The sequence below is a fragment of the Arachis hypogaea genome, chromosome 2, assembly GCF_003086295.3.
Source record: "Arachis hypogaea cultivar Tifrunner chromosome 2, arahy.Tifrunner.gnm2.J5K5, whole genome shotgun sequence".
Taxonomy (NCBI): Eukaryota; Viridiplantae; Streptophyta; class Magnoliopsida; order Fabales; family Fabaceae; genus Arachis; species Arachis hypogaea.
Window position 1 is genome coordinate 11,304,782 of NC_092037.1, and position 72,089 is coordinate 11,376,870.

At 33.7% G+C, this 72,089-nt stretch overlaps 4 protein-coding genes and 1 pseudogene across 7 annotated transcripts; 2 read left to right on the forward strand and 3 right to left on the reverse strand.

Moving 5' to 3' along the window:
- The first annotated feature begins 2,786 nt into the window (after nucleotides 1-2,786).
- On the forward strand, nucleotides 2,787-10,156 carry LOC112737442 (uncharacterized). Its single transcript, XM_025787350.3, has 8 exons — nucleotides 2,787-3,030; nucleotides 4,701-4,815; nucleotides 5,303-7,303; nucleotides 7,402-7,456; nucleotides 8,171-8,319; nucleotides 8,789-8,875; nucleotides 9,020-9,148; nucleotides 9,686-10,156. The coding sequence occupies exons 2-8, from the start codon at nucleotides 4,747-4,749 to the stop codon at nucleotides 9,776-9,778; spliced, it is 2,583 nt and encodes an 860-aa protein (XP_025643135.1). The 5' UTR covers nucleotides 2,787-3,030; nucleotides 4,701-4,746; the 3' UTR covers nucleotides 9,779-10,156.
- An 11,144-nt stretch (nucleotides 10,157-21,300) lies between these two features.
- On the reverse strand, nucleotides 21,301-37,939 carry LOC112737455 (beta-carotene isomerase D27, chloroplastic). Of its 2 annotated transcripts, none has more exons than XM_072211055.1 (7): nucleotides 37,542-37,939; nucleotides 36,795-36,934; nucleotides 35,919-36,011; nucleotides 34,802-34,863; nucleotides 33,667-33,749; nucleotides 22,831-22,923; nucleotides 21,301-21,530 (listed from the first exon to the last, which is right to left on the reverse strand). In XM_072211055.1, exons 1-7 carry the CDS (start codon nucleotides 37,753-37,755, stop codon nucleotides 21,490-21,492), a joined length of 726 nt encoding a protein of 241 aa, XP_072067156.1. In that variant the 5' UTR covers nucleotides 37,756-37,939; the 3' UTR covers nucleotides 21,301-21,489. The 2 variants fall into 2 exon arrangements, with proteins under 2 accessions (XP_072067156.1, XP_025643155.1); XM_025787370.3 differs by having other exon boundaries at nucleotides 33,643-33,749; nucleotides 37,542-37,913.
- On the forward strand, nucleotides 27,400-30,028 carry LOC140180869 (uncharacterized; annotated as a pseudogene).
- A 984-nt stretch (nucleotides 37,940-38,923) lies between the features above and the next one.
- LOC112737464 (histone H2A variant 1) lies at nucleotides 38,924-40,952 on the reverse strand. Of its 2 annotated transcripts, none has more exons than XM_025787382.3 (3): nucleotides 40,694-40,952; nucleotides 40,471-40,605; nucleotides 38,924-39,466 (listed from the first exon to the last, which is right to left on the reverse strand). In XM_025787382.3, the coding sequence occupies exons 2-3, from the start codon at nucleotides 40,588-40,590 to the stop codon at nucleotides 39,170-39,172; spliced, it is 417 nt and encodes a 138-aa protein (XP_025643167.1). In that variant the 5' UTR covers nucleotides 40,591-40,605; nucleotides 40,694-40,952; the 3' UTR covers nucleotides 38,924-39,169. The 2 variants fall into 2 exon arrangements, with proteins under 2 accessions (XP_025643167.1, XP_025643174.1); XM_025787389.3 differs by having other exon boundaries at nucleotides 40,471-40,599; nucleotides 40,694-40,825.
- A 2,434-nt stretch (nucleotides 40,953-43,386) lies between these two features.
- LOC112737480 (histone H2A variant 1) lies at nucleotides 43,387-47,315 on the reverse strand. 2 transcript variants are annotated; one of them, XM_072215133.1, is made up of 4 exons: nucleotides 46,767-47,178; nucleotides 45,516-46,647; nucleotides 45,284-45,427; nucleotides 43,387-43,971 (listed from the first exon to the last, which is right to left on the reverse strand). In XM_072215133.1, exons 3-4 carry the CDS (start codon nucleotides 45,401-45,403, stop codon nucleotides 43,675-43,677), a joined length of 417 nt encoding a protein of 138 aa, XP_072071234.1. In that variant the 5' UTR covers nucleotides 45,404-45,427; nucleotides 45,516-46,647; nucleotides 46,767-47,178; the 3' UTR covers nucleotides 43,387-43,674. The 2 variants fall into 2 exon arrangements, with proteins under 2 accessions (XP_072071234.1, XP_025643192.1); XM_025787407.3 differs by lacking the exon at nucleotides 45,516-46,647 and having other exon boundaries at nucleotides 46,767-47,315.
- Between the last annotated feature and the right edge of the window lie 24,774 nt (nucleotides 47,316-72,089).

Consider the following 72,089-nt stretch of genomic DNA (forward strand, 5'->3'; position numbering starts at 1 on the left):
CAACCCCAACCCGAAGTGGCAATTCTTGTAGGGTTTAAAGGCGGTCTCGCGCCAAACCCGATCAGGATCTACCACTGAGGTCTCGAAGCTGGTTTCGTCGTTCTTACTAGGCGGCTGAGATTGATGGGTCGCGGCCTCCAACCTCTATGTGTAATCCTCTTGTGTTACACACGTCGTGATTAGGATAACAGTTAATTGACTTTAAACAAAAAAATTTAAAACTTAGAATTGATTTAAACTTACATAATGGGCCGCAAACTGCTTGTCATCAAATCTCTCCTTGTTGCCCTTCAAAGTATGAGTATACTTGAAGGTCTCTGCTAGTGTCGCCTCACGGTCCAACGACTTAGACTACAAATTAATATATCAACCAATAAAATAAATGAACAAATTAACCAACTGATTCAGGTAACTACTAAAAAAATCAAACAATAACAAAATTCTTACCAGTATGTTCTTCGTCTTCATCAAGGTCGCCGACCCACCCGTATACTTCGACGACTTGGGCGAAGCCCTGTTAGTGACATTCGTCAGACGGTAATGCTTGAAACCCTCATCATTGTTAAAATAGGCCTCCGGTTCCTTCTTGATGGATGGACGGATCCACGACATTAGGTGGTCGCGCCTCTTACGAACGTCACTCATCATTTGCTGAAGTCGTTTAGCGGCCCAGTGGTCATAGATCTTCCTGATAATGAGATTATGCTATGCATCCCATATTAATTTCAACTGCATAAAGTGATTTAACAACATTAGTTAGTCGAAATAAAATACAGTTAATTAATTCAACATTATTGGGTTCTTACCGCCCACTTCTAAAACCATCGATCTCTAGTCTCAGCTGGGATCTACGTGTAGGTCGGCCACGGGTGGTCGTACATCGACTTAATGACCTCAGAGATCTCTTGTGTGCAAGCATTACTATCAGAGAAAAAACTGAACATTAACAAACACATGGAAATGCATAAACTTAAGATTAACAAACTTAAGATTAAAAAATTGTATGTACTCACGCCTGCATGCCATCAGGCCAAATTCTCACCCGGGTGACGGGCGGTGGGGGAGGGGCCTCTTGCTGGGGTACTAGAGGAATCACCCACCTCGGGTTTTGTCGTTGGATCTGCAGGGGGCGTAGCAGAAAGAGACACTTAGTTAGGGTTTAGGATCATAATGAACTGTTGGTTTGCTAGACCCGCCTGTGACATCATAGGGGTCGACAGGGCAGCCGAGGTAAAAGGCGAGGACTGAACAGTCGCAGGAGATTCAGTGGAAACTCTCTCTCTATCACGACCATGAGACCCACTCGGTCTACCTCTGCTACCTGTTGTCATGTCTGGAAAATAAATGTATTATTAACACTAATCAGTACATGTTAACTATATGGAAACTTCCTAAAAAAATTGGACATAACTTCTCCTAAAATTGGACATATGATTATCTTTACGGTTCCCACAAATTCAACCAATCTCAACCCACAACATCAGCCAAAATACAATTAAATTCACCACATTTCCAACATAGCATATTAACTTGTTTTCGTACTAGAATTCATACTATATATAATGTTGTAGATATAATATTACAATGTCAAATACAACAATTTATTTAATTCAATTAAAGTTAATAACTAATGACATGATGCCACCAAATATGCACCCATTAAGTAATGTTCACCATTACAGGAATCTAGACTTAATTTTGTCTATGAATATTAAGCACTGAGTACATATATATTATGCCTATTATTATTAAAGTTATTTAATAAACTTTGATACATAAACATTGAATTTAGTTTGGACGGTGAATCTGATTTTTTTGTTTAATTTTTTTTTGGATTATGAATTTTTTATTACCGAATATTTGATTAAAAAACTTTGTTAAAAATTTCAACGTTCTGAAAATCGGTTTGAATCGGCCTGTCGAACCGTAAACTAATGAAAAAAGCGATTTCGACAAAAAGGATAACTACTTGTTTCAAAAATCGTTATTGGACTGCTAAATTGGCCAGAAACTACCCGGTTGAATCAAACTTGGACCCGGTTAATTTTCAAATTTTAGACAAACGTTACAAAACAACACCGTTTCGTTCATTAATTAAGAAAAAAAGGAAAATGGTATCGAATGCAAGCAGCAGAATCTTAATCTCGAATCTTAATCCCCTTCCTTAGTTCCTTGAGCACTATCAGGTAGCAGAATCTCAATCTCAATCTTGAACGTAGGCTTGCAGTAGAGAAGGAGTCTCCATCTCATTGAAGAACGTCCAACCACCACCGCCATCATGATCTCCACTGCCACTATCCGCATTGCGCTATCGTCGTCGCAACGCGTCTGCTTGCCACGTTTTCTCGTTTGTTTTGAACTTCCGCCGCCTCTGTATCGTCGTGCTTCCGCCGATGTGATTCCTCTCCGTCGCTTGTTCGAGCTTTAGACCTCCAGCCTATTGTTATCACCACGCTTTGGCCTCTGTTTTGGCCGAGCTTCTAACCCTCATCTGAGCTCCCTCTCCGTCGCGTGTTCGAGGCTTCGAGCTCCAGCATCATCTGTTCGAGTTTCCAAATGTGTGAACTTTGAAGCAATGTTCTAAAAATCGGATGGACTGGCTGGTTCGACCGGGTTAATTGAGAACCGATTCTTTAGACGGTCCGGTTAATATCTAAAATCGTCTTGCAAAAAATTGGTAGAAAACCAACCAAATCGATGGTTAACCGGTGAACCAACTGAACCGGTTCGGTTTTTTAGGTTCCCGGTTTTGTGTTTTAAAAAAGTAAAAAACAAATAAGAAAGACACCCAAAACCCCACCCATCCCTCTCTCTCTCTCTCAAACCCAACCCTAAACCTTCTTGGAACGCAGCCACCATCCCTCTTCAAAGTCATCGCCGAACTCTTCTCCTCCGGTAGAGGGTGCTGTCGCCGCCGGCGGGGACAGACCGTCTTCGAGCGCTCTCTCTCTCTCTCTCTCGCTCAACGTCCCTCTTCGAGCTCTCTCTCGCCGTCGCTGCTTCTTCGCTCCTCGCCTTGGGTCGTCGACGGTAAGTTCCTCGTCCTCGCCTCTGGTCTCTGTTCGTCCTTGTCCTCGTCCCTAACCCTCTGGCCTCGTCCTCGCCTTTGGCCTCTGGCCTTTGTTTGTCCCCAACTCCAACCTCTCTGAGTCCCTGTTCGTTTAATTTGGTTCAATTTCAATCGCATTAATAACTTGTTTTTTTGAAAAAAAAAAGTTAATTAGTATCTGTAAGAGTATTATCATTGTTTTGATCATTGTTATAAATGTTTGGAAAAACTGGAAAAGCATTGTTTTGATCAACAATATAGTTAAGAACTTAAGATCATGGTTAAGCATTATTTGGGAAAACTGGAAAAGCCAAAAAGCATTGTTTTGATTTGTATACATAGGATTACTGTTTGCGTGTTAATTACAACATAGCAGCTGATGAGAAAAGAGAAATGTGTTTAAGTTTGTCATTTTGGAAAATAGCTACACTCTTGGTTCTACTGTAGCAGGTTATAACTTTTCATTCTTCAATAAAACTATGTACAATAATAACTTTTCATTCTTCACCAATTTGATATGATGTTTTAAGTATACAATTTATCTAGTTCCCTCTAAAAATTGGTATAAACATGATAAATTGTATTGAAGCGGAATGCAAATAATGATCAACAATCACAATTCAGTGTTGGCCAACAATCACAATTTTTATGTTGAATTGTGAAATTTTGAATTTTATAGAAAATTTATATTGTATTTTTAATAATTTTATTTTATATTTAATTAAACTGGTTCGACCACGGTTAGATCTTTGAACCATTGAACCAGTCACTCGACCAGTTCACTGACAGGTTCGGTTCTCGCAACTTTGGTGTGAAGTGATTTCTTTTCCTTGTTCTTGTTCTTTCTTGTATTTGGGTTGCTGCCAGTTCTTTGTTGCTGTTGTTTCTTGGTTTTGTGGTGCTGATCTCATATCTGAGTTCATGTTATTATTATTGTTAACTTGGTAATTTGTAAAATTGTTGTTAAGGTGCTGTTCTTTGACTCTATCTTTGTTAGGTTTTTGTAACTTTGCCCAATTGTTAATTTGAATAATTATTTTGATCTTAGTTTATGTTTTTGATCTTGTTAATTTGATAATTTGTTAAATTGTTATTGAGGTGCTATTCTTTGACCCTGTGATTGTTAGGTTGTTGTATTTTTGCTAATTATTAATTTGAATAATTATTCTGATCTGAGTTTATGTTTTTGATTTTGTTAATTTGATAATTGTTGTTGTGGTGCTGTTTTTGATTTTGTAATTGTTAATTTGTATAATTGTTGTGATTTGCTTTTCATTATTCTTGTCATTGGACTACTGTTTTTGCGGATTTTTATAATTGATGACAAACTTTGATGTTGGTATTTTATATTTAGTTTTTTTTTTTTGTTATTTGACTTTTGAATTTATATTTGGATAAGATTATAACATTGTGATTGATATAGTATTTTTAATTTGAATGACATTTTAAGGTTTATATTAGACTATAATTATGTTTTAGTGTGTTTATTTATATTTTATTATAAAACGGTTATTTTGGTTGAACCACGAACAATCGGTTGAACCAATAAACCAGTGAACCAGTAGCTAGAACGGTTCAATGACCGGTTCGGTTTTCAGAACCTTGGAAATTTTTTGTGATTCTGAATCCTTTGTCACTGATGGCATGTTAGGATATAAAAGACGACGATAGACGGTGTCAGTGGTGCCGCCGCTGCCATGGGTGCTCTTGCCACTCTCTCATCTTGGACTTCTGAGGACAACCTTCTCCTCAAGAACGCCGTTGAGGTTCTCTCTCTCTCTCTCCAATTCACTCTTAGCTTTTGATTTCAACCTCTATTCCTAATCTTTTGTTGCCTTTGCATCTGCGTATTTGTTTAATCTACTGTCTATCTAATGTGCTTTAGCGCCTTTTCTGATGAATAGTAGTTGTACTGCTAGGTAAAGTTGGTGCCTACGGTAAAATCCACGAACGTGTGTCTTAGAGGGTTCTTAGGTTGGGATCAATGAGTTATATTCATTGCATATTCATACTATTTATCATATTAAATGTGTATTATTTGAGGTCTTGGGGATAGTAGACACTCATATCATGGGGAAAATGTTTTAGTCCTTACATATTGAAGAGTGGATCTGTTTGTGGATGATTCTGAATGTCGTGGTTTATGTATGTCAAGGGGCAATTGCTCTGAATTGGATAGATGTTTGTTCTTGCCGTCTGGTTTGAGTTTTGAAGGGGGACTCCATGTTTAGTCTTTGACTTGTATATTTGCAGGCTGGTGCTTCTTTAGAGTCACTAGCAAAAGGTGTGGTGCAGTTTTCTCGAAGATATAGTTTCAAAGAAATACGCGATAGATGGTATTCTATCCTCTATGATCCTATTATTTCTGCGGAAGCATCTGCAAGCATGACAGACTTCGAGATTTCTACTTCACCTCTCCCATCAAAGTTCATCAAGTTTGGAAATTCAAGAGAACGCAAAATTGATTCTGCAAAGAGAAAAGCTGAAAGTGTACGGACTTCCTATTATGCTATGCGGAAAAGAATCCGCAGTGACATGTTTAATTCCATGGACTTAGGTTTCCTTGTTGATCCTGAAAATGACAATTATGGTGCAAATGGAAATGAGAGTTTACCTGAAAACTGTGTGGCCGAAGGTGAAATGTCCAATCATTTTGGTTTCCATGGTTCACATACTGATCCTGCTCAGTATTCTTTTCCTGAAAATATGATGAATGGTGGTGCTACATCGAATGGAGTTACTGCCCATGCATATTACACTGGAGCTAAGGATCCAGTTCAAGACGATATCCCTGCTGAGCAACAAGATGTACTTAGAGAAGAACCTCAATTTCTTCGAGATGATGTTTCCAATGGAGCTGCAGAACCTCAATTTCTTCGAGATGATGTTTCCAATGGAGTTGCAGAGGAGATGGGTGTTCCAGAAGAACTAGCCATTGATAGCTTCATTGGTGACGATAATTTAGAGACCCCATTTGATCAGATCAACAGTGATCCTGGAAACCTGTGTTCTGAGTTTGATGGAAATGATGTATTTGATTCATCTGAAATAGAATGTGGTACATCATTTAATAGCTTACATTTGTCTCCACTCCCGGAAATGCCAGTGTGGAAAACACATGCGAGCATTCAAGAGCCTGAAATGCCATGTGATGATTTTAAGGATTCTATTCCTTGTGGGGAGGCTTACCTGACAGAACTGTCCAATTCTCTCTTGAACTTCACTAATGAGGAAGAACTCTATCTGATGGATGTTGATGGAAAAGATGGGATTGATAAGTCTTATTATGAGGGTCTGAGTTCACTTCTACTGAGTTCTCCTAATGATGTTAGCCAAGATCAGATGCCTGAAAAGGCTGAGGCAGAGTCTTCAGTGGCATCACAACCAAAAGTTTCAAATCTGTCAGTTTCATGTCAAGCAAAAGTAGATGATAACAATAGATCACAGTCTAGCAATGCTCAAACAGTTCAGAAATCAGATAACCAAGTATCATCTTCTGTCTCTGTTAAAGATCCTCGTTTTCCTGAACTAACTAATGGAGTTGTATTCTGTGCACTAAACACTGAAGAACCAGAAGTTCCATGCAATGTTGATGTTTTCCTACTACCCTTGGATGTGCCTCCTTCAACATCTCCCTATTCATCTGAATGGATGTATACAGAATCCAATAAGCCAATGTCATCATGTGTTCAGGATTATGGATTTAGTAACCATAAAGCTCTTGAAACAAGTAGAATGACAAAGGTAGAACAGAAAAAACCTGCAGAGTTTCGTGGATCTTCTCAGGTGATGGGATCTCCTCCCCTTCCAGGACCTGTTGATAACTCTAAGGTAAAGTGTGAATTTCCGAATGCTCATGCATCACATACAGCATCCAGGAGTGCTATGTCTGTTTCTGGTGGGTTAGGTGGAAATAAAGCTAGCACAACCAATGCTATCATGCATGCAAATCCAAAGGACACACCTATCAATGTAGGCTTGACACATTGTCTAAATAGTCGTGCGACAAACTCTTTTAGTGAGAAACCAACCCTTGGGTCTAATGGCTTCAGAAATCATCCTTATTCTGATGGCTCAGGCATGAAACAGGGAAAAAACTTAGCCTTGCCAAAAGATCGTCATTTGCAACATGCTGAAGCGGGGTCTTCAGATGTTCCCAAGTCTCAGCTGGTGGCAATTCCTCCAACTTTAGATGAAGAGCAATATATGGAGAGTGATGATGACGTTCCTTGTTATTCTGATATAGAGGCAATGGTAAGGCGTGTAGTGCAGACCTTTCAATCAACAGTAACCTTAACCTTGTTTCATAATTGTAGCTATTTTCTGAGTTATTCCTTCATTTCCTTCTACAGATACTTGATATGGATCTGGATCCAGATGATCAGGATTTGTTTTATAACGAGGAAGGTATTACAAAGAAATTACTTTTGTCATTGCTTCTTGCATGATGCTATTTGACATCTTTTATATTTTGTTTATTTGGAGTACAGATAATTAACTAATGTCCCAACTAAATAACATTTTATGTTTTGTGGTGCTTGCCTTATTCTGCCTCGTGCCGCAGAAGCATGGCTCAGTTATTTGGGATAGTCTCATAAACACTCATTTTGCATCCTTATGGTTGCCTATTTTTTATTTAACTAATGTCTAGTACAGTGATAAATGTGATGGACCCTTGGACAGGTGATACTTTTTAGTAGTATTTTTTCCTTTTGAAGAAGCTGTAAAATTTGATGCTTCCCCCTAATGAGTTCCAGTTCACTAGTGACATTTTAGAAACATGCTAGTAGTTATGCGGCATATGGGTGAGCTCTTGTGCATTATGGACCAGACTTCATGTGATGATGTTTGATGCATGACCACGAGTTCTGCGCTTCTGCTACTAGTTTACATAATTTATGGAACTTGTGCAATATGTGTGCCTTTGTATGAATATGTTTTCGTTGATCAGCAGATATTCAGTAAATATTCTGTTTTTAAACTCTCCAAGTAGTAGTTTGTTTACATTATTTATCCTATACATCTAAGATAAATAGTTGGATATTATTCGGTTTTTGTTGATTTCATTGTCTATTTTCTTTTATGATAGCTTAACAATATTATATTCTGATTGCAATATAGTATCAACATATCAACATGAGGAAACTAAGCGGACTATCATAAGGTTGGAACAGGGTGCTCATTCCTCTATGCAGAGAGCCATTGCTTTACATGAAGCAATTGCCATTTTATATGGTCGCTATTCAAAGCATTATATTAAGAAAGCTGAGGTATTTTATTGCCTAAACTCTTCACTTGACTTGCCGTCTGAGTGTGTTTTTTAGTTTTGGGTATATCCATGTGTTGAATTTATTTCCAGTATAAGAACTGAGACACACAACATATATGTCTATGAACAGATATTTACTTGCTTTATTCTGATTTTGTTTCTGGTTTGATACAGTGATTTGATTGTAAATTATGGAGTGAACTGTGGTGAAGGTATAATAATTAAAGAATAGTTGGACAGATCTGTTCTGTGCTCTTCAGTGAAATCCATTTCTATGTTTGTGTGCGTTTTAATCTTTGAGCCTTTAAATGTCTAAGCTGTGATGGTTTTTTTTGGAAGTAACACCCACCAAATGATGCGAGGAAAGTAACTAAATTGCTATTCTCTAGGATTTATCTTTCCATAGAACAACAATCAAATTAAAGTGCCAACAGATAATGCTTTTAGTGATATCTCAATTTCTCCTGCAGGTTTTACTTGGACGGGCAACAGAAGGTGTTCCTGTAGATATTGACTTGGGCAAAGGAGGTTATGCAAATAAAATATCTCGACGCCAGGTTAGTCATATTTACCAAATTTGACTTGGTTCATGATGCAACAATGATTTCGGTGCTTTCATATATTTTGTTACTCCCCCCCAAACAAAACAAAGTTTGACCCATCGACATATAAATGATGTTTCTTCCTTTGCTAACTTTCAGGCAGTTATAAAGCTGCACAATGATGGATCTTTCTACATTAAAAACTTTGGCAAGACTTCAATATTGGTGAATAACAAAGAAGTGCAGACTGGTCAGTCTCAAAGATTACACTCCAATTGTTTGATTGAGGTATGATTATATAGCCCGTATTTCAGAACCTCATATCCTCTTTGAAAAAGTTTTCCTGCATGCATGTACACATGCTCTTAGTATTTGTGCATATGGATAAAAGTTTTTAACTAGTTCTCAACCATGTGTTGTCGACAATCAAAATGAGTCTCAGAATTTGATTGCGGAGTTCATAGGTGCTGGATGGTCTGCAAATTCCCCTTTTTTTTTGTTTCTAGTTGTTGGTGGAATTAAGTGTCAGAGAATCTTTGTGCTACCAATATCCCTTAGTAGGAATATAAGAACACAGTTTTTGTTATGAGAATGAGCATGTTACTGTTTGCTCATTTCAATTCCATCCCTGCTTTCTTCGAGTTTACAAAATAATCAAATATACGTAACTCACTACCACTATTTTCTAAGTTGAGGGAGGTGGAGGCGGTTGGAATTATAAGATGCCCTTTGGGTTAGTTATGTAAATAGGAATCAAGTCTTAGTTAAATTGCTACAGTTGTCTCGAAATGTGTGAAATAAAATACAATTGGTTTTATTTTGCAGCTGAGGGGGATGCCATTCATATTTGAGACAAATCCTAGTTGTGTGAAGCAGTATCTGGATCAGCATATTACAGACAATTCACAAACCTTGTAGTGTCAAATGTAAATGTTAGTAAGAGATCCACGAGAACAGAAAGTGCTTATTTTTATTGCACTTTCTGAATTTTGGTAAGGAAACGTTGATGCTGTATGTCAATGGTTTTGATGCTATAATGGTGTTTCCATGGAAATGGGAATGGGCTTCTGTAGTTCAGTGCTCTCCTTCCCCCATGTTTCTCTGCTGACGTAAGTAGATAGTTATTTTAGGAACATTTTTGTATTATGTCAAATTTAACCCCCCTAACCTGAGAATGCTTGTTCACTCGCTAATGCTGAATCTGAAGCTCATTACTCCCTTGCGTATTGCTTGAAACAGCATTCTTAATCTATTTTTTAAATTAGAGATAATTAGGAGGATGAGTTAAAATTTTAATTATTTGTCTTTTATTTTTATTTATCTATTTTTCTTACGGATTGCTTCCACTCAATTTATTATTGTGGGTTAAAATCTTCTCAAAATACATGAGTCCATGTTATAAAACTAGGCTTTTGAATTCTGTGTTCACAAAAATTCGTATGAGTGATATTTAAATAAAAAAAGCCAATTTGTCAAAGTATCAGACAGTTTGTGGCCTGGTCAAAGGACGCTGTGCTGTATTCTTCCGTCCACCTCGCGGGGCTGTAAGTCAATTGCCATTTTATATGGTCGCCATTTAAAGCATTATATTAAGAAAGCTGAGGTATTTTATTGCCTAAACTCTTCACTTGACTTGCCGTCTGAGTGTGTTTTTTAGTTTTGGGTATATCGAAGTATTGAATTTATTCCAGTATAAGAACTGAGACACACAACATATATTTAGTTGCTTTATTCTGATTTTGTATCTGGTTTGAGACTGATTTGATTGTAAATTATGGAGTGAACTGTCGTGATGGTATAATAATTAAAGAATAGTTGGACAGATCTGCTCTGTGCCCTTCAGTGAAATCCATTTCTATGTTTGTGTGCGTTTTAATCTCTTATCAAAAGACGAGCACTGTACTCATTTTTTAGGGCAGAAAATATGCTAACTCAGTTTCGGGCTAATGGAAGGACAATTACCATAAGCCTCCAGAAAAAGTTTGGGAGGGATCGCTTATGAATTTCATTCTTTCAAACTACGCTCTAGGCTAAGAATCCCTCTGTTTTTGTCTCTTTTATTAGCAAGGTAAAATATTAAATTGATCCTTTAAGTTTAATCCTGTTTTGGTCTTTATGATTTAAAATGTTCTATTTAAATTCAAAAAAGTTTTATTTAATTTCAATGTAGTTTTACCGTAAGGTCAAAGTTAAATAATTAATAGAATGTCCTATATAACAACAATATAAGAATAAGATTGATGATTTGGAGAACAAGTACAAATTCTAAAGATATAAAATCAACTGTGGTCTGTGGATGCATCAATACACCATTTTTCTTCTTTTTCCAAAAGTGTTAATAGTTGAATACAATGGATAACCATTTTACCACAATTCATAAAGGTTTTTAAAAAATTTTAAAAACACTAAATTTGTAATTTTTTTATTTATGTTTTTATAAATGCTCTAGTTTTTTGTCGGACTTCTGAAAATGGTTTAGTGGAGATCGGATTTTTAATAATTAGTGGATTTTAATTCAACAAAACTGTGAACTAGTTACAATTAAAAATAACATGGCACACTATCAAAGTAGGTTGGCTAAATGGTTAACTCACTCTTTTATTTAAATAAATGTTGAAGATTTGAATCCTACTTTGTATATACAATAACTTATTTGATCAGTGATAGACCCTTAAATAAAACTTAGATTCGTAATATATTAATCTTTAACCTACCGAACTAGAAAATACCGTAAAAAAAAATGAACATGGCACACAAACGTTTTGTTTGTTTTTTATGGACAGGACACAAACTTTTTGTATCCGAGATAAAGACAATAGGACGAAGATATTAAAAATTATTTGTATATTGTGTTTGGATACGATGGATAAAACACTAATGTAATGTCCAGTATTATGTTTGGATACACATGGAAATGACTAAAATATTATATGAAATGACTAAAATAGCCATGTGATTCTAAATTTTCGTACAAACTAATTAATAAAAAATGAGAGTAGAACTTGAAAAAAAATATTTGAAGGGGCAAAAAATTTTAATACAAAATTATATAATAATATTTATATTAAAATAAAATTTATAAATATAATTATTTTATTTTTAAATTTATTATTAATATGTAGAAATATATATGGTTAATATTAACAAAAAAAAATCTGAGTTCGATTAATAAAAAATTTCGTTTAGGTTAATAAGTTAAATTAATTTTAAATAAAAAATCAATTTTAAAAAAATCTATTTTTACATGAAAAAAATTAGCTTTTGCACATAAAAATCTATTTTTATTTAGAAAACTAATTTTTTTTATCTAATTTTTTTTTCAAAAAATGATTTTTTTAAATTATATAAAATCAATTACAACTTATAAATTATTTTTTAGTATTTTAAAAGATCAATTTTATCTTTGATAATATTTATCTTTTAAAAATTTAAAGACTAATTATTTTTATTACAAATCAAATAATATAATACAATGTTAAAATGATATTGAAGTAAGAACGATAAGAAGGAATGAATTATCCAACCCAATAAAAAGAAAAGAGTAACTGAAAAAAGAAAAAGAATTCATTTTTTCGATTAATAAAAAATTTCGTTTAGGTTAATAAGTTAAATTAATTTTAAATAAAAAATCAATTTTAAAAAAATCAATTTTTACATGAAAAAAATTAGCTTTTGCACATAAAAATCTATTTTTATTTAGAAAACTAATTTTTTTTATCTAATTTTTTTTTCAAAAAATGATTTTTTTAAATTATATAAAATCAATTACAACTTATAAATTATTTTTTAGTATTTTAAAAGATCAATTTTATTTCAAAAAATGATTTTTTTAAATTATATAAAATCAATTACAACTTATAAATTATGTTTTAGTATTTTAAAAGATCAATTTTATCTTTGATAATATTTATCTTTTAAAAATTTAAAGACTAATTATTTTTATTACAAATCAAATAATATAATACAATGTTAAAATGATATTGAAGTAAGAACGATAAGAAGGAATGAATTATCCAACCCAATAAAAAGAAAAGAGTAACTGAAAAAAGAAAAAGAATTCATTTTTCCTCTCATGGGACTTGAACCTAGGTGCAACTACTTGCAAGGCAGCATATCCTTCCACTAGCACCAAGCCTCAGCTGCCTCCAATGTAAGTGTTCAAAGTGTATATTTGTTCTTTGACCTGTTTTTATTTTGGGATCTACATATTTCTTTGTTTTTTAAGCATTTAAAACAGTTTAGGAAGTATTACAGCAATGGCCCAAAGTTTTCAGCCCAACACGGTTAGAGACATTTGATGTTTGTTCTTTTAAAGGAGTCCAATACGTCAGGCTTTCACGTGACAAAATGGGTAAGTGACTCAAAATTCAAACCGATTTGGAGCACAAGTATGCCAACTAGTTCAACATGCAGAAGACTCTACTAGGGTAAAGGCTTTTCAATTTTTTAGGAAAAACTACCAAAAGTACCCATGAAGTTTACAAACGCTAATAAAAGTATCCATAAACTAAGAAAATTAACGTTGTATCCATGAAAGATCGGTTTCGTATGACAAAAGTATCCAAATCCTAATTTTTTGTTGATTTTTTAATAAAATTCCTAAACTACCCCACCCTAATCCCATTCTACCATCGCTCCCTCTCTTCTCTTCTTTCTCTCTCTTCACTTATCCCTCAAAAACCCTCACAGAGTCACAGAAACTCTCAACCCACCTCCTCATTACCGTCAATCTCTTCCCCTCTCACTGCTTCTCCCTCTCACTATTAAGGTGACTACAACACCTTCATCGCACACCTGTGACCCAACCTGAGAAGAATGCTGTCGTGCCGTGTCTGTTGCAGCCGAGGAGAACGTCGTCATGGCGCGTCTGACCCAGCCGAGGAGAACACTGTCGTCACACACCTGAGAAGAGAGAGGGGTCGTGGTACTCTTACATGCAGAAAGCGGGTTTGGTGGTAAAGAGAAATCAGAGAAGAAAGGGAGGCGGCACTGTGGATGGAGGTTCTACCATTGACGATGTTACAGTCAGCCGGCGAAGAAAAAGGTTTTTTTTAAACATTTTTATTTTATTTTTCTTCTTTTCAGAAATTGATTTAGTTACTAATAAAATGATACTGTTTTTTTCTTTTAAATTTGCTTCTATTTTTTATGAAGGCTGAGATTGATTTACAGAAGATCCAGTTGATGGTTACTTCTACTTATGATTTTTGTTGAAATAAATTTCAAATTGGATGAATGGATTTGTTGATTTTTTATGGTTGATGGCTTTTTCTATTTCTAATTTTGCTAAAGCGAATTGAAATTGGATGAATGGATTTAAAATTTTTTATGTTTTGAATATTTTTTGATGTTTGATTAATTTGGTTTGGGTATGGATTATAAACTTATGAGTGAATCGGTTGAGGTCCGATCCTCTACCACCACCACCACTACCATTGATTTCGGTCTGGTTTATTGTAGGAGTAGTTTTGGACTCCATGGCAAGAGTTGGTGCAAATTGAGTTATGAAAGGTTGAAAAAGTGAGTTGAGGTTGAGTGTAGGTTAGTTTAGGAATTTTATTAAAAATCAACAAAAAAATAGGATTTGGATATTTTGTCATACAGAACCCATCTTTCATGGGTACAGTATTAATTTTCTTAGTTTATGGATACTTTTGTTAGCGTTCATAAACTTCATGGGTACTTTTGGTAGTTTTTTCAAATTTTTAATAGTTTTTTTTGTGACTAAAAAAAACAAACAAAAAAGAAAAGACATTAAAGGGAAGTATGCATATCCTATGACAAAATCTCCATTAATTACCGGTTAGGAAGCAACCACTCCGTATAGATTTGGTCTTTCGCACTAAAAGCTTAGCCATGTAGTCAGCGACAACATTTGCAGTCCTTTGGATAAGCGCCAAGCTTACTGTCCATTTTCTGTTTCGAAGTTCTTGAATTTTTTTAATGAAATTTGCACTATTACTAGCAGCATCATGAATAATAGCACAATAAACATTAAGGTAGTCTACTTCACAAATGATTTCATTGAAACTGCAGTCCCAAGCTAAATACAGCCCACTCAAAATATTCAGAAGTTCACATCGCACTATGGTGTCTGCTGGAGTAGCACCCGAACACCCCCTTGATCCAAGTACTCGTGCTATCTCAAAGAATGCAGCCGAAGTCAGCTCAGTGCTGAGTGAGTAAAATACTAACATCACAGTTCAATTTGATCATAAAGACCGAAGGGGGTTCCAAGAAAAAAATTGTAGAGATCGAATTTAAGTTCTTCCAATATAAAAAAATGACACTTAACTGCTTTTTTAATTAAAAACGTTACCTTCACAGTGCTCCATGAGTCCTCCCGTTGAAAATATCGTTATTATGATCTTGCCAAATCCACCACAACGCTGCCGAGAAGAGGCATTCATGAGAAGAAAAGTAGCATCTAATCCACTTAAAAAAGTCCATGTCCAGATCATTTGGCGTTCTACCAATTCCCAACGAGTACTACACCGCGCTTTAATGTAATCCCTAAAGCAATGGAGGATATCTTCCTCTTCTATATTACAACAATGGCACATTGAGGATCTTACTAAGCTCCTACGATGCCGAAATCGGTTAGATGACAAAGCATTATGGATTCCCAACCACATAAGAATCTTAATCTTCTCTGGGATACGAAGATGCCAAAGCCAAAGAAAGTTTGCTTGTGGATCCTAAGAAATATTCCTCTGAAGGAGCCACTCATATCCGTGTCTGGCCGAGTAAATCTTAGTGGCCGAGTGCCTCCAAAACCAACCAACGTCAATATTGTCATGCCTAGAGGGATGAATATACTCCAAACTAACTTTAAAGTTATCATCAATAGGATTAGTCAAAACACTCCAATCCTAGTGATCTTGCTTCCATACGTCCTCTACCCACAACGCTGTATCTGTGATATGGGTATAAGGGACATGTGCCGCTAATGTCCTCTCTGGATTCCACGAGTCGAACCAAAAGGATTGAGAGAGAGAGGGCCAATGTTCCAAATAAACTCCTCTGGCAGCTTGGCCTTAACTTCCATAATATCGCGCCAACTACGTGAGTCATTGCCATTATCCTCGACATCCACAATCAAATCACCAGTCACATATTTAGCCTTCAAGATACGGACCCAAAACTTGTGAGGACAATGAAGAAGCTGCCAAAGAAGCTTTTTAATTAAAAATAGATTCACACTGTGCATATCTCTAACCCCCAAGCCACCATACGTATGGGTAGTAATCACCATATCCCACTTGACTAAATTAAGATACCGATCATCGACTCTGCCTTTTCAAAAGTAAAATTTCATAGCAGCATCCATCTTCTTGCAAATAGAGATGGGAAAGCGCGAAACATGCATCGGATAAATGGGTAAAACAGAAGCAACTGATTTAATCAAACAAAGTCTACCAGCCCTGTTTAAGAGTCTCCCTTTTCAATTTGTCAATCTAGATTTGATTTGAGTCAGGGTGTCAGCAAAGGAAGTTCTAGACACTTGGAGATGCCCAATGTTCACACCAAGGTATTTTTCCAAATCATTATCAAGACAAATTTGGAAGACCCCTGTCAGAACATCTCTTCAGCCATTTGAAACATTCTTAGAGCATAACGCCCTAAATTTTTCAAGATTCACCTTTAAACTCAAGATTTTGCAAAAGAGCTCTAAAATTTTCATAATATTATGGACATAAGTTTTGCTTGCTTTGCAAAACAATAGGAGATCATCAGCAAACATGAGATGAGATAAACGCGAACCACCCCGAGAGATAGCTATCACGTCCTAACTACCATATCTAACTTGTGAATCAATAAAAGTAGCTAACCACTCCATACAAATAACAAAAAGATAGGGCGACATGGATCTCCTAGTTTAAGACCCCGACGGGGCTGAAAACTATCTAATTTAGACCCATTCCACATGATTGACAAATCTGAAGCCCAAAAACAATTTGTAATTAGCTTTATTGTGGCTTGGGGGAAGCCAAAAGCAACTAGAGAGTCTGATAGAAAAGCCCAATCAATCCTCTCATATGCCTTTTCCAAGTCAATTTTAAAAGCGATGACTCCTTTCTTCGATTTCGTCTTTTTAAGAAAATGCAACATTTCTTGGGCCACAATAATATTATCATGAGTCCCCCTAAATAAAACCCCCTTGGGTTGGGCTAATAATCTCATCTAAGTATGAACGCAATCTGTTCACGAGAACCTTAGTGATTATCTTGTTATGGACATTACGGAGACTAATCGGCCGAAAATCCTTAAAGGCACAAGGAGAGTCGCACTTGGGAATAAGCACAACAAGGGTTTTCACCAAAGAAAGGCTGAGAGAATTTCCAAAAAAGGCACCTTGAACAGTCTTCTAAACCTCATGATCCACCACATCTCAATACTTTTTGAAGAAGAACACTTAAAAACCGTCTGGACCTGGAGCTTTCAAGGGACCCATGTTGTCAACGGCTTGTTTGACTTTCAAGAAAGATACTGGCTGAGTGAGGCGATCACAGGCCTCTTGACTGAGATTAGGAATGGAACCACACCCATACACTTAGTGTCAACTTGCTCCGTGGAACAAAAAGGGCTTTATAAAATTTTAAAGCTTCACTCTGCAAAATTTCAGGATCCATAAACCAAGTTCCATCGCTAACCAAGAGACCATGAATCTTGTTAGTCTTTCTTCGGATGATAGTTTGCAAATGAAAAAATTTTGTATTGCGATCACCAAACTTCACCCAATGCTCTCTAGATTTTTGGAACCAAAATAACTCTTTTTGTCCTAAGATAGTGTTAAGAGCTGATCTAATATCCTCTTCCTTCCTCCTTAGCTCATCATCATTGCAACTTTCTAACCTTCTTTGAACCACTTTCAATTGACCCTCCAGCTTACGCTTATTGATAAAGATGTTTCCAAAAATTTTGGAATTGAACTTTAACAAAACCTACTGAACCCGAAGAGGATACAACCCTCCTCTGGATACAACCCTCCTTTCGAAAAGGCTCTCACGCTCTCCTAACAAGCGGCTTATGGCCAAGCTGCTTGAAATCTGAAGGACCTGATACCCTTCTTCGCTGGGGCTCCCTAACACCTGACCAAGATAGGACAACTGTCCGTATGAAGGCGGCCCAATACCTCAGCATATGCTTTCGAAAAAAGCATTTTCCAACCCCCATTACTACACACTCTGTCCAGCCTTTTCGCTATGTCCTTAAAGTCCCGAGTTCTTCAAAACCATGTAAATTTCCTTCCAGCCACAGCTAAATCAAACAAGTTGCAGAAATCCAGGGTATCATATAAAGATGAACTACGAGTAGAATAAAAATTGTCCACTATAATTTCATCGGAGTTAACAATCTCATTAAAATTCCCCAGCGCCAACCAGGATTCTAAACAATTGAGAGATATGTCCCTCAGATGGTGCCAAATCAAATTTCTTGTAGAAAATTGAGGACTACCATAAATAACACTACAGACCCAAAAAAATTTTTCTTTGCCAATTTTAACAGTGACACATTGATCATTAATAGAGAGGACAGAAAAAGAATAACTAACTTCAGATGTAAAAACCAAATACCCCCTTATGACTAATAACTTCGGAGATATCCACAGGAAAGAAACCCAAATTATGCCAAAAATTCTTCATACTAGCAAAAGGAATATGCATTTCAATAAGAATAAAAAGGATTGGCTTGAATTTTCAATGAACTCGAGATATCCTATTGGAAGCTCCCGTAATATTTCAACTTATAATATTTAGCTAATTTATAAAACACTGGTAGATAAGTTGGAACACCATAAAAAGGCTTTACACCTCGGGACCTCGATCATGAAGCTTGCAAACGTCCCTCATCGTCGCAGCAGAGTTTGCTTGTTCACCCACTTCATTTTTCCGAAGGAGAGCTTCAACGGGTGATCCTTGTAACAACGCTAGGCGCTAGCGCTTGTGGATATTAGTTTTCGCACGAATACGATGAGAAGAAGAAGACTTACTCACTATACCCTTTGATCCACCCAGGTTAGACCCTAAAGCAGTCTTCATAAGAGTAGAAGAGAATTTATTACCAAACCCAAATTGTCTAGGCCCTAATTTTTGTCCACTTTTTTTTCAAGGATGGGCTTCACCAAAGATGGGTTAGCTTTGAAAAAATGAATAAGCTTATCCTTGCCTTTTCTAGTGACTGGACCACCCTTCCTCCTTTGCATTAGTTTTATTAACGTTGCTAGAATCATGTAATGTATCATGCATGAGATCTGGGGTCTCATTAATCAACGAATCCTTTTTCAAAATGGAATTAAATTCAAAATTTGGACTCTTGGCCGTAACCAAATTGGGATTGTGAACATATAGTGGCTCTTCTGATTGAACATGTAGGTTGGTGCCAGCTCTATTGGCTTCTCTGCTAGAACTTGCTCCCGCCTTCCGCTGACCGCAGTCGTGTGCGACATGTCCATAGCAATTACATGAAGAGCATATTAAATAGAGGTTTTCATACTCCACCTCATACATTTCATCATCAACACCAATTCTTCTAATCATTAGTTATCTCAAATTGATCTGAATACATGTCCGAGCATGAGCATATTTACCTCTTTTCGTGAATTTGGTAGCCAAATCCACCCGAATAGGAGTCCCTATAGAGGAGGTGATACAACGCATCACCTTTTCATCATAGTACCATATATTAAGCCGTGAGATCCTAATCCACACCAGTGTTGACCCAAACGATGATTCAAAAGGTCTAAAGGAAGTGTCCCATAGCTTGACCGCGACATAGTTGTCTGAAATCATCCAAGGTTCTCCTAAGAGAACCTGATCCCTATCATCCATAAAATCGAACTTCACCAAAAAATAGCCAAAACCCGCATTCAAAACCTCATAACCGCTTTTGATTTTCCACACATCTCTAAGCTTGTGAATAATGGTCGTGTAATTAAATCGCTTCCCTAGAACCTTGATGACGATAGTGTCCTTGTATGGTTCCGCTAGGGCTGCTTCACGCTTCAGGCATAAAACGAATCCAAGGAATGTCCGACTCTCCTTGATCCAGTGTAATAGTAGCCATCTTGTCTTCGACCAAGGCCTCTGCGGTCTTCATGGCTCTAGAGACCATGGAACCAACTACCTTGTCCCTAAAAGTCTTCAGAGAAATACCTTTGGATATCTTTGCTCCTCCCTTTTCATCCCTTTTGCCCCCTTCATATCATCGGCTATAGCCCCCTCTTACACTCTCCCCCTAATCACTTTCTCCGACGAAATCTCACTGTGTTTTTCACTCTCAAGAACACCTCTATCCCCAGTCTCTTCGGTCTCTCCGTTCTCCCCCATTTTTTGACTTCTCTTTTTAATAGGTTTAATTACTTTATTGATCCCTATAATTTTATCAAATTTGTAATTAGGTCTCTATTTTTTCAATTACGTCATTACACTATTTTTAATTTTGTAATTAAATTCTTTTCATGTCAAAAACGTTAAAATTAATATAGTATTTTTTTTCAAAAAATATGTGGCCAAAGATCTAATATTAGATTCTTAATTATAGATACCTTCAATTTGCAGAAAAATATTCAGTTAACTCTAATATCTTTTACATTAGGAGGGATCTTATTACAAAATTAAAAGCAGTGAAATTCAATTGAAAAGAAAAAAATATAAAGATTTAATTAAAAATTTAGTAAAATTATAAGAACCAAAACACATAAAGTAATTAAATCTTTTTAATATTTAGATTAAATTTTAATTTTATTTTTAATATTTTTTAAAATATTTTATTTTCTCTCAAACATTTTATTATTATGTTTTATTTTAGTTATTTGTTAAAATTAATTTTTTTCTAAAAATATTTATATTCTCATTATCATATTCTTTTAAATAGTACCATGATAGTTATAGTGATTTGAGACTGAAAATGATAGGAGCGTCAAAATGGGCTAAATCTATCATGTCAGGTCGTTTACCTGTTTAATTAGACAAACTTTGCCTCTAAAATTAAGCCTATTTAAATTTTGGGTTAAACGGGCTGAATCCGATTAATCCGAAAAAATGACAGATTAATCGGATTAGCACGTGGACTAAACGGGTGGCTCGTTTATTTTTTTCATTTTTTCCTTAAAAAATAGTACTTTTAGCCAATATTTGTTTCAATCTGATCTGAAAAATCCGACCCGTCAACTAAAAAAAATTACTAGTTTAAGATTTTTGTTTTTAAAAGTGATATTTTTTGTCAAAATATTTTTTTTTAAAAAAGGGATAAACGGATTAACCCATTTAACTTATCGAACTTACCATAAACGTTTTGAATTGAAAAATTATAGTTCGTGAATAAAGCGAACCTAAACGGACCAATTCTATTTAGTTCACGAGTTTAAATAAAACGGACCTAAATAGACTGACCCATTTGACAATCTTTAAAAATGATAAAAGAATAAGAAAAAAAGATAATAAAAACTCTCTCATTTTTACCAGCTAAACTAATCATAAAGACTAAGAGAAAATCTTCTGATAAAAAAATCATTCAAAAATATAATAAGTGGACTTCATAGTCCATAGTAATTATTTGTCCGTGGCATATGGTTACTTGTGGTATTTTTTATTTTTTTGAATTTTTATTTCCATATACCTGCTGCATTAACTGAGGCAATTCATTCCATGGTTTTGCTTTGTCTTGCCTGCATGATATATGAACAATATTAGATGCTCTCTCTTTTTTGAAATCATTGTTATTTTAGCTTTTCTTATACATTAAAAAATTGATGTACTTAGATGTGAAATAGGTTTAGATAAATGAATTTTTTTAATATATAAAATAATCAAAACAATAATTATTTTAAAACGGAAGAAATATAATTTTTCCCCTTCTTGATCATGTTATGAAATTATGCTTTATGTATTTTGTGTACATTAATCTGTAACATTTCTTTTTGTTCACAAATAAATCACTATAATCACAATCTTATTACTAGATTTTTAATTAATCTAACCCAATGCAATAAAGAAACTAAATTACCTACTATCTTATCAGTTATACATTTTTTATTGTCAGAAATGTTCATGAGTCTAGCTGAGTTAGATTTAATTAGACTCGGATATAATTTTAAAAGGTAATTAAGTCTATTTTTAACTCAATTTAAAAATAACTCGAAAATAAATTGGGTTAACTCGACATAAAATTAATATATATAAAATAATTTTATATACTAAAGTAATAAAATTATTTTTAAAAATTAAATTTAACAAATATTATATCATATTCATATCAAAATAAATTATTTTAAAACAAAAACAATACTGTATAATATAAAAAATACTAATTAAAGTATAAAAATATAATATGACATTACTAATTTTATTATAAAATATATATTTTTACTATAAAAAATAATTTCAGACCAACCGAATGACTTGAAATATAATTCAAATTCAATCCAAAAGAAACAGCAAATAAAAATAATCAACTCAAGTCTAACAAAATATATCTTGAAATCAGGCCAAATTTTAAATACTAACCTTATCACAATAAATTATATCGGATGTTGATATACAAGATTATATCTATAATGAGCCAAATAATATGTAGGATCAAATTTGATTTGTCGAATTTTTTCTGTTTTAAAATAAGAATTTTGTTTATGTATCTTAGAATATATGTTAAAATTACTAACTGAAAATATTTTTATAAAAATTACAAAAAAATTAAATTTTTAATATATTTTTTATGTATTTATTAAAAAAATTAAAATTTTTTATTAATAGTAATTTTAACATATGTTCTAACTTAGAACACATGTTTTAACTTTTTATTTTTTTAGTACATTAAAAAAAATTAATATACTTAGACATTAAATAGATTTAGATACATCAAATTTTTAATGTATAAAAAAATAAAAAAAAATTATTTTAAAACAATATATATGAGATGTAAATGAAATGAATGCATTTATGTAAAGAATCTTATAATAAAATAATTACATAGTCTATAACAAGGTTGCTTGAATGCTGGGTCATCAGTTGATGGTGGGGGTTCTTGGCCAAATATCATCTCACAACTCATGTCATCAAAATCTGCAAATCATCAAAAGAAAATATATAATCAAACTATCCATATTGTTGAAGAAATCTATCTCCCTCATATACTGATACTGTTGTCTATTATATACTTTCTGCACAGTTGATTTAGGTAATTAGTTAACTTAATGAGAAATTAAATCATCTATTACATAATTTAGGGTAGGGGAGTTTTCAGTCTGATCCATTTGTTAATTAACGTATTTTTATTCTTTCATCAATCCAACTTTTTTTTTGTAATTATTCTGCTGGTCCTTAAAGTTTTATTAATTTTTTAATTAAATTTTTATAATTTTTTTAATGAAATCTTTACACTATTTTTAGGTTTGTAATTAAGTTCTTTTTAATATAAAAATATTAGAATTAATTAAATCAATAATTAAGAACCTAAATGTTTAATCACATATTTTTAAAAAAAATATTCTATTAATTTTAATATTTTTAATATAAAAAAGATTTAATTATAAAATTAAAAATAATATAAAAATTTAATTAAAAAATATAAAAAAATTTAATTAAAAATTTAATAAAATTATAAAATTAATAAAATAATTGAAACTCTTTTTTTTTGTTCTGTTAATCATAATTATTTTTGGTGCGTGCATGTATGACCAACTAAAAAAAAAATTGAACCATTTAAAGTTGGGCTGGGTTAAGTTAAACCCGTTGTGCAATGTAGTTTGAAAATAAACCTTTTTAATTAAAGTTGTTTAAAAAAGCTTCTTAATAAATACAATAATGATTTTATAGTTCTTAAAATATATAAATCTAAAAGTACATATGGTTTTATTTTTTAGCGTATTTACCGTTAAATGCAATTACTGGTTTCCTTGTATATCATAAGATGGTTCATTAGAGGGGTAAAGTAACACCGGATATAAATAAATATAAAAGAGCATACTAGAACTAATGAGATGAACAGAATGAATTATATGGGTTAAAAAATCCCAAACCTTCTTCCACACATTCTATCTTGTTGCCTGTTGGTTAATAAAATCTTTAACACAACTTAAACGATATCTAGAATTTATACACCCAAAATTATAGTATTTATTTAATAATTAACCTTATTATGATTACCTTAGTCATAAACTTACTTATTTTTTTCTGGATTTGAATTTGTACTTTAGAAGGTAAAGTATCATCTTTTATTTTTGAATAGTTTTTCTCTCATATTTATTCTTAATCCCACTTATGAAATAAATTATAAAAAATTACATTTTACTCTCTAAAATAAAATTCAAAATTTAGAAGATTCAAATTCTTTTCTAAATAAATTAGATCCTAACAAAAAGTAGAGGTACTTAAGATTGGGTATGGCCCGTAACCCGATCTAGATCCTAAATATATTTTGTCGAATTTAAATTTAGAGTAAAGTATTAAATTGGTCCTCTTTGGACGTAATCCTATTTTAGTCCTTAAGGTTTAAAATATTTTATTTGAGTCTAAAAAGGTTTCATTTTGTTTCAATATAGTTCCACCGTGAAGTTAAAGTTAAATAATTAACGGAATGTCCTAGTAATACAACAACAAGATTGATAATCTGAAAAATAAATACAAACTCGAAAGGCACAAAATCAAACGTGTGACTATATTGAAGCTAAATGAAACTTTTTTAAATTCAAATAGAACATTTTAAACTTTAAAGACCAAAATAGAATTACATCCAAATATAGAGGACCAATTTAATACTTTATTTTTAAATTTATTATTTTGATCCAATGTTATTTTTAGATTGGATTCAGATCATAAGATATTTTCGACTTAACCCAAATTATTTTATATATATAGAGAGAGGGGATGAAATTAATAATAAAATATTATATTATTATACCTCAATTATTAATTTTATATTATATATTATTATTTTTGTTTTAAAATAAATTTTTTTGGTATAAATGTGATATAATATTTATTAAATTTATTTTTTAAAAATTTATTAAATAAAACTTATAAACGCTAATTTTTTATCGGACCCAATTAGTTTTCGGATCAATTTAGAGTCGGGTTAAATTCTTTAAAATAAACCCGTAAAAATATTATGATTGGAGCTAGTTCTGATTAAATTTTGCTTGGTCCAATCGATATGCATCCCTAACAAAAAAGCCTGATATACTGGTTCTTTTTTAAAAAAAAAAAAAATTAGATAACTACGTTCTTAATAAAATAAAATTGGTCCCTTATCTTTCAAGATTTTAGACAACTTAATTAATCCCTTAAATATATTAACTTTTAAGAAAAATTAGGAGTATTTGTAATTTTTAAAAATCAATTTTGTTATGTGTATACAAAAAATTAATACTCTATATAAAATATATGTTGAAATATAAAATATATATTAAAAATAAATTAAATAATATATGTATTTATACATAAATAAATAATAGATGATTTAATTGCTGAATTTTTATTTACACATAATATTTTTGTTTAAAAATATGAAGAGCTATTTTTTTTAACTTTATTATGTCAAAATTTAATTTGTCAACTTTTTTTATTAGATACTAATTGTTTCTAAACAAAAATAATTAAGACACCAATCTAAAATTTACTCTAAGAAAATATATAAAATAAAAATAAAATTAAATGTACAAATGACATTAGTCTATATTTTTCACAAATTAACTCGATTCAAAATCTATCCATATCTTTGTAAGTTAGAGCCACCCAATTGACACCCTAGTCATCAATATGTATAATTTCAATGCCTTTGGGTCCAACCAAAAAAGAAAAAGAGAAATTAAAAACCATCCCTTGTGAAATTCCTAGTCAATTTTGTGGGGGATGCACAGGAAATTAATATTTAATAAGGTGTCATTTCTGGCGAAGTTTAACTGTTTAAGTGTTTAACGTGCGGCTATTATTCAGGTGTCAAATTCCATATGAAATTTGAAATGCAATGTGTAAAGCATTGATTTTATTTTAAGCCTCAACGGGTGGAATTGCATTTTGGTACCCTAAGTGGTATCTACATGGGACCCTCCACTAATTAGTATTTTGATAATGTAAGTAAGGAGCATCGATTTCTAGTTTTGACACACAGATTTTGTCACTTGCTAATTTGAGAAATGTAGACATAATTGTTAAGATGATGATGTTCTTTTGAAACTACACAAAATATGCATGTAAATAGTTACATATGCACAATAAAAATATTATGCTAACAACTCAAACAAAAAATCATTTAAATCAATTCCTAATATTTCAACAAAGTTTTATTTTGCCTCTAATGTTTAAAATGTTTTATTTTTATTACAACATATTTCTAATTGACTCAATATTATTTGTATGTTAAATTAAAAAAAATATTTTATGCTCTTAATAATATCAATATTTATAAGTGTTCATAGATTCGAATTAGATTTATAGACTAATAGTATTTATTTGTATTTGATCTGTATAATCATCAAATCATATCAGATTCAATTTACAGTCAAATAGCATCAGATTACAAATTTTCACATTTATATTTACGAATCCACAAAATAAACAAAAAAAATATATATTATGTTATGCTTAAGTGATTTTTTTATTTGATTTAGTTTCTACTTTGCATTGTACTTTTAAAATATTAGGATATTAAAATTTTATTATTACGTATTTGTTGTTGTTGTTAGAATGTTAAATAATTAGATTTAGTTGTTTTATTTGATATTTCTAGAATTATATATATATATATAGTTGTATTTTGTATATTATTTAAGAAAATATTGATTGATAGTGTTTTAGAAGTAAATAGATATTAAAAAAAGGAGAAAATGTTTTTTTTTTATTTTAGAGATATTTTTTATTTTTTAATTGGATATATCCGATATTTTTTATTTATTGAGGATTGAATCAGATCCTAACTCAAAAAAATGTTAATGTTAGATCCGATTGAGTTGAAATTTCGGTAATATCTAACCTATTACATCTAATGTCATAAAATTGCTATTCCCACAAGTTTAAGCTGATAGGAGAGACAATATAAATGATAATATCTCTAACATTATTCCTCAAACAAGAGTCTCTTTTGAGTTTATTTGAATTTTTACATAAGTTTTCTTTTTTCTCATTTTATTTGTCTTATGCTTTTTTTTTCTTTTGGGGTTCACCAAGAATCAAATTTTAGACTGTTCAGACATAGAGTTCTGATACAATGTCATGATATCACTTCTCCCAAAATTTTAAGTTGATAAGAGGAAATAACATAAATAGTTACATCTGTATATTTTTTTCAAGCAAGAGCTTCGTTTGAATTTGTTTGAATTTTGTGTAGTTTTTTTTATTTGTTTTATACTTTTTTTAGGGTAAAGTATTAAATTAGTCCCCCTACGTTTACGTGTAATTCTGTTTTGGTATTTAAGGTTTAAAGTGTCCTATTTGAATCCAAAAAAGTTTCATTTTGCTTCAATATAGTCCCACCGTAAGGTCAAAGTTAAATAATTAATAGAATATCCTACATGACGGCAATACAAGAACAAAATCGATAATATGGAGAACAAGTACATGCTTCAGAGGCACAAAATTAACCGTGGATGCATCAATACATTTATTTATCATTCTCCTTAGTTCTATAGAAAATATTTTATTTAAATTGTAAGAAAAATGATAAATAAATGTATTGATGCATCCACGGTTGATTTTATGTCTCTGGAGCTAATACTTGTTCTCCAAATTATCGATCTTGTTCTTGTACTGATGTCATGTAGGACATTTTGTTTGTTAATTATTTAACTTTGACCTCACGGTGAAACTACATTGAAGCTAAATGAAACTTTTTCCGATTCAAATAGGGCACTTTAAACCTTAACGATCAAAATATGATTACTATCAGACTTAAGAGGCCAATTTAATACTTTATTCCTTTTTTTTTTACTTTTAGGATTCACTATAGATCGAATTTTAGATTTTTTTATATAAAACTTTAATACCATATTATAAAATTATTTTTTTTAAAATCTTAAACTGATAGAAAAAATAACATAAATAATTATATTTTTAACACCTAATATATATAGTGACAATTAAACAAGAATATAGTCCATATATTTATTATTAACCCATTTATTATCACTAGTAGTTGGCTCTGTTGTCAAACATCTTATTAAGCAATTCTTAAATCCTAATATCTTCTCACTAAACATAATTAATTTATTTTAGTTAGCTCTAAATCACAATATTAAAATATACACATATTAAAGGAAAAAATTAATAATATATATTATAGAGAGGGTAAATAAAGCTTCTTGAGATGGGAGTCATAATAATATATGATACAGAGGTTTTTATATTACCAAATTAGTTATTTAAATTAAATTGGTTTGTTGAAAAATGAGTAAATTGAATAAATTTTTATAGTAGTTTCTGAGATTCGTGTGATTACCCAATGTAGTCTTTAAGATTTCAATTTTTCTATTGTAGTCTTTTAGATAGAGCTCCGAGTACTCATAGTAGTCCTTAGACATATTTCTTGTGATAAGTCATCACCGGAGTGCTTACGTGGCATCGTTTTGCCACGCTGGTCCCTCGCAATTGGTGTTATTGTACAAAATCCTACTCTTGCACGCTTCGCTCTCCCTCTTCCTCGTGTTCTTCATCGCATTTTTCAGGCTCCCAATTCTCTTCCTTTACGCTCTCCAAACCTACATCACCCCGATGCCCAACCCTCCACGTCCCACGGCTTTCGTGTTGCCATTCGCCGCCCTAACGCCCCCGAAGGCCCTGTTCCCGACCTCAGAAAGCAGCCCAAGAATAAGGACAAGCTCAATTTTGACGAGAAGAATGCCCAGATTTCAGGTTCAGGCTCGACCATGCTCACCTTCAATCCTGCCTCTACATCGATCAATACTGCGTTGCATTCACCGTCTCCTTCGTTACCCTCTCTTCCCTCTTCCTTCACTCTTAATTGGGTTCCGATACCAATTCTCGCTTCTTCATGAGTGGTGCTTTCGTTCCAATTCTGTTGTCAAGTTTGAGCCTTTACATGTGGTTCATGATGCTTGCGAGGCTCACTTTTCGAGAGATCTGCGTCCAGGAAATCCGAGAAGCAGCTCAATGTTCTTTTTGGTGTTTTCGGAATTTTTATGGGAATTTTGGATTTGGATCACACCTCTTCGTCGCTTTTAGACCTCCATTTTGCTGGTCTTGATGGGTTCTGGAAAGTTCTCCTTGCTACATTCATAGGATTCCTTTCATTGGTGTTGTTCATTCCTGCTGCTAAAATTGCACGTTCTTTTTGGCTTGGAACTGATCAGATTCATTGCAATTTGTCCATGATCATTTGTGGATAGTTTGGTTGCACCATCCTTTATGCAAATCAACTGTTTGTTATATTTACTGCTTTGATTTGGATTAAGCCTTTAACTGAGATTTTCGTGAATAGTTTGGGGAATCCTTTTTTTAACCATAGCATATTGTTGGCAACGGTACACTTTATGGCTTTTGGTTTAGCTGCATGAAGTCGTTCTTAGAAAAAGGTATAACATATATGTGGAGCTTGCTCAAGCATCATTTGATGAGTTTATTTGATATAGTTTATTTATTATATCACATTATTATGTAAAGTTTCATAATTAATAATGCAAGAATTCTTTACATATAATTGATCCTCAAAAACTATGTTGGGTACTCAAACCAAGTTAATTGAAGATTCATACACATATCACAGTCCTAAAACTATCATTGCATGATTTGAAAAGGTTTCAACCTTGCTTTTTCAGGAAAAAGATTAGGGGTGTGGCTTGCTCTCTTTCTAACTGTTTATTTATCAGCAGGAACTGCAACTGCATTGATCCTTATAGAAAGGAAAACCATGAAACTCTTCTTCCAAATAGTTTGTGGTCCAACGTGTACCTCAAATCCTTTAACCACAGTGGAGTGCTACTTGATTTTCATTTCTCTATCCATTGTCCTGTCTTAGCTTTCAAACCTCAATTTAATTGCAGGGCTCTCACTTATAGGTGCTGTGACAGTAATCACTTACTCTACTATAGTTTGGATTCTATCTGTGAAACAACAAAGCCCACCCTCCATCTCTTATGAACCTTTGTCATCGCCATCATCTTCTGCATCTTTGTTTCTTGCCTTGAATGCTACTGGAATCATAGCATTTTCTTTTTGAGGCCACAATTTGGCACTAGAGATTTAGGTACTAATAATGCCTTGCCATAAACTTTGTCTAATTAAACTTCTGATTTATCTCTTTTTAGTTAATGAAAATATGAGCTTTTCTTATTTTTCAGGCTACAATGCCGTCGATTTTTGTTAGGATTTGGTTGAATTAGTCCCACATTGCTTAGGATAGCAAATGGAGTGGGTGGCCTAAGCTATAAATATGAGGCTAAGTTCTCCATTTGTTTTTGCACCAGTCGGAAACACTTTAAGCTTGTATCTGATTTTTCTTTTCCTCTATACTCTTTGATTAGAGAGTGTTGTGAGGTATAGTTAGATATTTGCTTTGAGAGAGTGTGGGTGTACTGAGGTGCCGGTGTTAGAGAGAAAGAAGTCTATGTGTTGTAACAATTTTCACATAGTGATATTCTCTGGTTGTCATTTGACAACGGCCGTGGTTTTTTCTCCGGTAATTGGAGTTTCCACGTTAAATTCTTGTGTTGTGATTGTGTCTATTTTATTTCTCTGTCAAAGGTGTTTTCTCAAGGGGGAATGGTGATTTATTCCCAACAAATGGTATCAGAGCTTCGGTTTGGTGGGATTTATTCTTAGTATGCTCTGTGGTTGCAGCTTAGTCTGACCTTCCACATCAGAAAAGAATTTTGTCCTGTGGCTTGAGGTTGATCTTTGGTTGCTGTCGTTGTTGCTGGAAGGCAGTGTGACACTGTGAGAGTGTAGTTTGGAAAGGTTTTGGCTAAGGAAAGATCTGGTATTTAAGTGTGTCCATTGTGACCCACCTCTCTTTCCTGGGGACCCTTCCTAGTGCACGGTCTACAGTTAAGTTATACTATTGCAGTATACGGTTGCAACAATGTCAGGATATTCAAGTGCTGTGAAGCTTGAAATAGAGAAATTTGATGGAAGAATCAATTTTGGCTTGTGGCAAATACAAGTCAAGGATGTGTTGATACAATCAGGTTTGCACAAGGCGTTGAAGGAGAAGATCTCTGGTTGCTCTCTTTATGAGAGAAGATGATGTTCTCTAGAAGACAAGAAGTATCCTCATGGTATTACCGCACTGCCATGGATAAGGATAAGTTGTGGCAATCGGGTCCACAATTGCACACGGGCATTGGTTGGCGTTGAGATGCAAGGTGTGTGGCGGAATTAGGTCGATGGCTGAAGAACTTCCAGAAAAAGCCAATTTGGAAGTTGCACCATGAATTTTCAGCAAGGTTTCGATCTGTACCAAGTCGAAATGCTTGGAGTGGTTTAATTCCAAGTGAGTATACTTTCATGGTGGAGTATGATAGTTCTCTGAACTATGATTGTCGGTATAGACAATGGCAGCAAAAAATTGTCGGTGTTGACAATGGAAGCTGAAGATGTGTGACTATTTCAATCAAGGTGGAGATTGTTAGGATTTGGTTGAATTAGTCCCACATTGCTTAGGATAGCAAACGGAGTGGGTGGCCTAGGCTATAAATATGAGGCTAAGTTCTCCATTTGTTTTTGCACCAGTCGGAAACACTTTAAGCTTGTATCTGATTTTTCTTTTCCTCTATACTCTTTGATTAGAGAGTGTTGTGAGGTGTAGTTAGATATTTGCTTTGAGAGAGTGTGGGTGTACTGGGGTGCCAGTGTTAGAAAGAAAGAAGTCTATGTGTTGTAACAATTTTCACATAGTGATATTCTCTGGTTGTCATTTGACAACGGCCATGGTTTTTTCTCCGGTAATTGGAGTTTCCACGTTAAATTCTTGTGTTGTGATTGTGTCTATTTTATTTCTCTGTCAAAGGTGTTTTCTCAAGGGGGAATGGTAATTTATTCCCAACAATTTTTAAGCACTCGGCTCGGGTGCCAATGTGAAAAGGTGACAAGGTTGCTTATTTCTTCATTGCATTGTGCCTCTTTCCTTTAGCTTAATTAATGGATTATGATTGATTCTTTAGGTAACTGCAGAATTTTAAATATAACTGAGTTGTTTGTAGCTGTTTATCAAAATTTAGTGATTTAAGGTTAAATATAGTGGGAGGGACTAATGTGGGTATAAATTGGAAATGAGCTAGCTCAGCTAGCCGTTGGAGTCATCCTGCGTGGCCAAAAGACACCACATAAGCGCTTCGGTGATGACTCATCACCAGAAATACGCCCAGGGACCACTATGAGTGCTCGGAGCTCTATCTGGAAGACTACAATGAAAAAATTGGAATCTTGAGGACTACATTGGATAATCACGCGAATCTACTATGGGGATTTACTCTGAGTAAATTCTCATTTTGGTTTTTGAAATTCGTGCAATTATTTATTTTGGTCTTTAAAATTCAAAATTTCTCGTGCTTTTTCAGATTCTGGTCCGGACAGCGATTTGGTCCCTCAACCTTTTTCATCGATGAGTCAGCAAACGGAGTGCTAATGTGACAAACCTTTGCCAATGTTAGATATTCTAACGATTAGATGACATGACAAGATTTGATTTTGGACCTCATTTGGTCCATGGAACCTTAACTTTTTCTTTTTCTTCTTTCTCTTGCTCCACGCCGTCCTTCTCCTCTCGTTTCCTTTTTTTTACTTCCATGTCTCTCACCTGACCCATTCCTTTCTCTTTGACTTCCCCTCCATCTTTTCCTTCTCCGTCGTGCTCCTTCTCTTTTTCTGACACGATCTCTTCTTTTCACCCTCGGTCCGTCGCATCCCTCACTCACCAATCACTATCGATTCGTTGGCTTTGATCCAAATTCTAAACTAAAGCCAAAGTTTGTTATTTTGGTATCCACGAATATGGTGGCACGTCCCAACAGTAACAACAACAGCAACAAAAGCAGAGCAAATAGTAGCGACAATAACACTACAAACCTTCACTGCTATCACTGCTATGGTTCGTTTCTTCACACCCCACTTTTTTCCCCTTAAAATTTAAGCTTTTAGAGTATGTTATACATACTTGTATTTTGTAGAACATGGCACTAAACACTCTGTAATTAACACAACACAAGTATAATCTAGCGAAATAGAAGGGAGTCATAATGAATTTCACCAAACTACAGAGAACATTAGTATAATCTACTCTTGAAATATGGGATGATCCCACTGTGCTAACATAACCACCTCTTCTGGTGGCAGATCAACCTCATCTTAAAAAGCAATAAAAATTTTAAAAAATGTCCTACCCTAAACATTATTTCATTTCATCTCTGTTGTTATCCTTTTGACTTGCATTATTATTGTTGCATTTTAGGTTTTCTCAATAGTTTTTTTTTAGAATTTTATTAATTTTACCACAATTTAAATTGAAGAAGAAGTCATGTCACCTAATTATTAGAGAGTCTAATGCGTCAAGATTTTGTCATCTCAATATCTCATTTATTGACTTGTCATCAGAAAGGATCGAGAGATCAAATTAGTATCCAAATATAAATTTGGGAGACTATTATAAAAAATTTTAAATTTCGAAAACTAAAATGAATAATTACATAAATTTTAAGAAATAAAATGAAAATTTACTCGTTAAAAATAAAATACAACTGTAATAATAATGTGTGAATATATATATATATATATATATATATATATATTTGATCATGCAAATAGTCGCGGAAAATATTAATAAATATATATACTTACTAGGAACCATGTTTACTGGCATACCAAAAGCATCTTTTATAAAAGATTGAGATGGCATCTTGCAGAGATTAATGCACATTCCTACGCAATTTGTCTTCTCCAAAAATCTGCATATATATATATATATATATATATATAAGTGAAATTCTTGTTCAACTGAAATTTTATTAGACAAATATATACTAAAAACTAATGTTATGATTCAAAATAAATATGACAAAAAAATACTATTATTATTTGAATAATAATATATTTTATGTATAGACATATTTGGTTAAATTAGTAAATTGAACACAAGTGGCCAATTCGTTCATTGGTTTTTTATCTGAACCGGCTGGTTCAACATCAAAATAAATCGAATTTTAATTTAATAAAAGTCTTGATGATATCTTAGCAATAATGGCAATAACATTGAATCATTGATGGTGATGATCATGATGACCATGATGCAAATAGAGAATTGGGTGTGGAGCTACCATAATCATTGGAGCGTAATGTTGAGGCCCTAAAAGTATGATATAAGATAATTTTCTGTATGTTAAATAATAGAAATGTATGTGAAGATAATATAATATATATAGAAAATGGGTGAAGTATTAAATTCGTCATTGTTTGGACTAATTTTATTTTTATTTTTAAAATTTAAAGTGTCTTATTTGAATTTAAAAAAGTTTATTTAACTTCAATTTAGTTTTACTGTTGAAGTTAAAATTAAATAATTAACAGAATGTCTTATATGACAGTAGTACAAAATCAAGGTTGATGATAATTTGGAGAATAAGTACAAGCTCCAGAAATACAAAATTAATCGTGAATGCATCAATACATATATTTATTATTTTTCTTACAATTTAAATGAAATATTTTTTATAGAACTAAGGAGAATGATAAATAAATATATGGATGCATGCAGGATTGCTTTTGTGCCTATGGAGCTTATACTTATTCTCTATATTATCGACCTTGTTCTTGTACTGCTGTCATGTAGGATATTCCGTTAATTATTTAACTTTGACTTCACAGTAATAAGACTATAGTCTATATTGAAGTTAAATGAATTTTTTTAATTTAAATAAAATATTTTAAATTTTAAACACTAAAACATAAAAGACCAATTTAATATTTTACTAGTAGAAAATTAAGTGGAAGTTGAAGTTACCTGCATTTCTTTATGTGGACTACATTTTTTTCTCTTCTTCCATTCATCTCTGATTCTCTCACCTTTACACACATTGTGAAAGAAACTTTTTAATGAGGTTATTACATGGTTAATTAAATTCCTTTTACATTCAAGAAAACTACCAACATCTTAGAAAGTAAAGGGTATAATTTGATTATTATATGCACTAATCTATATACTAGCTTATATTGGGCAATTGTTTATTTCAAGATATAAAAAATACAAAGGTGCATATATATATTTCTTTTCTTGGACAAATTAAAGAAAATGTCGTAAAAGAAATAATTGTGCATATATTCATAATTAACCATATTATTTTTTAAATAAACTTGTCACTTTCAATATATATATATATATATATATATATATATATATATATATATATATATATATATATGGCGTTGGAATTTGGATCATAGAGCATGATGATTGGTTGATTACATAGTGCAATGCCCAAAACAATGTTATACTATATTGAAGCTTTTCAATGTCAAAATTTATTTAATTAGGTATGTATGTTACACCATAGGGCCCAAGGGTGTTGTGTTTCAAGCTTAACGAAATGAACTGATCTATTAAATTATTACTCAATATAGTTAATTAATGATATCCGTTTGAATGATGATTTATATCAACAATTCAGCATATCTACTCATGAAACTCAGAAACTAGATTATTGGGGCATGATGCTTGAATAATTGTACATGCTAATTATGGAGAGTAATTAGTGGGTGACGTCAGATATATGGCAGTGCTCCACACAGTAAAAGAGATTTCCCAAACTTAATTAAGAAAAAAAGTTGGTAAGATGAAATTATTCTCAAATCATATATTTTAAGTCCATTATTGCTCTATTTACAAACTAGTTTAATTTGATGACATGCAATGAACCTTTAAGAAAAAAAAAACTTTAATCTCTTGACAATTTACTAAGGAATTATATACCATGAATTTCATCAATTATTTATAGTCATACAAATGGGATGGGCTGCTCTTTGTTTTTTTTTAAAAAAAAAGTAAAATGTTTATTATGCAAAATTACAGCCAATTAACTAATCAAGAATATAAAATACAAATAAAATAGTGTCTTAGTTACCTCGGAGGGTCCGACCAACCAAGCAAAGAACAAAGTGGTGAAAGCAGCAAAATATTCCCTTGCAAATTTAGATGGTGGTAGCATTGTCCTTATCTGCCATTTTTCATGAATAATAATTGTAATACATAGTTATTATAAAAACAAGAAAGGAATTTAACTAGTTCACTACAACAAAAATTATTTTTAATGATAATTTATTTGTCTTTAGCAACAACAATAAAAATAGCCGTCAATATATTATTGACAATTAAAAATTAAGCATCTTATATTTTCGCGTTAAAAAAATTAAATGACAATTATAATTGATAATAAAGACTTTTTTATCGGTCACAAATTTTTTATAACTTATCATAACAATGCATGATAATAAAAATAAATATATAATTATCAAAAAATAAATTAACTAAAAAAATAGTGATCCTAATTTTATTGCTACTAAAACTAGTGTTTTTTTTTGTCTATAATTATAGAGGAATAACTAACTTGGAAAAGTGGTGGTAAATTACTTTTAAATTCTAAGATAAAATAAATTAAAACACCTTGAAATTATTCGTATACTTTTATTTAATAAAATTGATTGGTTTCTTTTCTTTATGGAATTTAAAGAAGAAATAAAAATAATAAAATTTTATTTTCTATTTCAATAATAATAATAATATAAAAAAAAAACAAACATACCCTTAGAAATACTTGGTTACGAGAGTTAAACCTAGTGATCAAGCCCTCAAATGGAAGAAAGAAAAGTTAAATGCGGACTGAAGAATTTGGATTATGTTTTCATTCTTTTTCTCTAATTCTATAATACTAAACACAAATTAAATGGAAGTGAAAGCAATAGAAGATAGAAAATCAATCATATCAAACCAATGAACTCACCAACATAAGTATTGGCCTTGGAAATGCTCTATCAAGTGCTTGAATGATAACTTCTTTCTGTTCATTAGAATTAAATTCCTTATAAGCCACCATCGCTGCTTCTACAAGGCTCTCATATCCACTCTTTCTATTACTGTGTCCTGAATAAGATTCAAAATTAAGGTGAATTAATCATATACACACAATTATATTTACGTAATTATAGAGATATACTGTATATTTTAGGATTCGGATCTTCAAAAATAAAAAATTGCTAGAGCAATAAAATAAGAGACTAATTACTATTAATTTATAACTTTTATGAGTCTTACTATCTTAATTTAATGGTGATTAAATATTTATTTTTTTGTTAACCAAAAAAAAATATTTTTCTCTTTATAAATCTTTTCATTTTAAAAGATCTTAGTCTCAGTTTTAAAAACAACTCAAAGAACAAACCTAGTTATACTAAAAAAAAATTAAGAATTTAGCTAAAAAGTGTCATAGAATTAAAACAATGATTGAAATAATTTAAATAAATAGTTTTAACTTTTTTTTAATATATTGTTAATATATTAAAGTTTATGATATATTTGATTTGTATTTAAAATTTCTGTTTTTCTTTTTTATTGTAAAATTTTTTATAAATAAAAAATACTGAAAATAAAAATCTTAAAACAAAAAATCCTAAAATTTCATATTTTCTATTAAATTTTCTTAATTATAGAAGAAGAGGAAGAAGGAAAAGAGAGGAAGGAATTAATTAACCTGTTGATGCTTGAACACTTTTTGATAAATGGTTTATAGCTAAGTGATCAAACCAATTATCTTTGTAGACATTAGTTTCTTGAGCAATATTCTCAGCTGGCCTTGCAAGAACTCCAACTACAAAGGGAGATTTTGATTTATGCTTCAACTTCATCATCCATTGATAAGGTGAAGTTAGTGTTAGACTATTATTGCCATGTTGTGCCATCATCATTTTTGCATCCACTATTATTATTTTTGAGAGGGAGAGATAAAGAGAGAGAAACAACTATGGAGAATAGAGGGATATGAATGAAGATGAGAGAAGGGGTTTAAATAAGAACAAAGAGTGCATGAAAAGCATCTTAACAAATTGGTAGAACACAAGATTCTAGTTCCTCTTTGTTTATTGGAGGCTTTCTTTTGTTGACTTATTACATGACACAAGATGCTGCGGTGCATAATGAAAATAGATTGACAAAATTTTTATCTCGATTAATTTTATAAAGTGTGATCTTATATTATATCCTTTTTGTTTTATTTAAATCTTATATAATGTAAAATTGTACCATGTAAAATCAATTAAAAAATTGAAACAAATTCATTCTCGTGTAATACAAATATATTAACTAATACTAATATATACTTGAGTATCCTAGGTTAGAGAGGGGGGTATTTTTTTTATAATTTATCTGTTTTATAATTTTTAAAGATAAAATAAGAATCAAATATAAGACATACCAATTTTATGAAATTTTTTATTTAAATTAATTAAATATATTATTTATTGAAATACCTAAAGTACAATGTATTTATTGAAATACACATGTTACTTTCGAATATTATGATCTAAATTGCAATAAATCCATATTTATACAGTCGGAATGTAACACGTCATTGAATTTCAAAGAAATGTCACATTTCGTGTATATCCAGAATAAACTTAACTTTAGTTATACTATATGGCAAGTACTCAATCATCAAAACATGAGTTTAATAGAATTTGAATCTCCTCACCCGAAATGTGACATGTGTATATCAATAAATACACTATATTTTATGTATTTCGATAAATAATATATTTAACTAATTTAAATAAAAAAAATTCCCATTTCATGAGACATACTGACATACAAGATAATTATAACAAATATATAGACAGACATATATCAACATATAAACAAATTGATAAAACCAAATTGACACTTTAAAAAATATTTAGGTTTTCTTTTTTATTTTCTTTAGCATACATGGCATGATATACTCTAGTTTTATCTCTACATATAATAGTTACGAACTTGCATTCTATAATAAACCAACATATATATATATATATATATATATATATATATATATATATATATATATTAGAAAGGACACCCATTAAAGTCAACAAATCAGTGTAACAAGGAAACGGTTGTTTAGGAAACCCCAAATTAAGCAGTTAAGATCGCATAAAAGCAACATCAATAACTAATTTACATCATAACATCACAGTTCTAAAACAAACTACTTGCAAAAGAGAATCAAGCTAAATCCTACTTTGATCAAAGTCATCATAATTAAAACAACCTACAAGTTTTGGTTTCAGTCAACAGCCATATATATAAATTAGAAACTTAACAACAATGAATGAATCACTCATTCAATCATTCCTTGGAGGTTTTGTTGATCAAAGACTTATGAATGTGAGGGATGACACCACCACCAGCAATGGTTCCTTTGATGAGAGTGTCAAGCTCCTCATCTCCTCTGATAGCAAGCTGCAAGTGTCTTGGTGTTATCCTCTTCACCTTGAGATCCTTGCTTGCATTCCCCGCCAGTTCAAGAACCTCGGCTGTCAGATATTCAAGGATGGAGGCCAGGTAAACTGCAGCAGTTGCGCCGACACGTCCATGAGCTTGGACCCTTTGCTTCAGCTGTCTATGGATACGACCCACAGGAAACTAGAAACAAACCATATGAATATCAAAAACAAAGGGGCAATGATATAGCAATAATAGACCTCTTTCAGAAAATGACAGAAACTCCCAGCAACCAAAATTTCAAAACCACTCAATACTGTATAATAATGCATACGCTTTATCTTTTTTTTAATAATGATAAATACATGTCAAGAACCAAGAGGTTATGCATCAACAGAAAACAATAAGCAAATGCAGTATTCTAGATATAGATGTGAAATAACCCAAATGGAAAACAGTAAATACGTCCTACAAAATATACAAACTGAGATTAAGGTTCCACTTTCCAACAATTTTAAAATGTAAAAATATCACACCTCTTCACACAAAGGGAATAAGTGCCTAAGACTAGTAGGTGAAGAAAAGTCAACCATTTAAATTTTAATCCAAGGAAATCAATGTGGAAATTAAAAAATTGTTGTAACATAATAGCCATAGCAACAGAACTATTTGTTTCAATCACACTATCTCATGATTGTAACATAACTTTGGAACCATACATTAAAGATAATTCATTTTTAACTGATAATATAAAATGTGGTTATGAGTGCAGATCCATCAAAACTAAGAAGAAAAACAGAAAAGTGAACAACTTTAAAATCTAAAATCCATTCCACTTCACACAAAGGGTATCATTTACCTACATCAATAGATTATCTAAAGTCAACAAATCAATCTCAGCAAAATCACAATGGAGAGTTGCTTTATAGCTATGCGGATCTATCTAGCTAGAACTAACTAAAATACAAAACCATTCGGAAATCTTACTTTATATTTTATATACACATTACGTTTAAAATATATCATAAAACTTACACCACAATCTCCAATCCCTACCAAACCATTCTTTTTCAAATAATAATAATAATTTTTTTTTAAATGGTGCACAATTTAACATAAAGATTTAAAATCAGTAAACACATTTGACTACGAAAATAAATAAAGAGAAAATTAAAATCAGAAGAAACGAAGAGGTGAATCTTTACCTGGATTCCAGCACGAGAAGAGCGAGAAATAGGTTTCTTCTTATCCTTGTCTTTGTCTTTGTCTTTGTTAGCTGCGGTGGTTTTCGCTGCCAGAAGACCTTTTCCCCCTTTTCCCGCCATACCTAAACCCTAAACCTTATTCAATTTCACAGAAAAATCAACCTCAATTTTAAAATCACAAACTAAAACATAGAATTTCAAAGAGAGAGAAATAGCAGATTACCTGAGGCTGAGAGAGCGAGAGAAGTGTGAAGAAATTGTGGAGAGAGACAGAGAGAGAGAGATTATGGAGTAAGAAGCATTCATACGACTATACGAGTCATTAATATGAGTTAAATGAGCGTTTTACTTTTCTTCCGTTTTTATTTAATTTTGAATTTTTATGAAAATAAAAACGAAATCTAAAAAGTGGCGCTCAAAGCTTTGTGTGCGTGGGAAAATAAAAATTTTACAAAATTTGACGGAGAATTCAAAATTTTCACACCCTTCTCTTCTCACCGCTTTCCCAAATATTTTTAATTCTCAGGGCCCAATAACCGGATAACTTTATTGGAGTTAATTGTTAGGTCCATTTTGGCCCACTATATTATACAACGAGTCTCAAATTTGTTCGCTGTAATCTATATGCTTCTTAATATGCTGTATTCAAACCAAGTTGGGTTGGTCTAGTGGTTAGTTCACTAGTCTGCTTAATTAAGTGTCGGGGGTTCGAATTGTGTATGCAGCAATCCATTGGCCAGCGACAAACCCTTAAATGGAGCTTAGAAACCAAAAAAAAAAATAATATGCTGTATTCATATTTGAATTTTGACGAAATATAGTATAAATATATTGTGATATCTAAAATTGGAAATTGTCCGATCTATTTAACTCAAAAAAACATGCTTCGTTGCTTCTTGCTTCTGATGATAATAACAGCTTTATCTTGCTCTATTTATAGTGTTGGTGCATGCTAATATACCACAACTACACATTATTAAAAAATAATAGTGGCTTGATTTAATGAAAGGAAATGCATCGTTATCAAACTAATAAATTAACCATTAGATCAATTTAATTTGGTTAATACAGTGGGGTATTTCAATTTTAAATGGTCTAATATTTCATCCTTTGGCCTTTAGACCCCTTTGGTATCAAAAGAAAAAAAAATATAAGCTAAACAGAAATGTTCTTTCAACACAAAAAAAAAAAAGACAACACAAGTTGAACACAATATAAAATTTTAAAAATAATTTAATTAATTAAACGTTAATCCAGATAAATAACTTAAATAACATTTTTATATTTTAAAATAAAAATTTTGAAAATTCCAAAAAAAAAAAAAATTAAGCACATACAAATTAAACACAAAAAAAAATTAATTATTACTGGGATAACATGATCCACATAACAAATTAAGCACCATATCTATATGTTTTATTATTAAATATTTTTTATACACCTAGTAGGATAATCGGGTCAATATCCGTTTTCTTTCAATTAATGCTACTTTTATCTCTCACAAATTAATTAATAAATTGAAAAGGGTTATATAATATGCATAGTATGTATGTGAATTGAGGTTTATCAAATTGTAATTTGAATAAAAATGATTTTGTAGAATTAATTTTGGGTAAAAATAAGTTTATCCTAATATGATTTATGTTTAATAATTTTATATTAAAATTGGTTTTGATAAAATGAATATTGTTTGGATAATATTAGTTAAAATCACTTTTAGAGAAATAATTAGTTCATTACTAAAAAAATATAATATTAAATTATAATGTTATTTTTTTTAAATATATTTAATCTTTTTTTATATTTCTTTTAGTATTTTTAATAAAATATTTTTTATAATATTCTATTTTAGTATTTATAATTTTTTATTATTATAATAAAATTAATATTTATTTATAAAATTAAAAATATTATATAAAAATTGATAACTTTTTAAGTATTTTATTTATAATAAAAATTAATATTTATTTATTGAATTAAAAATAACATATAAAATAACATATTTTAATACTTTTTAAATACTTTTAATAATGTTGTTTTTATTATTGTTTTAGGTTTTAACATTTTACTAGTTATATTTTTTATTATTTATAATTAAATTTTTATTTAATTTATTATTTTTAATAAAAACAATAATACATATTATAAAAAATTAGAACGATAGAGTGCACAAGAATTACAATGATAAATTTTATAATATCAAACAAAAAAATATTTATAATTATTTTAATACTTTCTATATTCTTTTAATTATTATTTTAGACTATAAAACTTTATTACTTATGACTTTATTGTTATGTATGATCATTTCTTATTTATTGTCCTTTTTAATAAAATTAATAATTTATATTATAACAAAATTATGATAAAAAATTTAATAAAAAATCAAACTATAATAGAAAATATTAAAAATGATAAAAAAATTATTAAAACCAATAATTATCAAAAAAAATTATTAAAACCAATTATCCTGTTCAACTTGTTTGCCAAACAAACACATCCATAGGCAGGGGACAAGATGTGTTTTTGCAACCTGTGGTTCTAGAAAATCGGGTCTACTTATTTGTTGTCACATTTAAAATAAATATTACATAGTAATAATCAGACTATCCAATTTACAGTTTCTAACTATTTCTAACTTAAGAATTTTTAATAATCATGCTTTATAAAAGAAAAACAAGAATAATTTCCAACATATAAAATAACATAATTCACTTACATGTGATTTGTGTAATTCCAAATTTAAAACAAAAAGCCCCATATTAAAGAAAAAGACCAAAGTCCAAAACAGACATTATTGGCTTACACACTATAGTAATCCATAAATAATTTAAAAAAATAGCCTTTATCTATATTAAAGCCATCATTTCTGCTAGAATTCAATAAATAACCCGTTGTATCATAGACAGAAATAAATAAACAATAAAGACTACAAATCATATATTATAACAAAAAAAAAAAGGATAATTTCGATCGGTCAAAGCTACAACTATAAGAACAAATCCAGCAGTTAAAAAGATCACATGAAAGCACCATCCCTGACCAATTTACATCCTAACAGCATCATAGTTCTAAACAAATTACTTGCAAAAGAGAATCAAGCTAAATCCTAGTTTAATCAAAGTCATCATAATTAACACCTAGTTTGAGATTCAGTCAACAGCCATATTATATAAATCAGAAGCTTAACACAAGATGAATCATTCATTCCTTGGAGGTTTTGTTGATCAAGGATTTGTGAATGTGGGGAATAACACCACCACCGGCAATGGTTCCTTTGATGAGAGTGTCAAGCTCCTCATCTCCTCTGATAGCAAGCTGTAAGTGTCTTGGTGTTATCCTCTTCACTTTGAGATCCTTGCTTGCATTCCCCGCAAGTTCAAGAACCTCAGCTGTCAGATATTCAAGAATGGAGGCCAAGTAAACTGCAGCAGTTGCACCAACACGTCCATGAGCTTGGACCCTTTGCTTCAGCTGTCTGTGGATACGACCCACAGGAAACTATGACCAAAACATGTGAATATCAAAAACAAAATAAGCAATGACATCGAATCACAAAAGAATATAGCCAATAATATATAATCATTTCACAACAATATTAGATCTCTTTTGAAAAATAAGGTAAACTCTCAACACCCAAAATTTCAAAACCACTTAATACAAGATAATGATGCATATACTTGCCTTTTCTTTTTTAAAATGATTTGTACATGTCAAGAACCAGGCGGTTAAAAATCATCAGCAAAGAATAAGTAAATGCAAGATTGTAGATTCAGGCATGCCATAACCCAAATTGAAAACAGTAAAATACGTCCTACAAAGTACAAAAACTAAGATTGAGCTTCCACTTTCAAACAATTTTAAAATGTAAAAACATCACTCCACTTCACACAAGAAATACACGCCTAAAAGTAGTACGTCAACAAAAAGTCTACAATTGAAATTCAATCCTAAGTAATCAATGTGGAAATTAAAAATTGGTTGCAAAAGGGAGCAAATAAAGCAGCTAAAAGCACACCTAATAATGAATTGCCATAACAGAACTATATGTGTCAAAAACACTATCGTAATAATAGTTGTAACATAGCTTCGGTGTTGGACAACCATGGAAAGCTCTTGACCAATAGAGAGATTTTGGAGAGAAACAAATAAAATGAAAAGACACCACATCTAACTCAATACCTTAAAGTATCAAATTAATTGTCTCATTTTATAAAATCCGCACTCTTCCTTGTTTTTTTTAATATGAGACTAATTTTATGCACTCTTCGATTTGCAACATTAAAATTCAAGACTATACACCAAAAGTAATCTCATTTTTAACTGATAAAATAAAATGAGGTTCTGAGTGCAGATGCATCAAAACTAATAAGACAAAACAGAAAAGAGAACAACTTTAAAATCTAAAAGTCCAATCCACTTCAGGTAAATGGTATGGTTACCTACATCATAAATCATCTAAATTCAACAATTTAACCTCCGCAAAATCAAAATGGAGACTTGCTTTATAGCTATGCCAATCTATCTAGCTAGAACTAACTAAAAATACAAAACATCAGATATCTTACTTCACATTTTATATACACATTGCTTAAACTAAATCATAAAACTAACACCACAATTCCCACTCCCTACCAAACCATTCTTTTTCAAACAGTAACAATAATAATATCTTTTAAAATGGTGCCAAACAGCATTTAAAAATGGGAAGCAATTTAACATACAGATTTAAAATCAGTAACAACATATTCGCCTGCCAAAAAAGAAAAGAAAAAGAATTAAAATCAGAAGAAATGGAGAGGTTAATTTTTACTTGGATTCCAGCACGAGAAGAGCGAGAAATAGGTTTCTTCTTATCCTTGTCTTTGTCTTTGTCTTTGTTAGCTGCGGTGGTTTTCGCTGCCAGAAGCCCTTTTCCCCCTTTTCCCGCCATAGCGAAACCCTAAACCTTATTCAACTTCACAGAAAAATCAACCTCAATTTCAAAATCAGAGAAACCACAAACTAAAACATAGAATATCCAAGAGAGAAAAATAGAAGATTACCTCCGAGAGAGGGAGAGGTGTGAAGAAAACGAGAGAAATCGAGAGAGAGAGAGAGAGAGAGAGAGAGAGAGAGATTGATTCAGATTATGGAGTAAAAAGCATTCATGCGAGTCATTAATATGAGCGTTTTAACTATTACTTTTCTTTTGTTTTTATTTAATTTTGAATTTGGAAAATTTGTGAATGAAAATGAAATCGAAAAGGAGGCGCTCAAAGCTTCGTGTGCGTGGGAAAATAAAAATTTTATAAAACTCGACGCAAAATTCAAAATTTTCCCACTCTTCTCCTCTCACCGTTTTCCAAAGCTTTTTAATTATGACGGCCCAATTTTTTTTAGTTTACTGTTAGGTCCATTAGGCCCACAATATTAGACAATATGAGACTCAACTTTTGGATACGCTGGAAACAAAAACTATTAGAAATGTTTCACAAAAATAAGAAAGTTTTATACGGTCATTAATAGATTAATATGTTTAAATATTTTTTTAAGTAGTAAATTTAAAAATGTTAATTTTTTTAATGTAAAATGTATAATTGAATAACTGTATAAATAATTTACATGTATATAAAAATTAAATTTAAAATAATAATAATAATACTTCGGCCAACTAACTATAACTCAAATGATATAGTCTCTTCGTATTCATTTAGAAGTCGTGAATTTGAGTCTAATTCTTAACTTTAGAATAATAATAATAATAATAATAATAATAATAATAATAATAATAATAATAATAATAATAATAATAATAATAATAATAATAATAATAATAATAATAATAATGCTTCGAGGTGCGTACTAATAAGATCGATTGGGTCTAGAACGAAGATGATACAAGAGTTTTGAGAGAGTATTTGAACAATAGTTGGGGATACCTAAGGTGGGTAAGTGTAATTTGGATAAAGAAATGTTTTCATCGTGCACCAACTACCATCCTTTGGTAGCATTTGGTAATGAGTAGTGAGACTGAGTGAAAGACTAAGACTTAATATTGTGTTTGGTGGTTAGAGACTGAAACTTTAATAACATTTTATTCCTAAAATATCCTCATTCAAAACTTCATATTTCAAGTTTGCCCTTCATCCACAATCCCACCCCATCTCTCATCCCACCACCACACTTTTGCCATTACTGAAATTTAACCACTACATGTTAGCCATCACCAAATTTCACCACCAACAATAATAATACCAAAAACAACAATAACTTCATCAACATATATCAAAATAAGATAAGAAGAAGAACTGCACCTTCCAAGTTAGGGATAATCCAAAGTTGTTGGCGAGGAAGGGGAAGCAAACTAGCAAAGAAAAGCGAGGAGGGTGACGAGAGAGTCGGCTTTATATCGGCGGAGGCGTAGAAGAGAGCATAGATGGCGATGAAAAGAAAGTCGTAGTTGAGGGGGAAAGGGGGAGGGAGTGGGGCGGAGGAGAAGGAGAAGAGGGTTGGTGTGAAATAGAGAGAGAGAAAGAGAGTAATCTCACTCATTTAAGTCTCAATTTTTATTTTTAACCAAACAAGATATTGAGACATAACTCAGTCCTATGCACTTTACACTAAACACGATATAAGGATTTAATTTAATCTCAATTTCTTAGTCTCTTAGTTTCTATCTCTCAGCTTTTGTCTCTCTTCCAAACATTACCTTAGTGATGGGTTGTTCGTATAACGAGGGAGAGCTTTCAATGTGCTTTTCACGTTGAATTGAGTAGCGGGTTGTCCGAGATTATACTCGAAAAGGGTAGTTTGGTACCGTTAGGCTTTCAGGACTAGTTAGGTCAAGTATAGTAGTATACCATGGTTTTCGGCCTATGTTATTGGGCCTTATCTAATCATGAGTTTCCAAGAAAAAAAATGTAGGCTAGATAAATGAATCTCTAAAATATGTAGAGCATCTCCAATGCTACATCTAATTTTAATTTTATTTTGGATCTTACAAGATGACACATAAATATTTGTAGGATTATATGTTAAAAATATTGATTTAAAATTTAAAGTGAAATTTATTTTTCCAATGTTTAGTCTTAGTTTATTTAAAATTTTATATTATTTTTAATTATTTTATCAACATGATTATATGAAAAAATTTTGTTGATTCTTCATCAAAGTGATACGAGTTTCGTTTCATCAATTAATTCTAATGTATATTTTAATTCTAAATTAATTTATTTTTTAAAAATATCAAAAATAATACTCTAAAAATATTTTATTAAAGATGCTCTTAGACAATTAATCCACGAATTCAGATACAAACAAATAACAATAACAAATAAATAAATAAAATAATACTAACAATAAAGCTTGTTAGTTTTACGGATCCTAAAACATTTCTAATACAAATTTTCCATGCATCATATGGGTGTTAGTGTAATATTTTAAATGCTACATACCCAATATAATTTAAGGATCTAAAATGATAATTTGAAAATGTTAAAAACTAAAATTAGACCATACTTATAACTAGAGTAAAAAAGGTAATTTTACACCTTAAAATTCACTTGAATTAAAGGTATGTTTATATGCATAGGCTTTTTTATATTCTTTGATACGATTAAAAAGGACTAGCAAGTAGACGGTAAGATTCGTCGGCAGTCTCTCTTCTCAAGTAAGGAATTATACAACCCAAGTTTCTAATGCTATATTATCATATAGTAAGTGCTTTATTGAATTATAGCCAACAGATTTTGAAAAACAAAGGCTTCTGAATTGATGTGCACTCAGAAAGAAACATTTCATTGCATGTTAAAATGGCCAAATCCAATGTCTTTTCCATAGACAAAAGGACTAGTTACGAATGTGCCGTTGCCTGCTTTGTGTGCGAAGATTGTAATGTTTAATTTTATGATTTGAAAGAGAACACGCATTCGGTCTTTGTCTAACTCTATTCTTTGCTTTTCTTTTTTCTCAAAATTCCAAAACTAATTATGATCAATGATCCAATACATTTGTTTCGAGAGTTATGTAAAACGTTGATTTTGGGCCTGAACGTGAGATTCAGAATCCCTTTGAGATAGCATCCGACTTGTTCTTACGCCGAGGCGTCACCGTCCGAGTTCCTCGTGAGGAAGTAGGGAATGGTACCTGCAAGAGACACCAATGCTTAAATTAGCAAGGGTTTTAGGCAGGTTTTTAGTAGATTAGAACGTGAGTATACCTGAGGAATGTCAATGTATTTATAGTATAATTATTAAAAACTTTTGCAGGAGTAGTTCCACCTTTATTGGTGGATATCTGTTCCCTTTATCTTAGGAGTTTGTTAGGATCTACCTTTTAGGAAGACAGATATAGTATGAGAGATTCAGGGAGGCAATTACTTGTAAGCACTTGTCCGATCTCTTTCACCATGTCCGACCTCTTAAAAGAGGTCGGGTATGTGGTGAAGGCCATCCTTTTTGGATGGGCCTCTCTTCCTTATTGGGTCTGTAATACCCGGTCTAACCGAAATTAATTAAATAATGAGTTAAGTAGGAGCAAATATGGTTGGAAGATTTGGCAATTGGAATTTGATAATTTAAATATGATATTTGGATTCAGTGAATTTTTCCGAGTCGGAAGACATAGTTTTCTGCGTAAAAGCGCGCAGTGGAATTTTGACCGGAAGTACTGACTGAGATCTGTCTGGTACTGCAGCTGAGAAAATTGATTATGAGTAAATAAGATTAAGAAATGAGGAATTATAATTAGGGGAGGTAGAAATATTTGAAGTGCGATTTAGAGCGCTAATCTTAAAGGTTTTGGTCCAAAATTGGACCAACGGACAAAAATAAGTGAACTGGGCCTAAGTGGGCCCAAGACCCAACATATATAAACATTAGTTATGAGCATTTCAGCTCATTTTTCCCTAAAGAATGAGTGTTGGGCGCTGAATTGAGAAGAGAGAAGAGAAGAGAGAAAACCTAACTCTCTTTGATCTTCTAATCACCATAACTTGAGCTACGGAGCTCCGATTGACGAGCCGTTTGCGGCCACGCATCGCTCTTCTCATCCTCTACAATTCTATCTAAGTTTTGTGGTGAGTATTCCATTCATCTCTGCCCCGTTTTCGAAATTCTCCACTGTTACACGTTTTTGGGAAGTTAGTGTTGAAATCTTGTGATTTTGGGTGTTTAGGGATACTCCAACATAGATTCTAAGTGGGTTCTATCCCTACTTCATATGGGCTGAGGTAAGAAGTGCTCAAACCCTTGTGATTTATCATCTTTATGAGCCCTAGGTTGATGTATGAATGTGATATTGGTTATGTTAGTGCATTTGATGGTTTGGTGCATAATAGGGAGATTGGTGTTGCTTGAGGAGCTTTGGTGAGGCTTAGGGCTAAGGTTGGTGGAGACTTCCAAAGAAGAGGCTCAATTGATTTGGCTACAAGAGGTACGGTTTAAGTTTTATTTAAGTACCGTGTGGTGTGATGAGAATTCCTAGGCTAGATGCCCCTAGGATTAAGTTTGGATTGTGTAAATGGTTGGTGCTAATATGCATAGTTGGTATGTAATGTGAATTAATGATTGGGTTGAGAATTGTGTGGCCTTGTATGCTTGGTGTATTGAAAATTTGATGTTTTGGGTAATGAGTATTGATTTGTGATTTATGCATTTAAATTGTGAAATTGGGCCAGAGGCCGTAAATTTTGGGCCGGAGGCCGAAAAGATGTAAGGAAGGTAAGTTGATGTGTGCATTGTATGATGACACAAGTGATTGGATGAATTTCAGATAACGAATATATGAATGATTGTGTTGGTTATTGAATATTGAGGTTTGAGGAGTTGAAGTGTGGAAATTGGTAATTTTGGGTGAAATTGTATAGATGAAGTATGTTGGATTTTGGTTGAGATATATTATGTGGTCATGTATGTGAGTATGATTATTGATGCCTTGATGGTATGATAATGCATGAGAGATGTGTACGTTGGGATATATGCTTGAGGAATGATTAAGGTTGATTTTGGTGGTGAAACCACGTAATAGTGAGTATGATATTGATTATGTATAATGATGGTTGATTGGAAATAGTATTGTTGGAAATTGGGATGAGGAAGGATGTATGACATGTTGATATGTTTGTAATTTAGCCATTTGTTTGAAATGGGTAAAAATGGTTGTATGGTGGTTTTGTGAATCGTGGTAAAGTATTAATGTATGAGTTGAGGAGGCTTGATGTTGATTTTGGTATATTTTGATTGGTTTCAAAAAGGGTTGAAATTAGCATGTTTTGGTTGATTTTGAAAAGGGTTGAAAATGGCTTGTTTTGAAAATGGCACTTTGTGGTTTTGTATGAAAAACATGGTTTTTGGGCATACTTTGATGGGACATAACTTGGACTACGGATCTCTGTTTTGTGCCAAATCTGTTTAGAAATGAAATTGGATCCGGGATGTCCATGCCGTTCGAAGAACGGGTGAAAAACGATTTAAAATGAGAAAGTTATGTCCGTCGGAAGATCGGGGGTTGAATCTGTGAATTCTGCAGCTTTTAACTTAGAAAATTTTTAGCAGAATGACCCTCCACGCGTAGGCGCACTTGGCGCGTACGCGTCGTTCTTCGAGAAGGCACCATCCACGCGTGCGCATGGTGTGCGCATGCACGTCGATGCGCTGCACCCAATGCCCATCCATTTTCCCGAGAGTTGTGCCAGTTTTGTGCCTGGGGCGCAAATGCACCCACGCGTACACGTCGTCTGACACATACGCGTCATCTAGCTGTGTTTCAATCCGCGCGTCTGTGTGTATGACGCATACGCATCGATGAGCTTTGTGGCCATCCACGTGTGCGCGTGGAGTACGCGTACGCGTGGCCCTGTTTTCATGCCAAAGTTGATATTTGAGTTTTAAAAGCCAAATCTCATACTTTTAAGCCTCCGATCTCACCCCTTATGTATTAAATCATTATGATATGCCTAGTAATGAGAAAGGAGCTAGTGGATGTGGTAACTTGCGAGTGAAGCAAGAGGAAAGTTATGATCAACGATGATCAACAATGATTATATGAGATATGGAGGATGACGGTAGAAGTACCGTGTATGCCATGAGTCGAAGGGCTATATTTATTGATAAATGGCGGGTTCTTGATTGAACCATGAGCCGGATGGCTGAGTTATTGCCGGGTCACAGCAAAGCCATTATTGATTATGGCTGAATATAAATGCATATATGATTAATGAATGAATGTGTTAAATGGATAATAATGAAAATGTTGAAATGTGATGAGTAATCCCGGGTAGTAGGCAGTGGCGTTGTCCACTTGCTCCGGGTATGAGATGGAAAAGGATGTTTATGATAAATGAGTTAATTATGGAGTTTTGAATGAATGTAACTCTGATACCTGGGTAGTAGTAAGGGTTGGGGTTCGTCCCACTTGCTCCATGTTAATGTTTGAGATTTGATAACAATGAGGATTGATAATATGAATTGAGATTGAATGAATATATGTTTGAGATACCTGGGCAGTAGCAAGGGTTGTGGTTCGTCCCGCTTGCTCCGGGTTAATGCTTAAGATACCTGGGCAGTAGCAAGGGTTGTGGTTCGTCCCACTTGCTCCAGGTCAGAGATTGTGACGCCTGGGTAGTAGCGGCAGTAGTGGTGAATCCATTCGCTCCAAGTTGAGCTTTTAAACACCCGCCTGGGTAGTAGCCGCAGTAGTGGTTGTTCCACTGGCTCTGGGTTGAGCGGGTAGTAGCAAGGGGGTTGTAGCTCAAACCTACTTGCTACGCAAGGGGTGTTTCTGTCCAATGGTTAGCTACCAGGACATGTCGGGTTGGCTATATAACCGACAGATGATATCATCAGCCATAGGGCAGGCATACATCATTTGCATATGTTTGAATTGTTTGGGTTTGCCTATTTGTTTTGGATTTCTATATCATATATGCTATGTTACCTGATTACGTGCTACTTGTTCTACTTGTACCTTATTTGTGTATTACTTGTCTGTATTGCTTGTGTTTGTACAACTGAGAGATCCCTCATATTGGTGTCGGTGGATGTTGGGAGCTGTTCTTGATGAGATGAATTGATAATGCGATTGCATGATGATGATGATTTTTGAATGAGATAATTTGAGCCCCCTGGGTAGACGCAGTGATGTGATTTCACTAGCTCCAGGCGAGGGTATGATGTATTGATATAGAGTTGCTGAGGCAGAACAACTGGTGATGGTTTTGCTTATGATTCTGAGTCTGATTCGTGGAAGAATCAGCGAGTTGGGAAACATGTGTAACATGAATTAGATTTAGTATCCCCTTACGACAGATGCCTATTTATGGATTAGTGAGAATCTAGGCTGGATACTTGGTGAAAAGGAGTTTAGGATGCTTAGTGAGTTTTTATTGCAGTGCATTGTATTTATTTGGCACTTTTACCGTACTGGGAACCCATGGGCCCGGGGTTCTCATTCCGTATATATCTCTTGTTTTTCAGATACAGGTTCAGGTGCTCAGAAGTGAGCTGCGGTTCGTCTGAGAGACGACGAAGATATTTATTTTCTCTACTTTGTGTTTTCCTTAGAATCTCTCCACCTTTATTTTGAAAAGATTATATTATGTGTTGAACTCTTTTGGAACTTGCCTATAGAGGCTCTTATGTTTCCTTTGGGAGAGATTAGGATGTACTGTTGTCAGTTACTTTCATACTGTACCCTAGCCGGCCTAAACTTCGCGGGTCGCGACTAGTGGCTATTTACTTATGTTATATATATCTATCTGTTATCTATCTCTTAATCTCCTTTATGCCTTGTCCGTATATTGCTTTCGGCTTCACGTTTTATCTTTTCGTTGTCGAAACGTGAGTGATACGTCTTCGCGATTTTATTTCTACTCTTTTCAGGCTTCTCGATTAATACTCCTTTCGAAATTACCTATGTTTATATATTAAAAATCCACTTGAGAGTTGTACCACCGTAATATCATTGACTTATGACTCGAGCATAAGGATTTGAATATTAGGGTGTTACAGGGTCTGTCTTTATGTTTTGGGTCAATGTATGAATAGTGCCCCTACTTGAGTCTGAGCTTTCAAGAGGTCGAGTTCAAGCAATTTGAGACCTTAGCTTCGTCGTCGAATATCCCTGCTTTCACGAGGTTGGGTACTCGACGTGTTTCAAATTTTTGAATGTTATTGCATTAAATGGGGGGCGAGCTTTGCGCAGCAGTTTTCTTGGAATCCACGCATAGCTTTAAAAAGGGGTGTAAAATGACTGTTTTGCCCCTTCTTCTTTATAAAGTGTTTGCGCGCTCCTTTTCTTCTCCTTTCTTCACTTTTGAAAGTGCTTCATTTGCTTCCTTTCATCGCGAAAAAAATTTCTCCTTTTATTCTTGCTTTCCAACCGCTCCTAGTTCCAAGATTTCTCCATCTCGGATCCTTTGAAGGTCTTGTTTTGCTGGGTGGAGAGGAACGTTCGTGCTTATTGCTGTCTGACGGGCCCATTTTCTTCTTCGAGTCTTCATCAAGGTTACTGCTCCTGATTCTTGACTTCCTTTTGCGTAACTGTGCTTTTTGAATCTGTTTCTTGTGTTGGGGTGGTGTTCGAGTAGTAACGGATATTTATTCCATTGTTGGTTTTGTTTGTTCCTTGCAACTTCTTTGACTGTTGTTTATGTTGTCTACTAAAAGACCCTTTTGAACCGTTTTTGTTTATTGAAATCATTGTTGAATATTTGGTAGTATTTGTGGAATTTTTGTGGGACTATAGCCGTTTTGTTATTTGTTGATTGTCTTCGTATTGCCCCTAAAGGTGTCGCTGTTGTTGGCGCAGGAAAGATGCCATTTCTGTTTATTCTTGTTTTGAAAAGATGCTTTCCAAATTACGTTTTGCATTTTTGTTTCTTTTGCTCGACTTCTTTTGAATGATGTCCGAGTTATGTAGTGATGATTTCTCTGTTGTATTTCTAGGTGTAGATTTTATGTCTCAGTCAGTCATAAAAGATATGTCGACAAAAGTTCCCCTCTCTTTTGACTTGGATAGATACTCCTGTCCTTATCGCTGTCTCCGTAGTTGATAAAGAGTATTGTGAGGTGTTCCGTAGACATCATAGATTATGTGAGAATAGAGAGGATGAGAGGAAGTATGAGATAACGATACCAGATCGCGAGGAGAATGTGTGTTTTCCTCCCGTAGACAACTCGAGACGCCCCTTTTTCTATGCCTATAATTGCTTTTTCTCAAAAGTAGATGTCAAGCTTCCTTTTTTTGATTTTGAAATAAATGTCCTTTGGGCTTGTAACATCGCCCCTCCCAACTTTATCCGAACTCTTGGACTTTTTCGAAGATTTACCAGCTCCTATGTCGGGAGCTCGATGACCGACATTCGGTTAAGGTTTTTTTCCATATTTTTGTTTTGACCAAACTAGGTCTTCGAAATGAAAATTTTTTGGGTTTCTTTTCATGCTGTTCAAGGTAAAAAGGTTATTTCCATTTTTGATGAGTCTTTCCATGATTTTAATAACTATTTTTCAAAATTCAAGCTGTAGAGGAGGTCCGTACCTTCTTTTTGGACGAAAATGATGAACCATGCTTCCCTTTATACTGGCAAGAAAAACCTATGATAACCAAGTATAGCATAGATACCTTAGATGAACTTGAGAAGGGTATGGTAGAAGTATTGGAAGAATGCTGGGGTCAGGCTCCTCACTTGGACATGAAGAGATTCTTACGGGATCCCGGTCTACTTCGGGTCGAGCTAGGTAGCCTTCTTTTCTTAGCTTTATGCCTTTTGGCTGTATCATCTATGATTAATGTGCTTTTTCATTTACTTTGTAAAAAAAATAGCTCCCAAATCCGCAACGATGAAACAACTGCATCAAACTCGGAAGACTGTTGTGGCGCGTGGTATTCAGGAGAAAGAAGCTGGGGTGCTTCTACTTGATCTTTCCCACAAAAATTGGACTCAAGTTCTTCAGCCCAAAAAGAATATCATTCCCACTCCATCAAGTCGGTTGGTCTCTCTTGACCCGCCCCCAAAGAGCTCAGTTGCTCCTCCTTCTCCTTCGTCTTTGAAACCTCTCCCTAAGAAACAAAAGATTGCTGAAGAGGCGAGTATTTACGATAAAGGGTTTGACGGGATCGCCTGGAGTGAGAGAAATATTCTCCCTCATAGTTGCATCAGTATGGATGTTGTGACTTTTCAAAACCATATCAATCTTATGGCCCACAACGACATTCAGATAGCGAGAGCATGTGTATCTCTAGCCAAGGAGTTGAAAAAGACTTCCCTCAGTGCCACTCAAAGCTCTCTTGAGGCTCTCTGAGCTGAAGTGGAAAGGCTTAAGGAGATTAAGAGGGAGTTGGAGGGGGAGAAGGCTGCACTGTCGTCCAATTTGGAGGAGGCCCGATCTCGGGTAAAAAAGGCGGAGGCGACCACGACTATGGCAGAAGGGGTGAAGAAGAGAGTGAAGGAGAGCTACACCTGGCTATATGGGGAGAAACTTGACCTTCAAGAAGAGTTGGAGAAGGCCAAAGAGAGATACACCACTATTGAAGAGTCTGTTGTTGAGAGGATGGACAATATGTTTAACAACCTAAAGGCTCAAGTCTAAGTCCTTGCCCTCAGGGTCGATTTATCTTTGTTCAGCCAGGACAACATAGTGGTTGATGGAGAGATCGTCCCGACCCTTGAGAATGATGAAGAACCTTTGCCTCACCCAAAGTCTTCAAATACTAGGGTTAGGCAGGCTTCACAGGCTCCTAAATCTCTCTCCGAGGTGGTTAATGTCGAGCTCCCTCCTTCCCCCGATGCTATCCCGACCATGCCGATCTCTATTCATCCTTCGACCCCTCTTGCCTGAGGTCAGGGAGTAGTGACTGGGGAGGAACTTATCCTTTACTTGGCCCTCAGTAGTTTTGCTTTTAACTCTTTAGACGACCAGACTTGTGGATCTTTTTTTATGGACACTTTTATTTTGTAATAGCTTAGTAGTTTTTCGAACACTTTTACTTTATAACAATTGTGGTTTTAACAAATTTTTTGTAGTCGTATTCAAACAACTTTAAAACTTAAAGAGCTTTTCTGCTCCTTACATAATGAAGCTAGGCCTTTTTGAAATTTAGCCTTTATACAATTGCTTAGTTTGGTGTTTATACCTTAGCAATTATTTCGATGTTGTTCCTTTGCTGAATTTTAAAAAATGAGTTCATTTATATGGCTTTCCTTTTCAAGTTCCGACTTTGTGTAGTTAAAATTTGTTAAGTTACTTCTACAGTTAGTTTTTATTCCGCCTTATAATTGAGATCGGTTTTCACGAATTGTTTATATAACTTCTTACATTAATTTGTATATCGTCGCTTCATGTTGCCGACCCTTTTAGTTTGGGCAATGATTTTCGCAGTTTGTCGAGCTTAAATTAATGCATTTTTATAGGAAACTTTCTTAAGAGAAAATGGAATTTTTATTAAAGAATGAGAAATTCCTTTACATAAAACCTACTACTAAGGGTTTTGACCGCCTTCAGTCCTTGCTGTGATGCCTCAATAAAATCTCCTTTTGAAAAAACCTTTTTTAGGAAAAAAATATTAAGGTTGGGAAAAAGAGTACACCAGGGAACAAGGTTTACTTCTTAACTATAGTACTTCTTTAGGTTACAAGCGTGTCAAGACATTGGGAGCTCCTGTCTTAAGACTTCGATAATCTTGTAGGGTCCTTTCCAATTTGCAGCTAACTTCCCTTCGCCCGACTTCTAAACTCCGATGTCATTTCGGATCAATATAATGTCGTTCGTGGCAAAGTTTCTTTTGATCACCTTCTGATTGTACCTTAAGGCCATCCTCTGCTTTAGTGCTTCTTCTCTGATTCGAGCTTTCTCTCGGACTTCTGGGAGGAGGTCGAGATCTGCCTTTTGTGTTTGGGCATTGACCCCTTTATTATAGAATACAACCATGGGCAACTCTTTAGTGATTTCTATAGGGATCATAGCTTCCATTTCGTAAGCAAGTCAAAAAGGTGTGTCCCGAGTTGTGGAATAAGGAGTTGTCCGATATGCCCATAAGACTTGAGAGAACTCGTCAGCCCATACTCCCTTTGCATCTTGCAGTTAACGCTTTAATCCGGCCAATATGACTTTATTTACAGCTTTAACTTGTCCATTGGCCTGAGGATGTTCCATCGATGTAAATTGGTGTTTTATTTTAAGGTCGGCCACCAAGTTCCTAAAGGATGGGTCGGTAAACTGGATTCCATTGTCCGTGGTGAAGGAGTGAAAAACTCCAAACTTTGTGACAATATTCTTATAGAGAAAATTTTGACTTCTCTGGGCAGTGATGGTTGCTAGTGGTTCCGCCTCGATCCACTTAGTGAAGTAGTCAATCCCCATTACGAGGTATTTGACTTGTCTTGGAGCTTGGAAAAATGGTCCGAGAAGATCGAGTCCCCATTTGCAAATGGCCAGGGGGAGATGACGCTAATAAGCTCTTCAAGAGGTGCCACATGAAAATTGGCAAGATTTTGGCAAGGTAGGCACTTTTTAACAAACTCGATCGCTTCTTTTTGTAAGGTCGGTCAGAAGAAGCCGGCCTGGATTACCTTTTTGGCTAGAGATCGGGCTCCTAGATGATTCCCACATATGCCATTGTGTACCTCCTCTAGAACCTCCTTTGTGTTGGAGGTTGGAACGCACTTTAAGAGAGGTGTTGATGTTCCTCTTTTGTATAGGACGTTGTGAACCAACGTGTAATTTTGTGCCTCCCTTATGAATATTCAGGCCTCCTTTTTCATTTTCAAAGAGGATATCAAATTTGAGATATTTGACTATAGAGGTCATCCATCCTAAATATTGATTAGATATAGTCATTATGCCCATGTTGTCATCCCCCTTTGATATTGATGGTGCATATAGAGTTTCCTGGATAAGGCTACTATTGTTGCCCTCTGGCTTGGTGTTGGCTAATTTGGGTAGGGCATCAGCTCGAGCGTTAGATTTTCGACTTAGATGTCAGATCTCTCTTTCCAAGAGTTGTGCTATTTTTTCTCGTGCTTCATCTGAGTATTTCTTCATGTTTGGATCTTTGGCTTAATAGCTATTGTAATTTGTGAAGTTACCACTTAAGAGACATTGAATACTATCAGCCTTTCTGTCCCCACTTCTTTAGCCAGTTTCAGACCAGCAAGTAAGGCTTTATACTCTACTTGGTTATTAGAAGTAGGAAACTCAAACCTTAATGAGAGTTTTATATGAGTTCCTTGCTCACTTTCAAGAATGACGCCTGCTCCACTGTCGACTTTGTTGGATGATCCGTCTATATATAAAGCCTCCATGTAGTTGGACTTTTCTGACTTTCAGTGTATTTAGCTACAAAGTCGGCAAGATATTGGGATTTAATTGCCATCTGGACAATTCCACAGCTCATTGTAGCATCCGTTCTGCTAGGTCTGTCTTTTGTAGAATGTGTTTCATTGGTTGATTGGTACAGACCTTTATGTGTGAACCTGAAAATAAGGTCGGAGCCTTCAAGAGCTGAGTATAAGGGCATATACAAACTTTTCTATCTTTTGATAGTTCAGTTCTGCTCCTTGTGAAGCTTTGCTGACAAAGTAGAAGGGTTGCTGTCCACCTTTATCTTCTCTTATCAGAGCTGAAGCTATAGCTCGGCTCGCCGCTGCTAGGTAGAGAATGAGTTCTTCTCCTGCTATAGGCCGGGTAAGTATGGAGGGTTGTCCCAGGAAGGCTTCAAAGTCTTGAAATACTTGCTTGCATTATGGGGTCCATTCAAATTACTTCCCCTTTCTGAGAATTGAGTACAATGGTAGTGATTTCAGTGCTGATCCTGCTAGAAATATGGATAGTGCTGCCAACCTTCCGTTTAGTTGTTGATTTTTTTAAAGACAAGTCGAGCTCTTCATGTCCAATATATCTTTACATTTGTTTGAGTTTGCTTATATACCTATTTGAGTTCATATAAAACCTAAAAATTTTCCCGCCTTTACTGTGAAGGTGATTTTGAGGGGTTTAACCTCATATCATGCTTCCTTATCATAGAAAATACCTCGAAAAGATCGGACAAAAGTATCGAGTCGACCTTGGTTTTAACAAACATGTCGTCCACATATACCTCCATAAGTTTTCCTAAGTGGGAGAAAAATAACTTGTTCATCAGTTTCTGGTATGTGACTCTGGCATTCTTTAATCCAAAAGGCATTACTACGTAGCAATAGTTACCTTTTGGAGTTATGAATGAGATCTTCTGGTGCACAAAATTGCAATCACACTTTTGCAACTCCGCACAACTAACCAGCAAGTGCACTGGGTCGTCCAAGTAATACCTTACGTGAGTAAGGGTCGATCCCACGGAGATTGTCGGCTTGAAGCAAGCTATGGTTATCTTGTAAATCTTAGTCAGGATATCAGAAATTATCAGGATTGATTGTAAAAAGCAAAAGAACATAAAACAGGTACTTGAATTGCAGTGATGGAGAATAGGTTGAGGTTTTGGAGATGCTCTATCTTCTGAACCTCTGCTTTTCTACTGTCTTCTTCTTCAAACACGCAAGGCTCCTTCCATGGCAAGCTGTATGTAGGGTTTCACCGTTGTCAATGGCTACCTCCCATCCTCTCAGTGGAAATGTTCAACGCACCCTGTCACGGCACGGCTATCCATCTGTCGGTTCTCAATCAGGCCGGAATAGAATCCAGTGATTCTTTTGCGTCTGTCACTAACGCCCCGCCTTCAGGAGTTTGAAGCTCGTCACAGTCATTCAATCCTTGAATCCTACTCAGAATACCACAGACAAGGTTTAGACCTTCCGGATTCTCTTGAATGCCGCCATCAGTTCTAGCTTATACCACGAAGATTCCGGTTAAAGAATCCAAGAGATATCTACTTAATCTAAGATAGAACGGAGGTGGTTGTCAGGCACACGTTCATAGTTGAGAATGATGATGATTGTTACGGATCATCACATTCATCCGATTTAAGAACAAGTAGTATCTTAGAATGGAAGCAAGCATGATTGAATGAGAAACAGTAGTAATTGCATTAATCCATCAAGACACAGTAGAGCTCCTCACCCCTAACCATGGGGTTTAGAGACTCATGCTGTGGAAGGTACACAAAGAAACGTGTAAAGTGTCATGAGGTACTGATACAATGTCAAAAGATCCTATTAATAGTGAACTAGTAGCCTAGGGTATACAGAAATGAGTAAATGGCATAAAAATCCACTTCTGGGTCCACTTAGTGTGTGCTTGGGCTGAGCAATGAAGCATTTTCGTGTAGAGACCTTTTCTGGAGTTAAACGCCAGCTTTTATGCCAGTTTGGGCGTTTAACTCCAAGTTTTATGCCAGTTCCGGCGTTTAACGCTGGAAATTCTGAGGGTGACTTTGAACGCCAGTTTGGGCCATCAAATCTTGGGCAAAGTATGGACTATCATATATTGCTGGAAAGCCCAGGATGTTTACTTTCCAACGCCGTTGAGAGCGCGCCAATTGGGCTTCTGTAGCTCCAGAAAATTCACTTCGAGTGCAGGGAGGTCAGAATCCAACAGCATCTGCAGTCCTTTTCAGTCTCTGAATAAGATTTTTGCTCAGGACCCTCAATTTCAGCCAGAAAATACCTGAAATCACAGAAAAACACACAAACTCATAGTAAAGTCCAGAAAAGTGAATTTTAACTAAAAACTAATAAAAATATACTAAAAACTAACTAGATCATACCAAAAACATACTAAAAACAATGCCAAAAAGCGTAAAAATTATCCGCTCATCATCTTCTCTTGGTTTGGCTTATGCATCGGGATTTGGTTGTATCCCGAGTAAGCATCCATGAAGGACAAGTATCTATAGCTGAAGGCTGAGTTGACCAGGGCATCGATGCTGTGAAGAGGGTATGGATCCTTGGGGCAAGCCTTATTGAGGTCAGTGTATTTGACACACATCTTCCATTTTTCGTCTTGCTTCTTTACCAAAACTACGTTGGCCAGCCACAATGGATACTTTACCTCTCTTATGAATCCTGCTTCTAATAGGGCTTGAACTTGTTCCTCCACAACCTGTGTCCTTTCGGGCCCGAGTTTTTTCCGCTTTTGCTGGATAGGTCTAGAACCCGAATAGACGGCGAATTTGTGGGACATTAGGTTGGGCTCTATGCCAGGCATGTCGGAGGCTTTCCAAACGAAGATGTCGGCATTCCTCCTTAGAAGGTCAATGATTTTCTTTTTCAGACCTTCTTCCAAGTTAGCCCCTATATTCGTTGTTTTTTCATGGTGATCTCCAATTTGCACTTCTTCCACGTTTCCTCCGGGTTAGGGATGTAGTTTCTCCCGAGCTTAAACACCTCTGAGCTCGATGGTATTGACCTCTTTTTTCCCAAGACTTCCTTCTAAATTAAGACTTTCATTGTAGCACTTGCGTGCTAGTTTCTGATCTCCCTTTAAGGTGGCAATCCCTTCTAATATGGAAAATTTCATGCATAGGTGGGGTGTAGAGACAAAGGCTGTAAGTCAGTTCAAGACTTTCCGACCTATGAAGGCATTATATGATGAGGTGACATCAACCACAATGTAGTCGATGCTCAATGTCTTTGACTTTGCACCCTTCCCAAAAGTGGTGTACAGAGATATATATTTGAGAGGTCGGATTGGTGTGTCCCTTAGTCCAAAGAAGTTATCTAGGTATACCCTGATCTATTAATGTTCTATGGAGGTTTGCATTGGCGAGGACCATAGTTATCACTATGGGATCATCATGGCCAGGCGTTACCCCTTGAGCATCTTTTTTAGTGAACGAAATTGTTGGCAACTCGGGAGATCTGCTATCTTCTACGACTTGGTACACATCTTTAAGATGCCTTTTTCTTGATGATTTTGATATTTCTCTTCCAGCAAATCCCCCATTTATCATGTGTATGTGTCGCTCAGGAGTCTGAGGTGGACGTTCTTGTCGTCCCCTTTCTTCGTCTATCTTTCTCTTCCTTTGCTCGTCCGACCTATCTGCCTAGTATCTATCTAGTCAACCTTTTCTGGCCAACTTTTCTATGACATTCTTTAAATCATAACAGTCACTGGTAGAATGCCCATAGGGTTTATGGTACTCATAATATTCTCTCCGGCTTCCTGCCTTTTTGTGTTTAATCGGACGAGGAGGTAAAATTTTCTCGGTGTGACATTTCTCTCTGTAAATATCTACAAGTAAGACCCCGAGGGGAGTGTAGTTATGATATCTTCGAGGCTTCTCCAGGTTATAATCTTTCTTCTCCTTAGCTTTTTTTCTTTTTCTCGAGATGGATAAGACAAGCTGGGTCTCAGAAGTGGTTCTCTCAGTCGTGATTTCTCCTCCATATTGATATACTTCTCTGCCCATTCTTGTACTTCGTACAAGGAGGCCGGGTTTCGCTTGGATATGGATTGAGAAAACGACCCTTCTTTAAGGCTGTTAACTAATCCCATTATTACTGTTTCAGTGGATAGGTTTTGAATCTCCAAGCATACTTTCTTGAATCTTTCTATGTAATCTCGGAGTGTCTCCTTGAATTGAAAATCTTGTCAGAAGTTATCGGAAATGATTTGCAACGAGTAGCATCAAAGGCATTGGCTAGATACATCTGATTTTTGAAGTTGCTGAGATGGTGCCTTGGGTCGGTTGTTCCGTCGTAGAGATCCATGTCGGGAGTTTTGAAGTTTCTTGGAATTTTGGCTTGCATGATCTCTTCCATGAAAGGATCTTCACCCCCTAGAAGGCTTTCTTCCTGATCTACTCGATTGCTCCAATTTCGGAGATCAGCTTCCAATTTTTAAAATTTTTCTTCTAACTCCCTTCGTCGTCATACCTCTCTTTGCAGTTCCCTTTCTGATTCCCGTTAACGTTTAGCTTCTTACTCGAGCTATTCTAGTCATCCATGATGACCATAAACTAGACCCAATATTTCCATTATTTGTGGAGGTTCTTCTTCTTTCAGCGGATGGATCTCTGATTGAATCTGTCCTGGCTTGGGATTTCCCGACGTCCCTTCTTCATGGGGAACGTGCGTTCTTTCCCATGGTGAAGGTATTGCAAGTGTGAGATCATCACGGTGAGGCTCTGGTTTTGATTCAGATGTCGTGCAACCGTCTTCGTAGTGATCATCCACCATAATGAAGAGTTGAATTCTAGGTCTCTGGCAACGACGTCAATGTTCTGAAGGTTACCTGAAACGTTAACTTTGGGCCTGAACATGAGGTCCAGACTCCCTTTGAGACAGTGTCCTACTTGTTCTTACACCGAGATGCTGTCGTCCGTGTTTCTCGTGAGGAGGTGAGGGTGGTACCTGCAAGAGACTCTGATGCTTAAGTTAGCAAGGGCTTTAGGCAAGTTTTTAGTATATTAGAATGTGAGTATACCTAAGGAGTGTCTGTGTATTTATAGTAGAGCTGTTAACTACTTTTATAGGAGTAGTTCTACCTTTATTAGTGAATATCCATTCCCTTTATCTTGAGAGTTTGTTAGGATCTATCTTTTAGAAAGATAGAGATAGTAGGAGAGATTTGGGGAGGCAGTTGCTAAAAAGAGATCAGGTATATGGTAAAGGCTATCCTTTTTGGGTGGGCCTCCCTTCCTTATTGGGTCTGACTTTATGTTTTAGGTCAGGGTATGAACAACATTCAATTCGATTATTAGAGAGTTATGTACCAGCAAAGGTGTTTTATCTATTATATATATTTTTATTATAGAATAAAATATTATTTCTATTTATAAAAATTTGGATTACTAACAAATTTTTAGATGAATAAATAAAATTAGTTTTAAATTTATAAGTGATAAGTAAATTTCTATTTTTATCCATTATTAGTGTAAAATAATTTCAACTCAAGCGAGGATTGCTAATAACTAATAAGGTTGAGAAATAAGGATAAATGTAAAGTCTTAAAAAAGAAAATAAAAAAATAGTCTTTTAAAAAGAAATTGGAAAATATAAAAAAAGTCTTTTTAGAAGGAATTGTAAAATAAAAAAAATAGTCTTTTTAACAATTCCCGTGATCCTCTCATATAAGTTGAAAGAAGCATCTCCTTGTAAAATTAAATGGCATGTCTCCACTAAAGTAAAAAAATGTAACCTCGAAAAAGAAGAGAGGCCGAAAAACATAAAAATGAGGAGAAAATAAAGAAAAAGGAAACTTAGCCAAATTTCACAAAGATTATTATCTTAAATCTAGATCAAACATGAAGAAGGAATAAGCATCATTATAAAAACATGCTGAATTCTTAAAATCTGGAATCAAAGTAATATAAAGATGAGTGAAGAGTTAACACTGTTAGAATCTTGGTTGAAAAAGGTTTGGCAATTAAGGGGATATTCACTTCTCAAAACATAGGTAAAATTTGCTTGGTATCCAATAAGATTTAGAACATGAACAAAGTGCTTGATCACCAAAAAATATATATTTTGAACCGAGGAGCTTAGAAATAGTGAAGTTTAAACCTAAAAAAGAGATTTGTATTCGGCAATTTCACAAATTTCACGTATATAATGTGAGAGTAAGAGTTAATACTTAATATGGTCCCTAAAATTTGACTCCCGACTCAATTTAGTCCTCCAAATTTCAATTGACACAAATTGTACCATGAAACTTTAAGGCAACTCAAGTTGGCCCCCTATCCATTTTCGTCACCGGAAAGATGACGTGCATGATTGAACGACGTTATTTTGCTGTTTGCACTTAAATGACGTCATTTTACTCCTCCCCTCTTCTTCTTCTGCCTCCTCAATGTGTGAACTTCCCACCATTCCATTGCCACCACCCTCAATCATACTATTCCATTGTGATTAGTTTTCCTCTGGGGGGAAGCTGAATAGGCTCCTTAAATATAGCATTGTGCTGGTCTAAAACTTTTTGTAATCAGTTGGGAATTGTTGGCTCTTCCAAATCCTCCTCATTATCTACTAGTTTCAAATGATATAGAGTGCTAACCACTTTTGCTGAAACCATTTTCTGCAACATGATATTGCTAATTGCCTTGGATTGTAACAAATGCTCCCTTTGCAATTTGATTACTTTTCCATTCACCACGAACTTTATTGTGAGGAGGCCCTAATGGGTGATAACATAGCCAAGACACATTAGCCATTGCACCCCTAAAACCATATGAGTTCCTTGTGAATCTAGGACAAAAGTGTTGACTATGAATTGATAGCCTTGCATCACTAAGGACACCTCGTCACAATAAGCCTTGCACCCAATAACATCACCATTCCCAACTAGCACTTGAAGGGGAGAAGTTTGCTTTACCAAAAACTCGAGCTTCTCAGCCACACTTGCCTTCACAAAATTATGTGAACTACCACCATCAATTAGAACCAGCATCGACTGCCCCTTGTAGCTGCCCTTCAACCTAAATGTAGTTGGTTGGTATTGTCCTACCATAGCATTAAAACTTATTTCAGGCTAAACCAGTTCCACAATCACAAGATTCTCAGGCCCCGTGGTCAAGACTACCTTGGGATCAGGATCCTTAAGTATTTCTTGTATTTCCTCTTCTCCAATCAGCAAGTAATAAGACTTTTTAAGTCTATGACCAAGAGACCACTTATTCTCACAGAGTCACAGTAGTAGCATAAGCCTTTTTTTCTTTTTAACTTGATTTTGGAAGCAGAAAGTTTCTTAAAGGGTGGGTTTTGGTTTAGGTTTTAATGGTTGATAAGTGTTCAATTTTGGCTACTGGTGTGTAAATTTAATAGGATTGGGTTGAACCTGGTTTTAGATGTGCTATTTTGGTGGTGAGAGAGACTCAATTTTGAAAACTTGTGGTTTGTGAAGTTGGACTTTGTGTCATTGGATGGGTTTTCTTGTGAAATGGGTTAATTGAGGTGTGTTTTTGCTCATGAAGTTGAGCTAAGACAACTGTAGTAACATAAGATGCTGGTTTAGCTAGTAACAATTCACACTTCAGACGGTCCTGTAATCCATCTACAAATAAGGAAATCATCCACTCTTCACTTAACATAGTGACTTAATTATATAATTCCTCAATTTGGCCTTGATATTCTGCTACTATGGATGTTTGTTTTAAATCCTTAAGAGCTGCTTTAAGGTCATAAAACTGATTCTGGCCAAATCTGACTAGCAAGGGTTCCAAGAATGATTTCTAAGTGTGAGTGATATTATTGTTAATTACTTAATGGTACCAAGAATAAACAGGTCCAGACAAATAAAATGAAAGCATACGTACCCTCATGTCACGGGGAACAAAATACTATTCGAAGTACTCTTTGACTTTGAAGACCCACTCCTCTACTCAATCTCCATCGAAGATCGGTAGTTCTACCTTGAAGCTCCGAATCTGTCGTTGGAGGAAACTAGACCTGTGTGTTCGTGGGTCTTACAGTGAGTCTCCTTCATTGGAGTCGTCAGCCGTTTTCGTCATCTTCAAGGCTTCCTTGAGAAAGCCTCGAATCTCCCATAATGAGTGCTCTACACCATCCATACGGTCATTATTCTAGGAGAGTTGGCTCGCTACTTCAACGTGGTTACGTTGAAGTGCAGCGATCTTAACATGATGGTTGAGTTCTCTAGGAATGGTCATTTCTCTCTCAAGGAAAGCACCAAATGAATTAGATGCAGCAACACAAATTATGCAGCATGCAATTATGGAACAAGGAAGAAAGTGATTATGGAATTGACGAATGAGGAATTACAAATGATATTCCCTATTCGAGTCAGGGAAGAGTAACAATTCTCTACTCTTTTTTCTAATTGAATTATGAATGCTCCCCACTCACTATAAACTCTCACGTAACAAACTTGCTGAGCTGTCAGAGAGGAGATCTACTGTGATGCGCTCTTCATCCCACAATCTAATCACTTATCTATTTGGACTGCTTCTTAATCCTTGGTGACTTGGGCTGTACTGCTAGAAGTCCAAGATCAATTTCATGTTCTGGTTTTCCTTCTCCACTCCTCATCTCTTCAATTGGGTCCTCATTTGGGCTGACATTGATAGAACTAACAGTTGTTGTTTGAGAACAAATTTTGTTGTTGTTCATTCTTTGTTGTATCTCGTTGTTCACTTATTATGTTTATATATGCAGCCAGCAAGCAAAAGGAATCATCTAGAGATGTCTTAGCAATGTCGATCTGGATTATTGCTCTAGAAGACAGTTGAGTCATTGATTTGTCCACAAAATTGACTTCATGTTTCTTTAATGACAATTTATTTTGAGGAGCTTATTGAGAATTTTAAAAAAATTATTAATATGGATTGAAATTATTAGGGGTGTCCGCGGATTGGATCGGATCGGATATGGCCAAAAATTCGATCCGATCCGCATTAAAATCATCGGGTCGGATCGGATCCAATATCCGTAGCTTTTAAGGTTGGATCCGATCCGATCCGATCCGCACATTTGCGGATCGGATCGGATCGGATATCGGATATATCCGCAAAACACAAAAATATTTTTAAAGGCTTATTTTTATTAAAAAAATATCAATAAAATTCATTTTTTTATTCTTTTAAATATGTTTACTCTTAAAATAATATTGAACATACTTTTCTTAAATAATAAATTAAAATAATATAACATATATGATAATTATTAATTGAAATAAAACATAAAAAGAATATTTATTTATTTATTTCTTTAATTTTGCGGATACGCGGATATGCGGATACCAACACAAAATCCGCAATCCGATCCGATTAGTGTGCGGATCGGATCTATATCCGCAATTTTTGGATCGGATTCGGATAAACACCGCGGATATGCGGATCGGATCCGATTCATAGACACCCCTAGAAATTATATTGAATTTGAATGTGATGTATTTTTGTTATTTTAGTTTATTAATAATTTTAAATTTTATTTTACTGGGATTAATATTCTGTTAATTAGAATTAAAAAATTGACTGAACCAAATTGTTTTTAGTTTTGTTCAATTCGGTTCGATTGTTGCAAAAATAACAAATCGATTAATTAATGCGATGTAAAAACAAAATAGGTCAATCGGTTAATTTTCAATTCGAACCGAACCCAATCAAACCAAACCAAACCTATGACGTCCCTAAATTATTTTCCATATAGAATAATTAGGCATGAAGCAAACTAGGGAGTAGGGAAGTACTATTATATTCGTGGGCCTCACAGAAAAAGATAGGAGGTAGCAGATGGGTTACTTCCCGACATGACATCCATCATCATTCGTCAGTGTAGAGTGAGTGCCCACCGCACAAACGTTAACGTTAAAAGACGTTGCCATGGACCATCATCATGTCATCGTCTCTCTTTATGCACTTGACCCCACATTCAATTTTCTTCTTCCAGGTTCCCCATTTAATACGTCCTACCATCACTTCCAAATTTCCATCCTCTAATAGATAAGGTGATAATTAAAGCCTACTTCTTTAATTGAAATTGCCGTATAATATAATGTATTCAATCTTCACGAGTGGGGAAAAGGAGCCTATTTTCGTCAATAAGATCATGTCCACTCATTATTCAGAAATTGGAAACTAAGATGTGTTTGAGAAAAAAATAATAGGTAGAAAAAAAAGTAACCGATTTACTATTTCCCTAAACAGAAGACATAAGAGAGAGGATATATTTCTCTTCTATATACAAAGAAGGTTAGGAGAAATTTGATCCACAACACCTCTTTTCCTCCTTATCATGTTCTTTTTCATAAGAATTGAACTAGCTACGAATCCACAAATTTTAAGTAATGCGACTAAATATATAGTATATTATAATAAAAAATTTCTTTTAAACATATCAAAATATATAAAAATATTAAATTTAAAAAATCTTTTATTTATTTATTATTATAATGGGTACTATAAGAGTTATTAATTTATATTTTTATAAATTAAATATATACAATAATAGTAAATTTGATATTAATCAAGATGATAAGTAGATTACCTTTTTACTAAAAGACTTTTTTGAGTCTTCGAAATAATAAAACACATTTTTTTATGAATTATATATGATAAAATATATTTTAGAAAAAAAAAACTAATAATAAAAAAAGATAGAAATACCAAACCTTTTATATCCCTATTATATATTTTACAGATTATCTAATAATTATTTAATCATTTAGCAAAAAAATTGATTCAAATAATAATAATAATAATAATAATAATAATAATAATAATAAAGTTAGTTGGTTAAATAGATAGATCGAAAGAAATATAAAATACTTTTTGAGTATTAATTATTAAAATACATATGTCATACATTTTTCAGTTTGCTAGTAAAAATTAAAATTAAGTAGAGAAAAAATTTAAAAATATAAAGTTCAAATAAATAATTTTATTAATTAAACAGGACCATAATATTATCTTTTTTATTAATTTGATTAAAGTATTATTTTTGTCCTCAATATTTAGGGTAAGTCCCAAAGTTTCAATCGTCCTATTTAAGTCCCTAATGTTTTAAAATTGACTCAATGTTGTCCTGCCGTTAGGGATTCATTAATAGAATTGACGGCGGGACAAAATTGAGATGATTTTAAAACGTTAGGGACTTAAATAGGACGAAAACATTGGAGATTAAACAAAACGATACATAGAAATAAATTTTAGTTTTATCCTTCGATAATATCAATTTTTTACTGTACATAGTATTCAATTATTTTTTAATCATACCTAAGTAAATTACACTTAATCCCATTACTTTCATTCTAAATAATTTTTTTTTATAATTTTACACTTAAAATTATAAGTTAATATAAAAATATAAAAAAATTATTTAGAATGAAAGTAGTGTGATTAAGTGTAATTTATTTAGATGTGATTAAAAAATAATTAAATATTTTATACAGTAAAAAATTGATATTATTGAAGGATAAAATTAAAATTTATTTCTATGTATCGTTTTGGTCTCCAACGTTTTCGTTCTATTTAAGTCCCTAACGTTTCAAAATTGTCTCAATTTTATTTTGTCGTCAATTCTGTTAATGGATCCCTAATGACAGGACAATATTGAGCCAATTTTAAAAAGTTAAAGATTTAAATAGGACGATTAAAACGTTAGAGACAACTTTAAAACTTACCCCAAACATGGAGAACAAAAACAATACTTTACTCTATATATTTATTATACTTTTAGATAAAAGTTAATAGGAAGACCTTTATTATTATGAGGTCAATTTAATAAAATAATTTTGTTGACACAAAATTCAATAAGGTAACTTTTATTTAATATGGAAGCAAATGTAATTTTATAATAGGACATTATGCAAAAAAATATATACTTTTTCACATTTTTTTAAAAATGTTAGTGGGGTGCTTGCCCCCACGTCTCAAAGCATAAAAATATCCTTATTGAACCCAATATTATATTTAGAAAATAAAGTATTAATTAAGTTTTATTAATTCCACCATGTATTACTCATATTATATAAACCTTCAAATAAATAAATATATCATATATATGATATAATGGATATATTGATGCCTATTATTCTACTACTATAAATAAAAATAGAGATAAATTTTGAAGACAAGTAAAAATAAATCATATTATCTTTTTAATAAATTATTATTTGTATTCACAAAAATTTTAAATATTGACAAATGTATCAACAAAAAAAAAATTGAAGTTTTACCCACAAAAAATTAGTTTCGTATGAAAAAATTATTCAATCCTAAAAAACTATCAAAAATTCTAAATTACTCTTCTTTCCAACTCTAACTTACTCTCTCTCTTTCTCTCTCTAGCCATCACCCTCATCTTTGTCAACGTCGCCAATCCTAATCACCCATACTGCTATCAGTTGCAACCACCCACACCACCGCCTCCCGCAATCCTAATCACTATAGTCCAGCCCTCACCTTTTTTATCTTCATCTCCAACTGCAGTCGCACATCTCCACCATCACCAGGAAGTGCTGCACAGACTTTAACACTCTCCTTATTCTTGTAGCAATCGTTTCTCCTTCCACCATCGGACTTTGCAGTTGCAACTGCTGTTGATATGGCTGTGGCTCCACCAGATGTTCTTGCTGCTTCTTCTTCTTTAACACCTAATATTTTATTTTGGAATATCCTCTCATTTTTTTCAACTGAATACTCTAATGATAAAAAAAGTCTATCAACCACTTCTTTTAAACTTTTTTTTCATTGAAACAAATATTCAACTTTTAAAGTATTTTTTATAGTGCCTGAGAGTGTCCAAATTTGCCCAATAACTTAAATCTACACATTAAACCTGCCATAAAAATTCACAAGTAACAAATTAAGTGGTACACACTCTTAACATCCATACTACAAATCACACAAGTAGTATTACTTTGATCGATAATAGCCGATATATTTGATCTATCTTTAGTATTGTGTTACAATGGGCTTACTAATTAGGCCCAATATCTTTAGTAAATATGAACAATCATTTTTTGCTTTGCATCCACATCTCTCAATATGATGACTTGAAATGATAATTCTGTTATACTGCACTTTGCAATATTAGGATGGAAATAGAAAGAGCAACATGTATAATTGGCAAGATTATAGTGCAAATCAGACTGTTATCTAACTGAGGATGGTCTTGGGACATAGCTGGTGCCAAACAGCTGTGTTGCACCCCAAAACCTATGCACCTCCCTATAAAATTATTCATAAATCTCATTATCTAATATATAACATAAACAACATTTACTTATTAATTTTGTAAACTGTAAAGAATG

Coding starts and splice junctions, on each gene's coding strand:
- LOC112737442 (XM_025787350.3), top strand. CDS start 4,747: ATGGGTGCTCTTGCCACTCTCTCATCTTGGACTTCTGAGGACAACCTT. Junction 7,457..8,170: donor TTTGTTTTATAACGAGGAAG/GTATTACAAAGA, acceptor ATTGCAATATAG/TATCAACATATCAACATGAG. Junction 8,320..8,788: donor ATTATATTAAGAAAGCTGAG/GTATTTTATTGC, acceptor TTTCTCCTGCAG/GTTTTACTTGGACGGGCAAC.
- LOC112737464 (XM_025787382.3), bottom strand. CDS start 40,590: ATGGCGGGAAAAGGGGGAAAAGGTCTTCTGGCAGCGAAAACCACCGCA. Junction 39,467..40,470: donor CTTCTCGTGCTGGAATCCAG/GTAAAGATTCAC, acceptor GTTTGTTTCTAG/TTTCCTGTGGGTCGTATCCA.
- LOC112737455 (XM_025787370.3), bottom strand. CDS start 37,755: ATGATGATGGCACAACATGGCAATAATAGTCTAACACTAACTTCACCT. Junction 36,935..37,541: donor AAGTGTTCAAGCATCAACAG/GTTAATTAATTC, acceptor AATCTTATTCAG/GACACAGTAATAGAAAGAGT. Junction 21,531..22,830: donor GCAACCTTGTTATAGACTAT/GTAATTATTTTA, acceptor TATATCATGCAG/GCAAGACAAAGCAAAACCAT.
- LOC112737480 (XM_025787407.3), bottom strand. CDS start 45,403: ATGGCGGGAAAAGGGGGAAAAGGGCTTCTGGCAGCGAAAACCACCGCA. Junction 43,972..45,283: donor CTTCTCGTGCTGGAATCCAA/GTAAAAATTAAC, acceptor TTTTGGTCATAG/TTTCCTGTGGGTCGTATCCA.